This window comes from Bos indicus, chromosome 12 (genome assembly GCF_029378745.1).
Source record: "Bos indicus isolate NIAB-ARS_2022 breed Sahiwal x Tharparkar chromosome 12, NIAB-ARS_B.indTharparkar_mat_pri_1.0, whole genome shotgun sequence".
Taxonomy (NCBI): Eukaryota; Metazoa; Chordata; class Mammalia; order Artiodactyla; family Bovidae; genus Bos; species Bos indicus.
Window position 1 is genome coordinate 50,391,699 of NC_091771.1, and position 70,871 is coordinate 50,462,569.

At 37.5% G+C, this 70,871-nt stretch overlaps 1 protein-coding gene and 1 pseudogene across 1 annotated transcript; one reads left to right on the forward strand and one right to left on the reverse strand.

The window, feature by feature from the left end:
- The first annotated feature begins 9,939 nt into the window (after positions 1-9,939).
- Positions 9,940-51,618, forward strand: UCHL3 (ubiquitin C-terminal hydrolase L3). Its single transcript, XM_070800348.1, has 8 exons — positions 9,940-10,039; positions 13,717-13,845; positions 16,339-16,495; positions 16,847-16,932; positions 18,737-18,784; positions 45,658-45,733; positions 50,743-50,801; positions 51,408-51,618. The coding sequence occupies exons 2-8, from the start codon at positions 13,771-13,773 to the stop codon at positions 51,489-51,491; spliced, it is 585 nt and encodes a 194-aa protein (XP_070656449.1). The 5' UTR covers positions 9,940-10,039; positions 13,717-13,770; the 3' UTR covers positions 51,492-51,618.
- An 8,385-nt stretch (positions 51,619-60,003) lies between these two features.
- LOC109567067 (large ribosomal subunit protein uL11 pseudogene) lies at positions 60,004-66,545 on the reverse strand (annotated as a pseudogene).
- Between the last annotated feature and the right edge of the window lie 4,326 nt (positions 66,546-70,871).

Below are 70,871 nucleotides of genomic sequence, written 5' to 3' on the forward strand. Positions count from 1 at the left end.
CAGCAGTAATACACTCTATCCCAGGTCAGATCTCTGGTGTCATTAATGACAACCACGGCTCAACAGAAGGATACCCCCTTCCAAGAGAATTTCTTTAATCTGTATCTGCCCCTCTATCTCCATGGCTACTGCCTTAGTTAAGTCTCTCATCATTTTACTCTGGCAAATTTCCCACCCTGCTTATTTAACTTCTATGCAGAGTACATCATGAGAAACGCTGGGCTGGAAGAAGCACAAGCTGGAATCAAGATTGCTGGGAGAAATATCAATAACCTCAGATATGCAGATGACACCACCCTTATGGCAGAAAGTGAAAAGGAACTCAAAAGCCTCTGATGAAAATGAAAGAGGAGAGTGAAAAAGTTGGCTTAAAGCTCAACATTCAGAAAATGAAGATCATGGCATCTAGTCCCATCACTTCATGGAAAATAGCTGGGGAACCAGTGGAAATAGTGTCAGACTTTATTTTTGGGGGCTCCAAAATCACTGCAGACGGTGATTGCAGCCATGAAATTAAAAGACCTTTACTCCTTGGAAGGAAAGTTATGACCAACCTAGATAGCATATTCAAATGCAGAGACATTACTTTGCTAACAAAGGTCTATCTAGTCAAGGCTATGGTTTTTCTAGTGGTCATGTATGGATGTGAGAGTTGGACTGTGAAGAAAGCTGAGCCCTGAAGAATTGATGCTTTTGAACTGTGGTGTTGGAGAAGACTATTGAGAGTCCTTTGGACTGCAAAGAGATCTAGCCAGTCCTTTCTCAAGGAGATAAGTCCTGGGTGTTCTTTGGAAAGAATGATGCTAAAGCTGAAACTCCAGTACTTTGGCCACCTCATGCGAAGTCATGAGAAGAGTTGACTCATTGGAAAAGACTCTGATGCTGGGAGGGATTGAGGGCAGGAGGAGAAGGGGACGACAGAGGATGAGATGGCTGGATGGCATCACCGACTCGATGGATATGAGTCTGAGTGAACTCCGGGAGTTGGTGATGGACAGGGAGGCCGCGAGGTGTGCTGCGATTCATGGGGTTGCAAAGAGTCGGACACAACTGAGCGAGTGAACTGAACTGAACTGAAATTTCCCACATTACTGAAAATAGTGTTTCTGCATATCTGATTATTCCATTCATTTCTCAAATATTTATTCGGCATCTACTGTATATCAGGCATTGGGTTAGGCTTTGGGGAAAACAATGTGAAGAATAAAAAAAAAAAAGACAATACTTCAGGCCTTACGGAACTAAAAGCCTGAAAAGAGAGATGAAAATCCTTCTTAAAATCCTTCAGAGGTTCCCCCTTGTTTTCAGGATGAAGCCCTGATGTTTGGACCAGCTGAAAGTGAACGTGTTAGTCACTTAGCCCTGTCCCACTCTTTTGTGACTCCATGGACTGTAGCCTGCCAAGCTCCTCTGTCCATGGAATTCTCCAGGCAAGAATACTGGAGTGGGTTGCCATTTCCTTCCCCAGGGATCTTCTAGACCTAGGGATCCAACCCTGGTCTTCTGCATTGCAGGTGGATTCTTTACCATCTAAGCCATCAGGGAAGTCCCTGCCTATCTCTCCAGCATCACTTCTAACCACTGCCCTTCAGTCTTGCAGGCTCTGTAGTCACCGTGCACACTCTCCCTTCTTCAGAGCACCCTCCTCTCTGAATGGCTAACATCTACTTTTTTAAGGGCTCACTCTAGCTGTCCACTTCCTCCAGGAAGCCTTCTGGACAATCCCTTCCCCCTTTAGCTGTCTTTTTCTGTAGTTTCACCCACCTCATGCTAACATTATCACACACGTATCACATGTACTGTGATTCTTCGTTCTTTTGCCCACTTCTTTCACACTATGGTAATCTCAGCTTATTGTATCCAACACTTAGTTACGGCGTCTGATTCATAATAGGTACTTGACATTTTTTTGTCAAAAGGAACTGTATAGGTACATACAAATATCCCCAACTCTGTAACAGCAGGCAAGGCCAAGACATCAATTCTGTACCGTGGTAATGGAGCTTCTTGGCATGACTCCGTCACTCTCTGGCTGTGGGGCCTCCTGGTGGGCAGTGCCCGGTTCCTTCCTCGATGAATAAGACTCAGCGGCACGCCCCCTAGCGCCTCGGGCTGACTCTGCAGGAATGGGAGGGAGCCGGCAAGCACGCGGTCCTAGACTCGCGCTTCGCGCATGCGTGGCACGCGAGCGGACCCTTGGGCTCGGAAGAGTCCAAGCGTGAGGGGAGCGAGCTGTGGGGCGAGCTAAGATTCTTTTCCCTTCTGCAATAGGAAGCTGGCTCGTGTTTTTTAATCTCTCATCGTATCTTAACTTAAAGTTTAAGCCTTGAATTATGGTGCTATGTGGAGCGAGAAATAACCTAGTGTGTCATTAAACTTTTCTTAGTCTTCGGACACCCCTCCCGGGGGGCGCAGGTTGGACAGTGCCAGGTCAGGGCCGCGGGGGCGGAAGCGGCGGCGGCGACTGCGGCGGCTGTCAGAGCTGGAGAGGGGCCGGGCGGAGCGGCCATGGAGGGTCAACGCTGGCTGCCGCTGGAGGCCAATCCCGAGGTGAGCGCGCCTCCAGTCTCGGCCTAAGGCCGCGGGCAGGGGCGGGGGGAACCGGGCTGTTGCAGCTCGTCCCGGGCAGTTTGTCGCTAAATCGTGTTCTCTGTTTCGTTTTCAGGTCACCAACCAGGTGAGTGAGGTGTCTTGACGCTTGGGACCTGGGAGCCCCCACTGGCTGCCTACAGCCCCGCACTCCCTTGGAGTCTGGGATTTAACTTCGTGCGGGTCCCTCTTGCTCAGCTTTAGGCGTGCTTTTTTTTTTTTTTTTTTTTTATGGCCGCCTCCATCCCACCTGGTTCCTGGAAAGATGCTCCCAGCTGTCTCTGGTCCTATTCCCCGTCATCACGTTTCCTGGGATTTCGGGGTCAGAGGTTTGAGGGACATTCACTGTATATTCCTATTTCTCTTCCCTCTAAGTCTTGCCTCCTGCTAGTGCCGAATCCATAATTGTCCCACCCCTATACCTTCCAGGTGACTAATTTCCCTACAGTACCTGGCTCTAAGCTTTGTAAACTCGCCCACCCAGTCCTTGTAATTTCCTGAGCCACCTGCGCCGTGAAACCATCAGTCATCTCCTGCCCCATCAAGTCAACTTCTCTTTCCTACCACACCCCCTTTCTCTTCCAGTTCCTTAAAAGTGGAATTCAATTTTTTATGCCATAGGAAAGCTCAGTTCCCACGTCATCCTTTGCCACCTTCAACTCTTTAAATTCGTTTGGGTGTTGGATGGGGAGGGAAGAGTGAACCTCTCCCAGGCACTCGATTAAAAGGACAATAAGTACTACCAGGTATAAACTTTTTCTTTGCTTAGGTGTATTTTGTCTTATCCTCTTTTTCATTCTCAACGGCAGGTTTACTTTTAACTGCTTCCTTATTTTATCATATGCTACAGTTTTCCACCTCCTTAACTTTCCTATTCATCACCAAGGAATAATGATTCATTATTTTTGGTACTTTGTTAGTTTTTGGTTTTGAAAGGTTGTAGAAAATTCCTTATATAAAGAAAGCAGATAGAATGCTTTATCCCAGGGTGGTCAACAAACCCTTTATTTTTTAATTCAGCTTTATTTTGCATTTTTGAAATGATCATTCGTCCCTCAACTTTTGTTTATTTACTAATCTAGAAATGTACAAAGCTTGGAACACAGCATATATCTTTTGTTATTATTAAGGTGGCGTTTCCAATAAGTGTTAATTTTCTTTTGTTTTACCCACTTTGGCGTTTGTTGTTCATTTCCCCCCTACAACATTTTGATGCTTTTGTTAAGAAAAATCTTGAGGCCAAAGAAGTTAGTATTTCCAACTTCTGATTTAGTGCCATAGGAAAGAAGCATATTTCTTTCAGACCTAATCCCTCAATTTTTCTGTAGCTTTAGTGAAAAATAAATTTGCCATATATCTGGACCCTGTTCTGTTCTATTGATCTATGTGTCTGTTTGCATTATTGTAGTTTTATAGTAAGTCTTGAAAATACATAGTATGAATTCTCAAACTTCACTCCTTTTCAAAATTGTTTAGGATGTTTTAGCTTCTTTGTCTTTCAATATAAATTTTAGAATCAGCTGAAAAGCTGATGGAAAGATTTGTGTAAATTAAGAAATTTATACAAAAAATTCTGTGATTTTGATGGTGAATGTGTAAGTCTGTAGGTACATTTTGGAGAAAATTAACATCTTAACAGTATCGAGTCTTGCATTTCATGAAGATAGTGCATCGCATCATTTGTTTGAGTCTTTGATTTCTTTCAAAAGTAGTCTGTTGTTTTAGCATGTTGGTCTTGCACTTTTTGTTTGTTTATACCTAAGTATTTAATGACTTTTTGACACTACTGTAAATGATACTGTTTTAAAATTTTATTTTCCGGTTGTCTATTGCTGTATAGAGAAATAGAATTTATTTTTGCATATTCACTTTGTGGCCTACTGCTGTGCTAAATTCACTTACTTTAGTGGCTGTTTTTGGTAGATGCTTTGGGATTTTCTAAATAGACAGTCATATTCTCTGTGATTAGACTGTTTTATTTTTCCCTTTTCAGTCTGAATGCCTTTTATTCATTCTTATTGCACTGTTTAGGACCTTCAGTACAAAATTGAGTAGAATGGAGAGAGAGAGGACACCCTTGTCTTGTTCAGGATCTTAGAGCAAAAGCATTTGATCTTTTGTCTTTAGGTATGTTAGTTGTAGGGGTTTAGTAGATATTTTTTTTATCATGTTAAGGAATTTCCCTTCTGTTCTGAGTTTGCTGAGATTTTTTATCATGGATCAATGTTGAATTTTCTCAAATGGCTTTTCTGTGTCTTTTGAGATTATCGTTTAAGGAAGAAATAATACCAGTCCTACAAAAACATAGAAGAGGGGGGCCACTTCCCAACTCATTTTGTGGCCAGCATTCCCAGGCAAGCTATAATAAGAAAAACTGCAGACTAATATCCCTCATGAGCATGGATGTAGAAATCCTCTACCAAATATTTGCAAAGAGAATGTAGCAATATATAAAAAGGATAGTATATCCTAAGAACTGTTTATTCTGGTATTGTAAAGCTGGCTCACTATTAACTATCAACAGACTTAAAAACAATCATTTTTAGACAATATTGTTACCTTAATAAGATGGAAGCTTTTATAATTGGAAACTTAGATCTTGGTAGACTATGAAACCCATTCACTTATTCACATCAATTAAATAATATTTGGGGGACACCTTTTGGAATACCAGGTATCTGAGCAGGAGCTGGTTATATTTGGTGATGAAAACATTTATGGTTTTCTGCTTTTCAGTCCTTTGGGAAGACAGACAGACAATAAACAAGTAATTAAAAAGAAAAAAGAAAGAAAACAGCGATTGTTATAAGTGCAGTGGAGAAAATTAATGGTACTGTGATGAAGACCATCAGGGAAAACATTTTCCCTGAATGGTGACAGGAGGCCATTCTGAGTGACATAAACAGAGAAAGATATTATTAGTATATGATAGTACAATTTCTGGCATGCTTTGGTGTGATTACGTTTGTTTTAAATTTATTATTTAAAGAAGTAATGCACATTTAGTGGGAGAATGGATAAGTATCTAAAAATTGATTAGTTTTAACCAAAATTTTTGTAGTTGTTTCTTTATTCTCTTTGTGTTAGTGGCAGAACTGAGAATCTAAAAATGAATAGAAATTGAATTAGCTCACAGCCACAGATTAATCCCAACAACCATATCCATCCCCACCTTTTCTTATTTCCTCAGTTTAATGGAACCCTAGCCTTTTACTTACCTTGGTTTCACTCTGTTACCATTTGGTGGTTGCATTGTACTCAGTGTCAGCAGACACTGTTTAATGTTGACTAGTTTGTATAAGAATGATTAACACATGTCAACTATATGAAGATCATTATTAACTGTTGCACATTAATTGGTAACCACATGTCTTGGTAGGTGTGGTAAGTAGTAATTTCTTTTATTGCTTACTGTGCTGTCAATCTCTTCTCAGGATATTTTGTCTTACTCTAGGTAGAACTTACCTAGAATAAAATCAGTTCAATGACAGAAAGAAAATCATTTAAAAAACGTAAGCTCTATTCTGTTTATATATGCATTTACAGAACTGATAGCTTGAGGCCAGTGTAAAGTTACAAGTAATTAAACATCAGGAATTATAACATTTTTTACAAAGACAATTCTGTGCTATGGGCAATCATAGCATTTATTTTTTTGATCACACTAGATTTTTATCTTGATTATGTTTTGTGATTTGAGTATTACATGGCCACAGTTTATAATTTTGAATATTGTTGTGTTTTAGACCCATTGATTTCTGATAGGACAATTTCCTAGAAATATTCCTAATTGTGGATTTTATTGAAGAGGCCAAAAGTGAAAGAAAGTGAAAGTCATTCAGTTGTGTCTGACTCTTTGCAACCCCATGGATTATACAGTCCATGGAATCCTCCAGGCCAGAATACTGGAGTGAGTAGCCTTTCCCTTCTCCAGGGGATCTTCCAAACCCAGGGATCGAACCCAGGTTTCCTGCATTGCAGGCAGATTGTTTACCAGCTGAACCCCCAAGGAAGCCCAATAAGAGGTTGAAGGAAAAGTAATTTACTTTATTATTGTATTTAGTTTAGTTGCTTAGTGTTGGAAAGAGAATTAGAAGTCATGTGCCGGATAGTTGCCATGAACGTGCAAACATTTGTTAGTTGGGGTTTCCCTTCTTGGGAAAAACATACTTGTGACCCTGTCCTCCTCTAGCTACTATCTCCTTTCTGTTTCCCTTCTTTGTAAAATTTCCACAAAAAAATTGTCCACAGATGCTCTTGCTGCTTTTATCTGCATATTTTTCCTGTATTCACTCCTATCTTCACCATTTCACAATAACTACTTTTCTCAAGTTTACTGATCACCACTTTGTCAGATCCAGCATTCACTTTTCTCTCACCGCTTTCTCGATCTCTCAGCAACACTTGGTAGAGTACCCACTCCATTGGCTTCTGTGATAATTCTGCTTGCCTCCTATTTCTCTGACTGCTTCCTAGATTTGCCATTGCTGGATCATCTCCCTTCCAATTCCTCAGAGCCTTGTCTAGATTGCTAATCTTTTCTGTTGTAGAGCATTAATATCATCAGCTGTCACATGTTTGATCCCGTGTTCCTCCCAAGTCCTGACTTCTGTACAGAATTGGAAACTAATATATTCAGCCACCACTTTGATATCTCCATTTAGATATAGGTATCGGAAGGAATGATGCTAAAGCTGAAACTCCAGTACTTTGGCCACCTCATGCAAAGAGTTGACTCGTTGGAAAAGACTCTGATACTGGAAGGGATTGGGGGCAGGAGGAAAAGGGGACGACAGAGAATGAGATGGCTGGATGTCATCACTGACTTGATGGACGTGAGTTTGAGTGAACTCTGAGAGATGGTGATGGACAGGGAGGCCTCGCGTGCTGCGATTCATGGGGTCGCAGAGTCGGACATGACTGAGCAACTGAACTGAATTGAACTGATCTCAACATGGCTGAAAAAGAAATCTGGATTTACATTCTCTCATCTCTCCTCCAAATCTGCTTCCCCAGTCTTTTCAGGGTAGTGCCATTTATCCAGTGCTCAAGTCAATGTCATCGATTGTTCTTCACCGCTATACTAATTTAGAGAGGCCATTCATGTATTGATTTTAATTTCTTTGGTTTGAATCTCTGCTCTAAGATCATGAGGAGTTATCTAACCTCTTTGTACCTCAGTTTCTTAGATTCTCATGGGGGCTAAATTGCTTCAGTCGTGTCCAGTTCTTTGCAACCCTGTGGACTGTAGCCAGGCTCCTCTGTGCATGGAGTTCTCCAGGCAAGAATACTGGAGTGGGTTGCCATGCCCTCCTCCAGGGGATCTTCCCAAACCAGAGATTGAACCCAGGTCTCCAGCATTGCAGGTGGATTCTTTACGATCTGAGCCACCAGGGAAGCCCAAGAATACTGGGGTGGGTAGTCTTTATGTCTTCTCCAGGGGAACTTCCTGACCTGGGGATGGAGCCTGGGTCTCTCCTGCACTGGCAGGTGGGTGTTTCACCACTGGCGCCACCTGGGAAGCCCTAGTTTATCACCACCTCTCCTGATCTTGCAAAATTGTAAGGATTAAATGAATTTTTCTTTTTTCATAATCTTTCAGATCCAATGATCTGCAGTTCTGGTAGACTTTTTTCAGAATCTATCCCAAATCTGCCCATTCTGTTCATTTCTACTGCTGCATCCCAAGCCACTGTGATCCTTAGTCTGAACAATGCAATATCTTCCTAACTAGTTTTTCTGCTTCTCCATATGCCACCCTAAAATCTGTTCCCAGTGTTTACCCAAGGAGATTTTATAAAAATGCAAGTCACAACTTGTGTTTCCCTACCTAAAACACTCAAAACACAAAACAGCCTTCCACTGCTTGTCCTTAGAATACATTCAGGCTGCTTACTCTGACTTGATGGGGAGGTATTATCTACCTGTCTCCCACTTTTGCTGGGCTGCAGCCTTTGAGTGCTGAGCCTGTTACTGCTTCAGTCTTTGTATAGCTCATCCTTTGCTTGAATCATTACGATCTTAGTTATTTCATGGCTGATTCTTTCTTGTTGTTTGTATATTAAAGTTACCTCCTCAATAAGTCTTTCCTGATTATTCAGGTTATGTCCCTTCCTCCTCCCACCATCCACCCTGAGTCTCCACTGATGTCATCTCTTGTTTTATTTTCTTCATAATACTTAATCACCTTGTGAAATTATCTTGTTTTTGTGTCTGCTTGTTTATTGTATGTATCCCACCCCTAGCATGTAAATTCTGTGAGAGAAAGGACATGTCTGAAGAACTGAGAGTGGTGTGTGGCCCATAAAGGGCTCTCAACAAATAGTTATTGGGTGGAAGAATGACTAAATCTTATATAGCTGCTTTTGTGCTCCAGAAAATCTTTCTTAAGATTACCATTAATGTGGTCATGAATCTTTTGCTTGAATATTTCAGTGACAGTATTCTATCTCTTAAAGTGGTTTAGTCTTTTTTATTATAATGAGAATAATGTATAATACATAACTAGGAGAATTATATTTATATTTCTTTATATTGAAACAAAATCTGCTCTTCTGTAACTTCCTCCAGTTGTCTGTCATCCTCCCATTGAAATCATGCAGAGTAAATCTTATTGCTCCTTTGTGATATTACTGAAAATATTTGGGGAAAAGGATTATTATAAGTCTTCTCAGAACATGCCCAGATTCTCTAGCTGTGATGTCTTCCAAAAACTTATTATTCCTGGTCACCTTTCCTTGAGCCTGCTTCCTGTTTGTCGTCATCCTTCATAAAATAGGCCTCTCAGAGCTGATTCATATTTCACTCTGCATAGTCTGTGTTGAAATAGTGGATTACTACATTATCCTGAGTAATCCAACTTTTAAAGCAGATCAGCATTGCATCATTATTTTGACAGTTGTGTAGTCACTCCGTATTGAGCCTGCAGTTACGTAAACTTAAACCCCCCTTTTTTCGAGTCCCTACATAAAATGTTTTTACTCTTTCCCCAGTCCGTACTTAAATAATTTTATTATTCTTTGTTTATTGAATACCTATTAAAATTCATTTTACTCATTTCCAGACTTTAGGAACCATTGTTTTCTCATTTAACTCTTGGTTATTTTCCTAGTCCTAGTAACATCCAGCAGTTACTACTAGTATATTTTTACTAGTGGTGGTATCACACAATTACTGGATAAGTATAATTTCTGTCATAACCCAAAGGATTAGTAAATTAGTAGTGAGGCAGAATATATTGCTGTTCTGAACTGCCCATTAGAGATCAGAGCAAGTGGCTTTAGAACAGATTTTAAAGGAAGGTAGATTTAATTTTTCTCTCTTTTTTACATATATGTAATCAGAGTTTTTGCTAACCTGTCACCTAAAGAATAAGGAGGAATTCATTAAAAATGACAAGGAGAGGCTAACAGTTTTTCCGATAGAAGTCCAGTTCACGTGCAAAAACAAGGTAAGCGGTGGTTGTCAACCCTTCGAGAACTGGAGGAGAGTTCATTTTGGCTGTGGTTAGAGAACCAAGTACAAAAAGATACTTCAAGGCGTGAGAGAAGGGTAAATAAGTACCAGAGCGTCCAGAGCTGTGTGTGGCAGTCCTGGCAACATGACCTTGCAAAGTCACAGAATCTCCCAGGCTCAGTTTTCTCATTGGTGATAGGATGTAATGAAACCTCTTTTGCCAGTTGCGGTAAAAGTGAAGTGCATTAAAGCTCCTAGCGTAGTTTCTGTTACAGGATACTCTCTAAAAATGTTGACACATAATTTAAAGAACTCTGCATCTAGTGGAAATATTCTCTTTGGCCCAAAGACTAAAAAGAATGAGTTAACCAAGATCTTTTGGGGGCACATAATCTATGTTATTAATTATTTTTCTTGATAAGCCAAACATTAGTGGCATTATGAAGATTTAGTGAGCTAATCAGTCAGAATTTTAGTTATTTTATTATCCAGTGTTTAAACATTAGTTTAAACATAATAACATTAGTCCAGAAGACTGTTAGCGGTTATAAATCCCTTTATTATACTTGATACAAACAGGATGTTTTCTATTAATAATTGTGTACAGAGGTCTGTGCAAGTGCCTGTAGCTTGTGGAATACTTTGTGAGTAGTCTGAAGAGAGTTTTTTGGAGTAGTTTTACTACTGGTATTTTGTTTTCTCTCAGTTTTGTAAATTTAAAGAAGATACATGTGTATCAGTTCTGTAGATTTTATCTTAGAAACTACATCCAACTAGTTTGGAAAACTAGTCATTGGAAAAATGACATTTTTTGAAAATACTGGAAAATAAAAAGTTGCGTTCATCTTATTCATCTTTTTAATCTCATACCACAGACACTCAAGTTATATTTATGGAACCAGCAACAAATTTGTTGAATCTGTCCACACTAGTTGCTGTTAATATTTACTAATTTAGAGAATTTCTTTTTAATCTTTCTCTGTTTTTGATTATCACACTGCAGGTAGGTTCTTTTTTTTCTTTTGATAATAAAAGTAGAATACCTCTGTTATTTAAAAAGTGAGAGGTTAAAGTTGAAAGCCTTTTTCCTCACTTTTTTTCCACTGCCCAGAGGTAGTTACTGTAAACAGCTGCTTTTATTCTTTTTGTTGGGCTTTCCTGGTGGCTCAGACATTGAAGAATCTGCCTGCAGTGCGGGAGACCTGGGTTCCATCCCTGGGTTGGGACGATCCCCTGGAGGAGGGCATAGCAGCCCGCTCCAGTATTCTTGGGTTGGCTACAGCCCATGGGGTTGCAAAGAGTCGGACACGACTGAGCGACTAAGGACAGCACAGCATTCTTTCTGTGCTTGTGATGACTTCCTGGGCGAGTCTGACTCATCACAGTATCTGCAACAAAGGTTGCATTGATGTACTTCATGTATATTAATTAAATTGAACTTCTTTTTATCAATCTTATTTGATTAACTATGAGTAAAAAGGAGAAGTATGATTCCAGTTAAATTTTAATCATTTTCCTATATTTAATTTAATCATTAATGTGTCCTCAGTCCAGTACTTGGCATTCTCACTACAACCTGCCGCCTTTGGAGCTTGGTAATATTTATACTCTTTAGCTTTGGCTGGCATGGAATAAGTTTACAACTTCAAGGTCATTTGCCAGTTTTGTCCAGGTTTTTTTCACTAAAATGTTTAACTGTTACTTTCTGTTTACAGCACAGATGTGAAAATTTACTGTCTTACATGTACATTTTGTTTTATAACTTTGTAGCAATATGACTTGGGGTTACATAAAATTAACCAATAAATTTAAATTATCTTATGAGGGTTTACGATACTTTTCCTTGACAGTGTGCTTTTTAGAGCTGTCAGTTCTGTGCAGGCAGTATTTGGTATCTGGAGTGTGTGGCGCTGATAAAATAAATGCCTGGTTTCAGATTAGAAGCCAAATGTATCTTTCCTACCTCTTTAACTTGGCAGAAATGAAACCAAATATATATTAAATATTCATTATTAACACAGCTTAACAGACATATGCAGACATAGAAATGACTAGATTAAAATGGAGATACAGTTTTCAACAAATTCAACAAATTTGTTGCTGGTTCCATAAATATAACTTGAGTGTCTGTGGTATGAGATTAAAAAGATGAATAAGACATAGTTCATTCTCTGAGCTCTGCAGTCAATTTTAGTCCTTTTTTGGTTTCTAGATAGAATGGAATATTGAGGAGAGCAAAGACTAAGAATTTCAGAGACAGTGGAGAAGGGAGAGGAAGTAGTTTGGAATACTTTGTTGAACTTTATTAAAGTCTGGAATCATGAATAAGAATCAGATGAAGAATTGGTGTTAGCTAGAGGAGTCTGTTGATTTTTCTGGCCCCAGACTGTTGCAGAGCATGTTAATGAATCCATGGATGTTGAGCACATTCTGCCAAGAGAAGTTTTTAAATTCAGTATGTTTCTTATTAAACATATCAAGGACATTATTTTTGACCAACCATGTTATCATTAATGTGGTTAGTGTTTCTAATTAGTGTTTCTTCTACAAGCCAAGAGATGGAGGGATGTGGACAGTGGTCATCCTTTCATCAGGAAAGTCGTTTCTTGGAGAACCTGACTGTGAGATGACTAACACTGTTCATGTAATAATGCATGGCTTCCATTGGTTTTGCAAAGTCTCATTATCATCTAAGTACCTGTGATTGTTCTTCAAGGAGAAATACCCAAGGCACTTTTTTATTTTTAAATTTCACATAATGTTAAACCAGTAGATACTATAATGTATTCTTGAGGTAAGGTGTAATGATGCATTTTTAATACATTTCTTATTTCCTCTGCTCCTTTATTTCTGTCATGTAAAATTTATTTTGTGATGGTGCACTTTTTAAAATCACCAATTTCATTCCATACAGACATATGAGTTTATTGTGAAATTGACTTCGTTCTCATTATTATGTTCTTTTTCTCTCTGCAGTAGATTAGGGTCTGATATTTTATTTCCCTGTGAATTCTCCAAGAGTCAAGAAACCACTCCTCTTTTGTTACAGTTGTTTTATCAAATGTAAGCGAGACGGTGAAGTTGAGTAGGTGTCATTGTGTACTGGGAGTCAGAGAGCCAGTAGGTGACTTTATATCAAGCACTTTCTGGTATTCACACAATTCACTTGGACTTTTTTGGCTTTATATACTCTTTTGCTCATTGATAAAACTTATGATATCGATCTAACATTTGTCTTTAAACCTCAGGCATAATTTTTTATAATTAGAATAAACTATGCTGATTTACTACTAAAATAAGTCTTTATATACTAGAACTTAGATGCATTTCCTTAAAAATCAAATGTTGAGAATGAGTTTTAAGATATCAGCCAAGCCACATTGTATATGTTTGGTGAAGTCCTGGCTGTTCAATCCCAAAGTAATGGATTTTGTGGGTGGGGGCAAGGAGTTTTGCTTAATATGTTATAAATTTTAAATGTTTGTTAAGTGAATGAATAAATTGCTCTCTTCTCACATAATTCATGAAGAACCTGCTTACTTTATTCTTATTGAACATCAGTAATATTTGTACCTTCCATTCCCTTTTGTATATCAGATACATAGTATATACACATTGGTTATTTACCTGTTTTTAAAAAAAACTTTTCCTATTTTTTTCCTCTTTTCCCAGTTTCTCAAACAATTAGGTCTGCATCCTAACTGGCAGTTTGTTGATGTATATGGAATGGATCCTGAACTCCTTAGCATGGTTCCAAGACCAGTGTGTGCAGTGTTACTTCTCTTCCCTATTACAGAAAAGGTAATTGTTAAATAAGAGAGTTTCTGGGAAATGCAGAGTTCTTTTTCAATGTTGAGTTAAATCTGTGTTCTTCTTTAAGAACAAATAACTCTATTCTTGCATAAAATGAGGAAATCTAGGAGTGGGAACATCTTAAAAATCTAATTTCATTAAAGAGATGTATTTAGATTTTGATTTGTAGATTGACAGAGAAGCCCTGGGTCAGTCTTTTAAACTTGGATAGTTTTTTTTGTTTTTTTTTTTTAAATATGGTTAATATGCCTCACCTGTTTTGATGTGACATTTAATCACATTTTGATGTATATACTTTAGAAATGGATAATCTTAAATCTGTCTTAGAAAATATATGAATACAGAATATCTATTCAAATTAGTGAAAATTTGTATATAAAATATGTAAAATTTTTAAACACACACATACATATAAACAAATCTTTGTTTTAAGGAAGTAAGTATAACTAATGACATGGGTTACATTATTTTCAGAAAAAACTTGATTTGGGTGGAAATCTTTAAGCTTAAAATACAGTTTAATCGGCAGATTTAGAATGTGTTGGGAATTCTAAATAGCTATTCTTAGATCTCTGTATCCAAATTCAGATCTCTCTATTTCAACCTTTCTTCTAGAATGATAATCATGTAGATGTTGGTATTATGGAGCCAGAAATTTTAAGCTCATTTTAAAATGACTTTGAGACTATAGCCTTCTGATTTTTCTTTTTAAACTTCGAGATAATAGGATGAGCTCAGCATTGTAAAAAATGAAGTAAATGCTTGGGAAGATGTGAGAGAAATGAGTAAGTATTTATACTTACTTATATAAGTAGAGAATATAGTGGCATCTGCCACTTTTTGGTCTCTCTTACAATTTGGTAGATCCCTCTTTCAGCTCATAATAAGTGACATAATAAAGTCACAGAGGATATCTATGGATATTTTAGGAGCTATAAAGTGTTTTAATTTAGAAACTGATTATGTAGTTGTGAATGGCTTCAGCATACTAATAGAAAAGGAACTGTCATGGGTACCTCATTTTGCTTTAAATAAAGTCAGTTACAGTGTTTTAAATATGCTTCATTGTAGTGCTTACCAGCCAATGAATCACAGGCGAAGAAGCTATAAATTCATTTCTCTCTCATATTAATATTTTTGTTGTCTCTTGACTCTGTGTTTTCATTGTAGTCTGCCATAATTGCTTTTCCTTTTCTCCTATACCTGCTCTGTGTCATTTCAGGATTTTTTTCTAAACATTAAATCTTAAGAAGTTATCACATCTCATTTTGCTTTGTCACCAAGGAGAATTGATATTAGACAACAACAATAACAGACTAAACTGAAGGATTGTATAAACATTTCAGCACAAGACCTTACTATTTTGAACCTTTCAGATTTTATCAGTTGGGCTATATGCCTGAATTAATGGTTCAGAATTTATTCAGAAAATATTATTTTAAAATTTGATTTAGAAGCACATTGACAAATTATTTTTTAAGGCATAGGTGCATTTGTTGTTAAAAGCAGTTCCTTAATTATGGGTTTTTAATAGACATCATTTATTTCTGTTATTGCAGGGGTCAGCAGACTTTTTCTGGGAAGGGTCAGCTAGTAAATATTTTTAACTTTGCAGGCCTAATAATCTCTGCTATAACTATTTAACTTTGCCTTTTAGTATAAAGACAGCCATAGACAATACAAAGCTAAAACTTCATCTGTGAAACCAGGCAGTGGGCCAGATGTGGCCTGTTGCTTGTGGGCTATAGTAAGACTCCCTACGCTATTGGAATCTGAAAATTACAGGAAAACATCAAAACAATAAATTATCTTTCTTCTCTCTTCCTTCTCTTCACTCAGTTTTTAAAAATTCATTTTCTTCAGGTATAATTGGTTTACAACGTTTTATTCTGTCCCCACTCATTTTTTAACCTCATTATTTTTAATGCTTTTTACAATTGAAAAAATAACTTGCTGGAGTTGCACAGCTTACAATGGTGGTAGGTTCAGGCAGTCAGATGTAGAGCACACACTTTTGACCTAATTGTACCGTATTGTTTTTACTGTCAGTTGTTATCGATAATGGTTAATGTTATGAATATCATATGCTTATAAATGTAGTGTGAATTTTGTTAATATGATGTAACAATACAGAAATGTGAAAAATAGAAAATAAAAATTCTCCAGTAATATCTTAACCCAGAGATAACCTCTGTTACATTTTTTATATCCTTTATCACTTTTCAATGCATATATAAATATTTTAAAAACATAATTGAGAATCATATTAATATATACTGACCTAAAACCACTCTATAATAATGGGCAGATTTCTGAGTCAGAATATGTAAATCCATTGTATTCTTTTTAAAATGCTTTATAGTGTTGCATTAAGATATGCCATGTTAACTGTATCTCCACTGATGTGTAGAGTTTTTCCAAATTTACATTTGAGTCCTTAATGTATTATTTTTCACATGTAGACCTTTTTTTTTTTAATAGTATGAAGTATTCAGAACAGAAGAAGAGGAAAAGATAAAATCTCAGGGACAAGATGTTACGTCGTCAGTATATTTCATGAAGCAAACAATCAGCAATGCCTGTGGGACGATTGGACTAATCCATGCTATTGCCAACAATAAAGACAAGATGCACTTTGGTAAGCAGATTTTCATTACTGCTGTCTTCCTGCTCCGTAAGTTGTAAGTTAACTTACTGAGCAGTAGGTGGTGCTCTAGTTCTTTCTTCAAAGTAGTAAATAAAGCTTTCCTCCCTTCTTTCTTTTATAATGGGAGTGTACATATTTCCTACTAGGGAAAATATTAATCCTTCTGATTCTGCTGTATTGTTGATAAACAGAGGTGTAAGCCCTGTCATTTACCTTACATTCCTTATTTACCAATGAAAGGGTTTTAACCTGAAAAATAGTTAGCTTGCTTCTAGTATTTTTATGTCTCAGTCTCTTTGAGATACCTGGCCTTTTCAGTTTTATCATCTTTAATATTCTCAGAATCTGGATCAACCTTGAAAAAATTCCTGGAGGAGTCTGCATCAATGAGCCCTGAAGAACGAGCCAGATACCTGGAGAACTATGACGTCGGTACCTTTTTCTGCCTTGCTCTCATTTGTGGGCAAAGTTCTGTGGAATTATAGATTCTGTTTGGGAGTTTGTCTTGAAACTACAGTTTTGAGCAATTAAGGATTTGGTCGTATCCATTAAAAAAGGCCTTTTGTACTTTTCAGGTAACATTATCTGAAATAACCATAAATGTTGATAAATTGTCACTTCTCTTCTATGTGCAGAGCTGAATGAGAGAAAAAAGGCAGTTTGATTTACAAATTTATAAAATATCTTATAGTTGACCATTCCTTACCATTCCCTTCCTGTGGTAAATATGTGTTTGGCAATACCCTGTGTGTCTTTCACTGGGAATTTGGAACAAGGCTGAAGACCAATGAATGGAAAAAACAAAGGTTAAATGGCAGATGTCAGAACATTCTCTAGCTATTTTATCAGCATAGTAATATTTTTTCATGTGTGAAGACACAGGCCACATAGTCTAGTTTAAAATGATTATACGATATCATAGAATTATTTTAGAGTGGTATTTACATTTATTATATTTGAAATCTATTTTGCTTTTGAAGGCTTTTTACTGACATTATTAAGTGGATTGTACATTCTTTGAAACTGTAAACAGTATTGTGTACAAATTACTTGGCTAAAACAATCTGTTATGCAGAGTTTGAGCCCAGTAAATCTATTGATTTGATTATGTTGTTTTAGCATTCTCATATACATTGATTAAGTTACTTTTCTTTAAAAAACCTGCAGATCTTGTGAAACATCTTTATTTTACATAAAAATAAACAACATAAAAGTCACCAGTAATCCCACCAGTGAGAGGTAGCCACCATTAATACTTTTTATAGGGAATATATAAGTATATACACAAAGTTTGATCACACTGTAATACTGTTTTATAACTTGCTTTTTTCACTTATCACAAACGTATTACATACCAGTAAGTATATATTTGACATCATCATTTAATGGCTGCCTAGCTTTCCATTTTGTAGTATTTTATTTAACTAATAAATTATTGAAGTTTAATATTTTCCCCTCTTTTTTCACCATTTAAAAAATACTGCAAGGTATATCATTGTAGCTAAATCTTTGCAAATATTAGTTATATAGTAGAGTTATAATTAAATATATAAACTAGAAAAGAAATTGATAGATCAAACAGATTGCATGTTTTTTTAAAGCTTTGATATTATTGCCAAATTGCCATTCATAAAGGTTGTACTTTCACCTGTAATTTACTTCTTTGTCCATTTCTCTTCATCTTTGCTAATAGTGGATATTATAAGAGCATTTTTTTTTCAAGTTCAGGAACCTGAAATCTCTAGCTTCTGATAAATGCATGCTTTTTGCTCCACATTTCTAAAGTGCTGACTGAAGCTGCATGATTAAGCGTAAATAGAGCTAGAGCTGCAGATAGCATGTAACCTGGAGAAAAAGATGAGCTAAGCTTTTTCAGTCTCTATCTGTGAGATGCTTACTTTATTCTAGTCTCAGTTGAATAAAGTGTTAAATGTTAGTTCTAACAGTTAAACAATGTAAATAACCCCCACTTACCACTGGCAATTGCAAATAAGCAGATACTCAGTTTCCTGAGGCTTTGGAGATTTGTGGGTTGGAAAGCAAAGCAATTCATTTGGTTACTCAGAAGTCATTCTTAAATATTTAGTGTTAAACTGTTCCAGAAATCTCCTCCAGTCTGTTGTTTCTTAACAAAACTTTAGATGTTAAAATTTAGCATTGTTGTTTTCATCCAAAAAGTATAATCAAAATATAATCATTTTTTCCTATTAATACCTTATATTCTTATTACAGGCCATTCGAGTTACTCATGAAACCAGTGCCCATGAAGGTCAGACTGAGGTATCTCACATTTTTCAAAACTTTTATTGCCACGTGTGAATTTAATCACAGTATTGTTGTATGACACGTAGTTTTGGAAAATTGCTTGGACTTTTTTTTTCCTTTGAGGGCATTTGCTTATGTAAAAGTAGTCACGAAGTAGTCCAAGAATATGTGTTGACCAACCATGAACATGAACTTCAGTTAAGTCGCTCAGTCATGTCTGACTCTTTGCGACCCCATGAACTGTAGCACGCCAGGCCTCCCTGTCCATCAGCAATTCCCAGAATCCACCCAAACCCATGTCCGTTGTGTCGGTGATGCCATCCAACCATCTCATCCTCTGTTGTCCCCCTCTCCTCCTGCCTTCAATCTTTCCCAGCATCAGGGTCTTTTCAAAAGAGTCAGCTCTCTGGATCAGGTGGCCAAAGTATTGGAGTTTCAGCTTCAACATCAGTCCCTCCAATGAACACCCAGGACTGATCTCCTTTAGGATGGACAGGTTGGATCTCCTTGCAGTCCAAGGGACTCTCAACAGTCTTCTCCAACACCACAGTTCAAAGCATCAATTCTGCGGCACTCAGCCGTCTTTATAGTCCAGCTCTCACATCCGTACATGAGTACTGAAAAAACCATAGCTTGGATAAGATGGACCTTTGTCAGCAAAGTAATGTCTCTGTTTTTTAATATGCTGTCTAGGTTGGTCATAGCTTTTCTTCCAAGGAGCAAGCATCTTTTAATTTCATGGCTTCAATCACCATCTGCAGTGATTTTGGAGCCCAAAGAAATAAAGTCTGTCACTGTTGCCATTGTTTCCCCATCTGTTTGCCATGAAGTGATGGAACTAGATGCCATGATCTTAGGTTTCTGAATGTTGAGTTTTAAGCCAACTTTTTCACTCTTTTCTTTCACTTTCATCAAGAGGCTCTTTAGTTCTTCTTCACTTTCTGCCATAAGGATGGTGTCATCTGCATATCTGAGGTTATTGACATTTCTCCCAGCAATCTTGATTCCAGCCTGTGCTTCATCCAGCCCGGCATTTCTCATAATGTACTCTGCATCATCATGGCTCAGTTTCTGGCATCAGGCTCAGTTTCTAGCAAAAAACTGCAATATTCTCTTTACTTGGGAAGTCTGTTCTGGGCAGTGTAATGAACTTGACCATCTCTACTCTGTTAGCTAGTCATTTATTGAGCTAGGTCGCCTTTCTGCTTCTTCTCTTGCCCCTTTTTTCACAAGGGTCTCTTTTTCCTGAGGGTTTCCCTCATTCTCTCCTTCCAAACTTCATTCTCCCACTCTTGGGGGAGGTTTATCAGAAGGTTTTTCAGTCAAAATGAATAAAATTTACTTAAAATCATGTAGTGTATTTATACAACATTTAAGTGTTAACACCAGAGAATTATAGACTTTCTTCTTTCTTACCCCATGTGTGACTTGGAACCATGCTTTTTCATTTACAAAGATAACATTGCCTCTATACTTGAAAAATACTTTAAAATTACTGATTTAAGAGTACTGAACATACATATTCCCACCATCTTCAAAAAAATTTTTTTTGAAGGAGAAAACAATTTGATACTATGATATGACTTCAGTTTTTTATAGCTCTGTTAACTGTGAATGTTTATAATAACATAAATAAACATAAACCTAGGAATTTATGTCCCTATAATTATATAATACCTTCTTGGTTGCTCTCAGGTTCTGCTTTCAAAGGTGTGAACTGTTGCTTTTTATTTTTTTAATTTTATTTATTTTTGGCTGTGCCGGGTCTTCATGGCTGTGCGGGCTTTTCTCTAGTTGCAGCAAGTGGGGGAACTGAGCCACCAGGAGGCCCCTGACCCATTGTCTTTGTGACTGAGTTTGTGCACACACCCAAAGGGCATGTCCAGGTGATTTCAGCACCAGGTTGGAAATGAATGGAACGCTCTGCTTTTTGTATTGCTTTATATGATCTCATGCTGCAGCCCACGGTGTTGCAAAGACTCAGACATGACTGGATGACTGGAGAACAACAAGGATAGTATGTTGAGCATGTTCTTAATCTTCACTGTGCTTTGCCTTTTTGTTTGTAAATTTGTAGTGTTAAAATTAGCAATGTGATGAAGATCAGCATGAGATTATCATAAAATATGAAAACCATTATTTGTAATAAAGCAATTAAATACTTTAATACATGTTTACTTTAAAAGTTGTCTTTATAGTACCCTTTCTTGCCTTCTTTTTGGCTTTTATCCAAATTACAACTTCTAACACCTCCTTCTAGATGATGTTCACATCTTTTTCTCCAGACTGAAACTTCTTGCCTTCTATGGGCTTTTTAATATGACTCTTACTATTTGCATTTTAGCTATTTTCATATTCTTTTTCATTTATTTAAGATGTGTATTTTCTCATATTTCAGTGGCTCTAAAATTATGGTGTATCTTACCATTGATGTCATAATTTACTTGGTGATATTACCTTCTTTAGTGGTACATAAATTAATACATCTTCAAGCCAGGGGTGCCTTATATGCTCTGAAATGTGGTGTCATATCTCTTGACTCTGGCCCTTAGACCTAGAATTGCTGTTGGATTCCTTTGAGTATGCTCCAGAGTACCCAACACCATTCCTGGTGCATAGGCACAACACATATTTATTAATTCTCCAGAATTAACTCAAAACTATCCTTGGTGGTGTAAGAACTACCAAAAAAGGCTAAATCTTGGTCTTCTGTAGTCCCTAAGAAAACCGAACATACTGTTAGCCACTATTCCTCAACAGGGCACTGTTAACATTTTGTGAAGAGTTCAGTTCTTTATTGTAGGGGTTCTTTTGTGCATTCCAAGGTGGAATATAGATTATTATATTCTAGTCATTATATGTCAGTGATTCCCAGTCACTGAGAGAACAAAACCCCATACCACACATTTCTGAATTTTAGTATCAGCCAGCTTAAAACGCCTGCACCGGGGACAGCTTTTATGATGTTTTATTTCTGGTTCATCTACCATCTGTGGATGTAAGAGTCTTTGACATCTCATTATCTCCATTGCTCTCTATATTCCAGTACACTGTTTTATTTGTCAGTTCCTACAAAGCACCTCTGTCTTTCCCATTTGTATTTGTTTGATTGGACTGCTGTAACAAAATACCATAGACTTGGATGACTTAGCAAGCTTATTTTCTTTCTTTTTTTAAAATTAGTTAATTATTGTGTTTTAAATTTTTGGTTGCACTGGATCTTCGTTGCTGCCCGAGGGCTTTCTCTGGTTGCAGCTAGCTGTGGCTTCTCTTGCTGTGAAGCACAGGCTCTAGGCACACGGGCTTCAGTAGTTGCAGCTCTCAGGCTTAGTTGCTCTGCGGCTTAGTGGCTCTGTAATCTTGTCCCCTGCGTTGGCAGGTGTATTCTTATCCACTGTACCACCAGGGAAGTCCCGGAAATTTATTTGCTCACTGTTCGGTAGGCTGGAACTTGATGTCAGGATGCCGTCAAGGTTGGTTTCTGGTGGGGCCTCTCTTCCTGCCTTGTGGATGGTACGTTTTCACTGCGTCCTTAAGTGGCTTTTCTTTTTTGTGCACTTGGAGAGAGAAGTCTCTAATGTCTTTTCCTCTTTTCATAAGGATACCAGCTCTATAGGCTTAGGGTGTCATCCTTATGACCTCATTTAACCTTAATCACTCCTTAAAAGCCCTGTCTCCAGGCAAAACCACGGTGGGGATTAGGGCTTCAGCATATGAATTTCGGGAGAATACCATTCAGTCCCTAACACTATTTTTGTGCTTTGTAAGGGCCCAGTCTTTGTATGGATATACCTTCCTGTTTGCATAGTTGACACTCTCTCATCCTTTAGGTCTCACCTTAAAAGTCATTTTTCAGAGAGGCTTTCTTTCATTACTGTTAGTAGGGCCATCTCAGTGAATTTTATGTCATAAAATCCTTTTGATTTTCTTATTGGGATTTTAAAGTCTACAATACTTTTTTGTTTGTTTATTCCATATATTTACTAGAATATGAGTCCCATGAGAATATGGATCATCTTTGTAATATTTACCTTGAATCTCCAGGATAATGCTTGGTGTATAGAGGCATTTATGAAAAATTGCACAGTATTAAGTAAGGAGCACAGGAGTAGATAGCTTAGGCAAGATACTTTCCTCAACGTAAAATGAAAATAATAGCATCTACCTTATGGAATTGCTGTGCAGATTCATAAACTAATCATATAAAGTTCTTAGAATAGTATCTGGTATTTAATGGGCCTTCAATAAATACTAGGTAGTAATTTTATTTTACTAGGCTTTCAGAAAAACAAATATGGATGGCAAAGGATGAAGCCGAACAGTAGAGTGAAGCCAGATCAAGGGGTGGCTTGAATTTTATAAACAACGGGGAGTCACCAAAAGTGGTGTGTTTCGTGTTCAGCATATTGAGTTTAAAGTGATTTAACAGGTCACCTATGTAGAAGCTGAATGTGGAATCTAAAGCTCCAGGGAGATACCTGGTGTCTTGTATTGGGTTGGCCAAAAAATTCATTCAGGTTTTTCTATAACAGCTTATGGAAGAACCTGAACAAACTTTTTGACCAACGCAATATCTTGTCTGGAAGTGTTTAGAACCGTGAGAATTCTACCAAGGGAGAATAGTGTGAGCCATAATAAACCCCTAGGGCACCTGAATGTTAAAGGAGTGGGTAGAAGAAGAGCTGGTAATAGCAGTGTAATAACAATCGACATCACTGATCACTGATACTCTCTTTCAGAACATTTTCATGGGAATGGAGTAGCTAGGAACCTTATTGCATGCGGAGATTTATAGAGTAATCGAGACATCAGTGAAGACAAGCCACCTAAACACAGTGGTCCTTTTAGAAACTAGCCCGTAGCATGCAGCCACAGAGTAGTTGCTCACTTGTGTGTTTTGCCACCCCATCATGATTGTCCAACAGACTTTGGCTAAGCCAGAAATTCGGACAGTAGCCCCACCTCATATACGCTTCATTAGCTTATACTGAAAGTTACTGCTTTCATGTTTCACTTGAGATTGGGAAAATAAAAGAACAACAACAGTGGGATATGAGGAGATTAAAGTGTTTTTTAAATTGTGAAGAAATATCAGCGGTGCTATAATGGAAACAACTTGCAAGTCAAATGTAAAGGAAAGAAAATAAAAATCCAAAAGAGTATTTTATTTGTCTTCAAACTCCAGTGTTATTTCATAGGTAAAGCAATTTCTAATGTTTGTGGTTTGTCCATATTAATTTAGGAGCCAGCCCAGGTATGAGTAGACATCTCCTGATAATTTATTGTTTGTTTAACTTTTCACACACACACAAAAAAACAAAACAAATTTATTGTATTACCCTGGAACCTCCATACAAATATATAGTAATATTGAAAAATAATAGAAACTGGCACAGTTGATTTATCTATGTATTTAAATAAACTGACCAATATGGAAAATGTAGCAAAATGCTTTTAATATTTGTGTTTATTTCCTTCACATCTTTTCTTAGGTATTTTATTTTAAACAGTTGGGGTCAAACACTTTTGTGGGATTTGTTTCTTAATATTTTATCATGAGTATTTTCTTATTTCATCAAAACCCTCTTTATAAATAATTCCTCATGGCAGTGTACTCTCATGTGAATGAATCATAATTTACTTTCTAGTTTCCTTAACTTTTGATATTTAGATGATTTTCAATTTTTTAAGCTAAAAATATAACTTCACTGAATATCTTTGTTTGTTGTTGTATTCATTCTAGGTCCTCTGTTTAAGGTTATTTCTTGTAAGTAGAATTACCTTGAATCAAAGGGATGAATGTTTTTAAAGTTCTTGTTACATAATATGAAATTACTGTCTTTCTTTCATTTGATTGACCAAGTGATTTGTTTGAGCACCTACTATGCCACGTATGGTACTAGAAACTATATATACAGAGATAAGTAAGATGCAGTTTGTGTCTTCAAGGATCTCTTATTTCAGTGGAGATAGTCTCAAAATTAGCTGTTGCCCATGTTGAATTCTGTTAAGTTTTGGCTTGTTTAATAGAGGGAAATAATATGGTTGATTGCTAAGATCATCTGAAGATCTATTGTTTTAAAAGTTTCTGAAATGAATTTCAACCATGAAATTAAATTGTAAATGTAATTTATTTTGGTTAGTGTTGTCTTAGAAGGTTATTTTGACTGTTGGGTAAGCAGTGGGTAAATCCTGATTTCAGGTGTTTGTACACACAATTTAAGATACATTGTGTGTATATGTGTTTGTAGTTGGCTTTTCTGGCCCAGTCAGTGTGGACTGTGCAATGCAGGGAGAGACTGTGTCAAGTTTTATCTTCATTAGATGTTTAAGAATTCTTTGCCTGACTTTTCATTATTTTGATTATGTTAGAGTTACAAAGAGTCAAAATATTTACATTTATTTTCCTTTTTTTAGGGATTTATTTTCTTTCCTTTGCTTTGAAAAAAACTGAAAGTATTAGGAAAAAATTGAGTTCTTATATAATGTACAATTTAAATACCTGGTTGTCTTGGGAGAATCAGATAGGAACAGTAAATGAAATTCTGATGAAAAGTATCCTGCATTTTAAGGTGGATAGTTTTTTCAAGAAATCTGAAATTGCATCTTTCTGATCTCTTTCCCCCATTTATTTCCCATATCCTATTTTCTTTATTCCATTCAAACATGAACAACTTTATGTCATTCTTAAAATTGAGAAATGCTCTGGAACTTGTAATTTCATACTATTTTGCCTTTTTCTCTGTTTCTGTTATCATTTTTTCGGTACATCATTCCTGAATAGAAGCCAGTTTAGATTATGTATGGAGTTGAGTGGGAGAGCTAAATTTGAAGGTGGAAGTACAAATTAAAATTAGTCATCGTCGGGGGAAATATTGAAATGGTTCTTTTTTCTGGTCTTTTGTTTTCACGCAGTGATATTGTGCCTCCATACATGTAATCAGTTCTTCTTTATCTAATATCATTTGAAAATAGACGATGGTTAAGTAAATTAAATTTGTTATGGAAAGGGTCAGAATGTAGTTACTACTCTGTCCTGTTTACACTTTTTTCCCCTTTCTTTTAGGTTATCAAGTATTTTGTTCAAATGAGTTAAAGTAGTCTGTTTTTCTTTTTTATGCTTTCTACATCATCATCATTTTTTCTCCAATATCAAGGCTTTGGAAATGGAGATATATTACTCTTATTACTTTAAAGTAAGTTCTTACATGGAGTAGGAAATGGCAAGCCACGCCAGTATTCTTGCCTAGAAATTTCCATAGACAGAGGAGCTTGGTGAGCTACGGTCCATGGGGTTGCAAAGAATCAGACACGATTAATTGAGCACAAGTTCTTGTATTGAACTTACATTGAACTTCGTCACTTTATTCTTCCAGACCTGACTAGAAGTAACTCTTCTATTTGAAAACATCTTCAACAATAAAAATAGAGTTGAAGTTGTATTTGAGGATGGGTTTGTATTTCTGTTTGTTTGATTTTAAACCTCAGCTTTCCAAAACAAACGGTTATTTTGAGATTTATTTGTTTTTGTTTGTAGTCAGTGAGAGTCTTATTTGGAGCTACTCTCAAATTGTAAAAAAAAAAAAAAAAAAAGAATTTCTGGGACTTGTCTGGTCAGCTTAACTAAGCTTGAGTTTAATGTAATATATATATAGGTCATTATATCGATAGGGATTTCTGACATGGAGAATTGTAAATGGAAGTGAGAAAAAAAGTTGTTGAACCAGTAAGAGAAACAAATCTCTAAAGAATGTCCAGAAATCTGTGGGTATTTTGATTTATTAGGTGAGCAAAATGAAGACATTTGCCCTTTTCCATGGAACAAGTAGTCATATTTTGTATATTTTGGTATCTAGCCCATGTTTCACTTTGACTTCTTTGCCAACTGAACATGGATACTTTGTAGGAAATTTGCATTTTCTGCATGAATCTGGTTAATCCTATTTTAAATTTGTACCTCAAATTTAGTGTGATTTAATATATTACACTGAAATTTATTCAAGTCTACAGGAATCCCTTTGGAATTAATTTATAATTTTGATTCTAAACTTTTAAAGTTTTATATATGTGTATATACCCTTATACACATATGGCCACCTTTATAATTTTACTTATTTTCATGGCATTTGGCAGCCCTAGAGAAGTTCCTAATTTTTTTTCCTTTCCATGTGCCATTTTTTAGACTCAGTGGTGTCTTGAAAGTTTGAAAGGACATGTCCTATTCTGGAAGTAACTTAAATTTAATTTCACGATTAAGTTCATATTTTATCAACAAGTCAATTAAAAGAGTGATTTAGTAGGTAGGTATTCAGCCAAAAGATTCTCACCATGAGATACCTAGGGTTGCTGGAAACACTGGGAATCACTTTGGGATGTTACAGTATCAGTCATGACTATTCTTGTGTCATTTATGGGTGAATGCAATTAAAATCGCTGACATACATATAATTTTCCAAGTATTCTTGTCAATCTCATTGCTTTTAAAAGTATATCTGTCTCCTTATAACCATGGTTGCCATTTATAAAATACATCTAAAGTGGTGGGCATTATACTCAGCACTGTGTGTATCCTATTCTAATCTTCTCAGTTCTGAAAGTTAGATACTACCCCATTTTACAGACTGGAAGACTAAAAAATTATTAACTTACCAAAGTCACGCAGCTTGTAAGTACTACCCATGCTCTTAAGGCAACAAAATGTATTGGTGAATCAAAATTGCTCAAAGAAACAAAAACAAAGTGAAGTTTTAAAAATTTTTAGTTTGTTTGTCCTAAAAGCAAGGTTAGATACAGCAAATAATTTAATACCACTATGTAATGAATTATAAATGACTTTTGGGCATTGTGCCGAATACTTTGTTCTTTGTTGCCCTTATAGCTAAGTTAGCTCTTAGTCAGTAGTAGATTCTTCCCTATGTTAAACCTAAAAACTTACCCATAAAACACAACCAGTCTTTTGGTAATTATGTTATGTATATTTTGGAAAATAGTCATTAAAGTGTCTACCAACCAACGATCCCTTTATATTTAGGAAATTACATGGTTATAATGATATTTTTCTTAATAACGGGTTGCCCTTTTAAATGGGAAAACATTTTGGGTGTAAGCCAAAAATCTACTTACTTTATTTTAACATTTTAGAATAATTTAGATTTAAGCACTTAAGATAAACTATCAGTTGATTTCTTAATAGAGAATTAATATTAGTCCAACCTTCTGCCCCCTTTGTTAAAAGGTCCATATCATTTCTTTTTAGCATTTATTGCATTTCTAAATCTTTAGTTATTATTAAGCACTTTAAAGAGTAATCTCTTAATTTTTCATACTCACAGAGACATGTATACTAATTGAAGGAAAAGTAATTTGACTTTTTAAATCACACACTCAAAATAAAGTCTTTTTATTAAAGGCTTGAAATATTTTTTAAGTCTCCATGGCATTTCTAATTTTGTGGTTATTAAACAGTTTATAGAGTAATTGACTCATTTTTTTCATATACAAAATGACATATGCATTAACTGTGAAAGGAAAGTAATCTGACCTTTTAAGACCCAGATTTTTTTTTTCTGAACTAATTATAAGTCTGAACTCCTTACTGCAAAATTCAGACTTAAATTGAAGAAAGTAGGGCAAACCACTAGACCATTCAGGTATGACCTAAATCAAATTCCTTGCTATTACACAGTGGGAGTGACAAAGAGATTTAAGGGATTAGAGCTGATAGATAGAGTGCATGAAGAACTATGGACAGAGGTTCGTAACATTGTACAGGAGGCAGTTATCAAGACCATCTCCAAGGAAAAGAAATGCAAAAAGGCATAATGGTTGTCTGAGGAGGGCTTACAAATAGTTGAGAAAAGAAGAGAAGCTAAAGGCAAAGGAGAAAAGGAAAGATATACCCATCTGAATGCAGATTTCCAGAGAATAGCACAGAGAGATAAGAAAGCCTTCCTCAGTGATCAATGCAAGGAAATAGAGGGAAACAATAGAATGGAAAAGACTAGAAGTCTCTTCAAGAAAATTAGAGATACCAGGGAACATTTCATGCACAAATGGGCACAATAAAGGACAGAAATGGTGTAGACCAAAGAAGCAGAAGATGTTAAGAGGTGGCAAGAATACACAGAACAACTATACAAAAACCTTCAGGACCCAGATAACCACAACGGTGTGATCACTCACCTAGAGCGAGACATCCTGGAATGTGAACTCAAGTGGGCCTTAGGAAACATCACTGTGAACAAAGCTAGTGGAGGTGATGGAGTTCCAGTTGAGCTATTTCAAATCCTAAAAGATGATGCTGTGAAAGTGCTGCACTCAATATGCCAGCAAATTTGGAAAACTCAGCAGTGGCTACAGGACTGGAAAAGGATTGGATTTCGTTCCAACCCCAAAGAAAGGCAATGCCAAAGAATGTTCAGACTACTGCACAATTGCACTCATCTCATATGCTAGCAAAGTAATGCTCAAAAATTCTCCAAGCCAGGCTTCAACAATATGTGAACTGTGAACTTCCAGATGTTCAATCTGGATTTAGAAAAGGCAGAGGAACCAGAGATCAAATTGCCAACATCCACTGGATCATAGAAAGAGCAAGAAAGTTCCAGAAAAACCTCTACTTCTGCTTTATTGACTACCCCAAAGACTTTGACTGTGTGGACCACAACAAACTATGGAAAATTCTTCAAAAACCAGACCACCTGATCTGCCTCCTGAGAAATCTGTATGCAGGTCAGGAAACAACAGTTACAACTGGACATGGAACAACAGACTGGTGCCAAATTGGGAAAGGAGTACGTCAAGGCTGTATATTGTCACCCTGCTAATTTAACTTCTATGCAAAGTACATTGTGCGAAATGTTGGGCTGGATGAAGCACAAGCTGGAATCAAGATTGCCGGGAGAAATATCAGTAACCTCAGATACAACAATAACACCACCCTAATAGCAGAAAGCGAAGAGGAACTAAAGAGCCTCTTGATGAAAGTGAAAGAGGAGAGTGAAAAAGTTGGCATAAAACTCAACATTCAGAAACCTAAGATCGTGGCATCCGGTCCCATCACTTCATGGGAAATAGATGGGGAAACAGTGGAAACAGTGTCAGACTTTATTTTCTTGGGTTCCAAAATCACTGCAGTTGGTGACTGCAGCCATGAAATTAAAAGATGCTTGCTCCTTGGAAGAAAAGCTGTGACCAACCCAGACAGCATATTAAAAAGCAGAGACATTACTTTGCCAACAAAGGTCCATCTTGTCAAAGCTATGGTTTTTTCCAGTAGTCATGTATGGATGTTAAGAGTTGGACTATAAAGAAAGCTGAGTGCCGAGGAATTGATGCTTTTGAACTGTGGTGTTGAAGAAGACTCTTGAGAGTCCCTTGGACTGCAGGGAGATCCAACCAGTCCATCCTAAAGGAAATCAGTCCTGAATATTCATTGGAAGGACTGATGCTGAAGCTGAAACTCCAATACTTTGGCCACCTGATGTGAAGAGCTGACTCATTTGAAAAGACCCTGATGGTGGGAAAGATTGAAGGCAGGAGAAGAAGGGGGCAACAGAGGATGAGATGGTTGGATGGCATCACTGGCTCGATGGACATGAGTTTGAGCAGGCTCTGGCAGTTGGTGATGGACAGAGAAGCCTTGCATGCTGCAGTCCATGGGGTCCCAAAGAGTAGGACATGACTGAGCCACTGAACTGAACCATAAGTTTGAAAATAGAAAGATTTGAGCCATTGATTGGGAATACAGATAGAGATAGTAATAGGTTTGCCTCTACGAATAAGGTAGTTGGCAGTTGACAGGTGGGTGGATTTGTATGTGATGAAAACACTGAAATATGAGTCAAGAGTCATGGGTTCTGCCTCTGCCTTTGGTCTCTACTTACATGCTTTGGGCAGGTCAGCTGAGCCCTTGTGCCTCTGAAAAGTGCTAACACGGTCATGATGCTTATGGACTGTATCCAACCTGATTTATGTTTATTGATATTTGCTTTGATCACCTATGTTTTCTTAATCTGAAAAGTCTGAACATATGTAAGGAGTAAAAATATAGCCTATGCCAAATGTGAATAGTTCTAGTAGAATATGTTCTTTCTCTAGAAAAATATGAATAGTCAAGGGCACTTAAAATTCACCTTAAAATGTCAGTTTATGAAACTAGCTCAATATTTTACTGTAATACATTATATACAATTCAGTTCCTCGAAAGAATGAGATTATTCAATAATTAGTTTGGTCACTTAAATAGTATTTCTGTTGCTTTAAAATGTTTTGAGTTAATATTTTTTATTATTTTTATGATCCATTTCAGGGCATATTTAGACTCTACATACTAATATATTGGTAATTCAGTACTCAGTTGGAAAAGAGACCAGGGAATGCCTTTTATTATATTTGTCGGCTAATATAATCACAGGAGAGCTTGAATTTTCCAAATGCTGTAACCAACATGAAATTCTAGGGAAATACTTGATGAGAAGTCAGTTTAATAATGGGACTAATAAATTAAATGAGGAGAGGTTTCCATATATGTGATTTTTTTTTTCTCTTTATGAACATTGGATTATGTCCCCTTAGCTCTAGATTGTTTTGTTTTCATCCTTAAATACTCAGTTGGGGTTTCAGGGTGGCACCTTTCCCAGAGCCAGGACTAAGTCTGTCTTGGTTAAGATCATATCTCTGTTCCCATCATAATACTGGATCCAGTAGGGTTCAAAAATGCTTAGGGAATGGATAAATGAAATAATAAATTATATTAATACTAAAAAAAAAATAGCTAACTGTAATTTTTTTAAAACTCAGAGGATTTAAGTCATAATCAGAATGGTTAAATTAAAATCTTGAAAGTCTATACCTAATTCATTTGTGCAGAAATGGTTTGTTAAGCATTTAATTCCTAGGGTTTCTGAAAAGGCTATTCTGGGATTTTCCAAACTGTAATGAAGAGATAGGTTTACATTGCATGGGCAGTGGTATGTATGAAGTCACTGTACTGTTGCAAACCCCCACAGTAAGCAGAGGGGGCATGGGTTCAGTGTTAATGTTCTGGCAGATATTGATATTATTAATAATCTAATGAAGTACATAATTTTTAACAATTTCAGATTCCTCTACCAGAGCTGAAAAACTGAGGAAGTGAGTTCTTTATTCAGATGCTCCAAAAGTGAGCTCTTGATTAAAATCTTCTGAAAGACTCAAGAATAAATTGTCAGTGTCTGATCTTTTCCAATTAGTATGGAAAGGAAATTGGATATTTATTCTGAAGATTCTACTCACAGTTTAAATTTTCATATTTGAAAGCAAAGCTGACTTAGCTGTCAATGCAATTGCTTAAGTAACTAATCAGATCAGATCAGATCAGTCGCTCAGTTGTGTCCGACTTTGCGACCCCATGAACCGCAGCACGCAAGGCCTCCCTGTCCATCACCAACTCCCAGAGTTCACCCAGACTCACGTCCATCGAGTCAGTGATTCCATCCAGCCATCTCATCCTCTGTCGTCCCCTTCTCCTCCTGCCCCCAATCCCTCCCAGCATCAGAGTCTTTTCCAATGAGTCAACTCTTCGCATGAGGTGGCCAAAGTACTGGAGTTTCAGCTTTAGCATCATTCCTTCCAAAGAAATCCCAGGGCTGATCTCCTTCAGAACAGACTGGTTGGATCTCCTTGCAGTACAAGGGACTCTCAAGAGTCTTCTCCAACACCACAGTTCAAAAGTATCAATTCTTCGGTGCTCAGCCTTCTTCACAGTCCAACTCTCACATCCATACATGACCACTGGAAAAACCATAGCCTTGACTAGATGAACCTTTGTTGGCAAAGTAATGTCTCTGCTTTTGAATATGCTATCTAGGTTGGTCATAACTTTCCTTCCAAGGAGTAAGGGTCTTTTAATTTCATGGCTGCAGTCACCATCTGTAGTGATTTTGGAGCCCAGAAAAATAAAGTCTGACACTGTTTCCAATGTTTCCCCATCTATTTCCCATGAAGTGATGGGACCAGATGCCATGATCTTTGTTTTCTGAATGTTGAGCTTTAAGCCAACTTTTTCACTCTCCACTTTCACTTTCATCAAGAGGCTTTTGAGTTCCTTTTCACTTTCTGCCATAAGGGTGGTGTCATCTGCATATCTAAGGTTATTGATATTTCTCTCGGAAATCTTGATTCCAGCTTGTGTTTCTTCCAGTCCCGTGTTTCTCATGATGTACTCTGCATATAAGTTAAATAAACAGGGTGACAATATACAGCCTTGACGAACTCCTTTTCCTATTTGGAACCAGTCTGTTGTTCTATGTCCAGTTCTAACTGTTGCTTCCTGACCTGCATACAAATTTCTCAAGAGGCAGATCATACTACAATGTAAAAGTTGGTGAATATGTCTTTGATCTTTGTAATTCTAAGAGAGAGCCTATGAAGTTTAAGATGCCATAATAGCATTCTTCATATCAAAGTCTTTTCATCTCTTAAAATAATATTACTTGAAGTCCTTTCTGAATTATAAACTTTTCATTGGAATTGAAAATATTTATGATGTACACTATTATGTCTGTTTTACGAGTTAAATTATCTTTATAAATTGTACAGTTGGAGAAAATTTGTATATATTGTATTCCTATAGCTTTAAGCAATAGAAATAAGCAGATGTAAAAATTTAAAATTATTGGTTCTCATGCTTAACATCTGAACATAGTCATTTACTGACAAAAACAATACTTAGTATGCTAGCAATATGATAGTAGATAAAAGATTTTCCTAAGTGCATCACAAAGCAGTTATAAGTAAGAGAGTCATAATATAGTAATGTATTTGATACTGTAGAATACTTGCCAAGTAGAAATACATGCATACACTCATGAGCTTTCGTGCATGAAACTTATTCAGGAGGTTGTGCTTTTGAACATATCCTATCTTTCATTCCTTTTTCTTGTATATGGAAAACATGATGAACAAAAAGGGCTAAAATTACCCATAGATAATCTGATCGTGTTCGGGAAAAAATAGTATCTTCATCTTTATTGTTTTTTAACAGTTTTTCTTTTTTTTTAAAAAAAAAAAAAAAGCATTGTTTAACACTGGCTCTTAGCTGCGACATGTGGGATCTAATTCCTTGACCAGGGATTGAATCTGAGCCCCCTGCATTAGGAGCACGGAGTCTTACCCAGACTGGACCACCAAGGACGTTCCCCTTAACAGTTTTTTGGGTTTTTGTTTTTTAAAGATAATTTTCTTTCTTTGTTTATTTTTGGCTGTCCTGGGTCTTCGTTGCAGCATGGACTTTTCTCTATTTGCAGCGAGCAGGGGCTACTCTTCAGTTGCAGTGTGCGGGCTTCTCATTGCAGTGGCTTCTCTGGTTGTGGATCCAGGCTCTGGGGCACACAGGCTTCAGTAGTTGCAGCTCCCAGGCTCTAGAGCGCAGGCTCAGTAGTTGTGGTATACAAGTTTAGTTGCTCCATGGCTTGGGGGATATTCCTGGGTCAGGGATCGAATCCATATCCCTTGCTTTGGCAGGCAGATTATTTACCATTGAGCCACCAGGGAAGCACATATCTTCATCTTTAAATAGAAATGATTGTAAGTTCTACCTTAGTGGGATCATTGTAAGAATCTGTATAGAACATTTGGTATGCAATGGTAAGCACTCAGTGTTAGCTGTTAATATTGTTGACTAATGAACATCTGAACTAGTGTGACTATTTACTACTGCGTGTGCTTTATCACTCAATCGTGTCCAACTCTCTGCAGCCTCATGGACTGTAGCCTGCGAAGCTCCTCTGTCCACGGGATTTTCCAGGCAATAATACTGGACTGGGTTGCCATTTCCTACTCCAGGGATCTTCCTGACCCAGGGATCAAACCTGTGTCTGTTGTGTCTGCTGCATTGGCACATGGATTCTTTATGATTAGTGCCACCTGGGAAGCAGTTTATTTTAATATGTTAAAGGCTCAGGTAGAAAAGGTAGACAATATGTACCAACAGATAGGGAATATCAACAGAGTTGGACACTATAAGAAAGAATCAAGTGGAAATCTAGAAATTAAAAACACAATACCAGAGACAAAGAATGCCTTTAATGGGTTTGCCAATAGACTCAACAAAGCAGAAGAAAATATGTGAAGTAAATGTGAAAATAAATTGTGAAATTTCTGCTTTATTGACTATGCCAAAGCGTTTGACTGTGTGGATCACGACAAACTGTGGAAAATTCTGAAAGAGATGGGAATACCAGACCACCTGACCTGCCTCTTAAGAAATCTATATGCAGGTCAGGAAGCAACAGTTAGAAGTGGACATGGAAAAACAGACTGGTATCAAATAGGGAAAGGAGTACGGCAAGGCTGTATGTTGTCACCCTGCTTATTTAACTTATATGCGGAGTACATCATGAGAAACGCTGGGCTGGAAGAAGCACAAGTTGGAATCAAGATTGCTGGGAGAAATATTAAGAAGCTCAGATATACAGATGACACCACTTTTACGGGAGAAAGCGAAGAAGAATTAAAGAACCTTTTGACTAAAGTGAAAGAAGAGAGTAAAAAAGGTGGCTTAAAGCTCAACATTCAGAAAACTAAGATCGTGGCATCCCGTCCCATCACTTTATGGCAAATAGATGGGGAAACAGTGAGAAGACTTTATTTTTTGGGCTCCAAAATCACTGCAGATGGTGACTGCAGCCATGAAATTAAAAGACTCTTACTCCTTGGAAGGAAAGTTATAACCAACCTAGACAGCATATTAAAAAGCAGAGATACTACTTTGCTAACAAAGGTCTGTTTAGTCAAGGCTATGGTTTTTCCAATAATCATGTATGGATTTCAGAGTTGCTATAAAGAAAGCTGAGTGCCGAAGAATTGATGCTTTTGAACTGTGGTGTTGGAGAAGACTCTTGAGAGTCCCTTGGACTGCAAGGAGATCCAACCAGTCCATTCTAAAGATCAGTCCTGGGTGTTCATTGGAAGGACTGATGTTGAAGCTGAAGCTCCAATAGTTTGGCCACCTGATGCAAAGAGCTGACTCATTTGAAAAAACCCTGATGCTGGGAAAGATTGAAGGCAGAAAGAGAAGGGGATGACAGAGGATGAGATGATTGGATGGCATCACCGACTCAATGGACATGAGTTTGGGTAAACTCCAGGATTTGGTGAGGGACAGGGAAGCCTGGTGTGCTGCAGTCCATGGGGTCGCAAAGAGTTGTATACAACTGAATGACTGAACTGAACTGAACCCAAAGTGAATCATGAAAATAAAAAATCATGGGGAAAAAAAAAAACCTCCCAGATTATCCAAAAGCCGTGGGTCAGTTTCAGATGATCTAATATGTGTAAGTAGAATCAGAAGCAAAAGAGAACGGTGGGTGTGAGGAGTGGGCATATAACAGACGAAAAATATGTTAATAGTCAACTATTTTACAAAAATTAATTAAACACATCAAACCACAACTTCAAGATTTTCAAGAGAGCAGTAGATAGGATAAATACCTCTACCCACCAAAACACACACATACACATATACACCAAGATACATAATATTCACATACACACACATCCTGAGATGCATAATATTCAAACTGCTTGAAACCACAGATAAGTAGAAAATGTTCATTGTGGCCAGAGAAAAAAGATATATTAGATACAAAGTAGCAAAGTTAAGAATTACAGCAGGCTTGTCTTCAGAAATTATGCAAGCCAATGAAATTATTTTTAAAGTTCTAAAAGAAGTATTTGAAACAAAAATATTTTTCAAAAATAAAGGAGAAAGTCTTTTATACAAACAAAAACTGAGAGAATTCATTACAAGCTTACCTGCACTACATATTGGAGGCACACATGAGAGCATCAGCAATGGAACAAGTGAAGGTAAATATAAAATATATTGTGTTTTTTAAGTTGTTCTAAAAGATGACTAAAAGTGCACATGGTCTGGATCAGAAAATCTTGGCAAATTTTTTTTTAATTTAAATTATACAAAGAACGTTTTCTAACTACAGTGGAGTTAAATTAGAGATTAATAGCAATAAAAAGTATCAGAAATTTCCAAATATTTAGAAATTAAGCAGCACATTTCCAAGTAGCTCATAGATCAAAGAGGAAGTCACCAAGAAAAATAGAAAACATATTAAAAACATTACTTTAATTGAATATTAGTTGATTTATGATGCTGTGTCGGAGAAGGCAATGGCACCCCACTCCAGTACTCTTGCCTGGAAAATCCATGGACAGAGGAGCCTGGTAGGCTGCAGTCCATGGGGTCGCTAAGAGTCGGACACGACTGAGCAACTTCACTTTCACTTTTCTCTTTCATGCATTGGAGAAGGCAATGGCAACCCACTCCAGTATTCTTGCCTGGAGAATCCTAGGGACGGTGGAGCCTGGTAGGCTGCCGTCTATGGGGTCACACAGAGTCGGACACGACTGAAGAGACTTAGCACGATGCTGTGTTAATTTGTGTACATCAAAGTGGTTCAGTTAAACATATATATTTTTTCAAACTATTTTCCATTATGGTTTATTACAGAATACTGAATAGAGTTCCCTGGGCTCTACAGTAGGATCTTGCTGTTTCTTTTTTATATGTACTATCTGTATTTATATGTAGTATTTTACAGTTTGTGTCTGCCAATTCCAAACTCCTGATTTATCCTGATTTATCCCTCCCCTCTTTGGTAACCATAAATTTATTTTCTAGAAAATATTTTGAGTGAAAACAATTTAAATATATTAATTTACAAGTTATGGCTAAAGCAAATTTATAACATTAAGTTATATAAGTGCTTATAGTAGGAAAGAAAAGGCAGGGGTTAGAGAAAAAAAAAGAAGAAAAAAAGCAAGTTAAACAACTTAAGCAACTTAAACCTAAAGCATGCAGAAGGAAGAAATAATTGAAAGTGAAAATCAGTGAAATTCATTATTCTAGAGGTCCTATAGCCAATGCAGTAAGGCAAGAAAAGGAAATAAAGGGCGTATGGATTGGAAAGGAAGAAATAGATGTCTGTATTCACAGAGAGCATGAATTTTTATTTTAAAAATGGGGGAAGGGTTTGTGTGTAAACGTCATAAAAGATCAAGGCTATTGGAGCTGCCTCCTTAAAGGATACTAACAAGACATGAGAAATTCAGTACCTGCTCCCAGATTAGATCCTGAAGACAAATGCTGCAAAGGATATGAATGGATCAACTGACAAAATTAAAATATGGATGAAAGGTTAGACTAAAGTCTAATGTGACACCGAACTTACATCCATCCTAACATAGCTCATATCTATATGAAATTTTGCAGATGATAACTGCTGTTACATAAAAGTATTTGAGGGTAAAAGACCATGATATATGTCACTTACCCTCAAATGGTGCAGGAAAGAAAAAGGTCTGTGTAGAGAGACAGGAAGAGAGAGTGTAGGTACAGATGGTAAAGGAAATTAGGATAAAATGTCATAGGTAGATCTAGGTGTTTCCTGTATACTCTTTTTATTTCTATGAAACTGAAAGTGTTAGTTGCTCAGTTGTGTCCAACTCTTTGCGACCCCATGGACCGTAGCCTGCCAGGCTAATCTGTCCATGGGATTCTCCAGGCAGGAATACTGGAGTGGGTTCCTGTGCCTTCCTCCAGGGGATCTTCCCGACCCAGGGCTTGAACCTGGGTCTCCCACACTGCAGACAGATTCTTTTCTGTCTGAGTGACCACAGTAAGCACTCAATAAATACTAGTAATGCAGCCCATTGTGTGTGCAGCCTGTCTGGGCCTTCTGTGTTGCCCTCAGACTATGTTTGTGAGAGCAGACACTGTATTATATATACTTTGTTCCCATGAAGAGCCAAGTGAAGCATTCATTTGTGTATTTCTAACTGATTGATTATTATGAGCAGCTAAAGTGTTCACAAACAAGTTTAAAACCCTCATCACAATGATAGCTTTAAGTTGTTGTATTGTTTACAGAGATCAAAAGTGCTAAGTAGGATCATAGAATTTTCAGGGTTGAAAGAATCTTAGAAATCATTCAGGGAAAATCCCTTCATTTTCCTTAAGAGAATAAGTCTTGGTTAGTGAAACCCATTATCACTAGTGAAGTCGCTTGACTCTTTGCGACCCTATGGGCTGTAGCCTACCAGGCTCCTCTGTCCATGGGATTTTCCAGGCAAGAGTACTGGAGTGGGTTGCCTTTTCCTTCTCCAGGGGATCTTCCCTACCCAGGGATCGAACCCAGGTCTCCCACATTGCAGGCAGACGCGTTACCCTCTGAGCCACCAGGGAATTCATACCACTATTCTTTTTTACTTCTCACTATGATTGTTAGTGACTATAACTTTATCATACTGCTTTAAACTTAGTTTCATGTACTGGTATCATTTATTGGAGGTGACAGTTGTCAAATTGTCATTTGGATTACCATGAATAGGTTACTTACTATTCAGCGTGTACATTTCATGGGAAACTCTTGGGTCAGGTTTGCCTTTTGTGGTACAGTAGTGTTTGGTAGGATGTTTCCCAAAAATCTAACTTTAAGAGGATTACACCTAGGAAGCCGGTCTTATAAATTAGTATTAAAATCTTTTTCTTGGCCACTTAGGCTATACACCCTGGTGATTAAGATCATTGGATTCTAGAACCAGATTTCCTGTGTTTGAATCCCAGCCCTGCTACTTCCTGGCAGTGTGACCTGGGTTATGTTCCTTCACCTCTTTGTCCTGATTCCTCTTTTGTAAAATGAAAATAATTACAACAACTGTCTCATGGGTTACTGGAAGATTAAATGAATTAATTCAGGTAAAGTGCTTAAAAGGATGCCTGGCACAAAATAAACAATGCATATTTTAACTAATACTAAAGTGAAGTTGCTCAGTCGTGTCCGACTCTGTGCGACCCCATGGACTGTAGCCTACCAGGCTCCTCCGTCCATGGGATTTTTCAGGCAAGAGTACTGGAGTGGGTTGCCATTTCCTTCTCCAGGGGATCTTCCTAACCCAGGGATCGAACCCGGGTCTCCCACATTGTAGGCAGATGCTTTACCATCTGAGCCACCAGGGAAGTCCTCCTAACTAAAAGATGGCTAGTAAGCCATGATAGTTTCCATTTAACTTGTCAGCATAAGAGGATAATTTATGCATGGCATCCTGTTTCTGACAGATTTTGAAGTGGCATTTTTTAATCACTTATTCCTTCTAAGAAAATCTTTTTACCAATGCCTATCACCATGCAGTTTTCTTTTACATGTAAATCTCTGTATGTGTTACATGTTTTGTGTGTGTGTTCTTTTTTTAAAAGAATTTGCTGTAATAATTCCTATTAGTGGCTTTTAAGTAATTCCATGAATCTGTGCTATACAAATGAGGATATGTAAATATTTTAGATGTGCATTGAATAGAAGCTGTGGAATATAACCTGATACCGTGGTTATGTATTTCCACTTTATATGCCTTTACCTAATGTTCATTTGCGATCCTTTTCTAGATTATGACTGGTTAAAAGGTACTAGACCATATAAATCGAAGTCTGACCATACGTTGCTTTTAAGAATAACTGACCTCCCAGTGACGTGGTCTAAGTAAAATGTTCTCTTTTTCAATTGTGTAGTCCTCCTCGCCATCCTCATCACAGCCTCATTCTAGCCACTGCAGAACGAAGGCCTCATCATTGTGTCACCATGCATCCCTGCCCTGGGTCAAACGTAACCATGTAGGCCCTGCAAAGGCTACCAGTCCATCTCTCCGTCTTCGTCGCTGGCGACCCTTCTTACGTCTGCCATCTTTGGGTCTCCATTCTGTTGTAAGTGTAGTCAATCTTCCATCTCTTCTTCCAGTGACAGGGGTAGTCCATTTTTTCCCTTAAATTTCTTCAGTCTTCAGAGTGCTTTTCTCTTGGTTCATCAGCCATGAGCTTTTTCTCCCCTGATAAGATTGCAAGCATACCTCTATGCTTTGCAGTTCAGCTTGACTTTCACCAGCGCCTTGGTGAACATCCATCTTTCCACTCCATATCCTGCCAACATAAAGGTGCTTGTCTTTTGATGAGTGCTGATCGACTTTCATGATAATGTTTAAGTTCCGGTCAGTTGTTCAAGTGAATATGTATTCTCTTACCCTTCATCTTTCCAGTTTCATTTAGTTGACTCAGGTCAACAAATGCTGTGTGCCTTCTGAGTTCTTTGCCATCTCTTACTTTATTTTTTTTTCATGTTTCTGAACATGACTTTAGTCTCTTTGTCATGCTCTGGGGTTACTTTTACTTACTCTGTCCTTAATCTAATCCTTCATGGTGTAGGGTGTTCATCTAAACTATTTTATTCCCTGAGGTGGCTCAGGTACTTGGTTTAATCTTGATCCAATCTTTCCTGCCTATTCAGTTTCTGAAGATCTTTTCTCAAGCAGGAGGTGAAGATTTTCTTGTGAATTGATATAGAATTCCCACAAATTTCACAATTTCTCCTCCTTAAGTTGGTAATGTTAGCAAACTGCTAAAAAGTACATTTGTTCTTGTAATTGTGCTAATTATCTTAAATGTTGAGGTTGATGATGGAATTCTAATAATTCTCATAATTGAAATAAAATGCAGGATTAGGCAACTATAGCTCTTGTCTTTCTGATGTTTTAGAAAATGGTAATGAGCAGAGCCTACCTAGAAATGCTACATCTGAAAGATTTGGTGTATGCCATACATTTATAAGAAACTTAACACTTGAGGAAATCATTGTGACTTTTGAAGCCAGAGGAAGTCTGATTACACATACTTTAATGCTTAAAAAAATTAAAAATTGGTGTCAAACATTCTTTCCTTCTGCTTATTTACTGTTTTAGAGCTATTCCTCTAAAGTGGAGTCTTGGCACTTTTCCTTAAACATCTTCCATCAGATACCAGTGTGGTCACCAAAATAGCCTTTCATCAACAGACTGGTATCTCTCTGTTTCATTATCCTCATCGGGTCACAAACATGCATTTGTCATTTTTATTTATTTATCCACCTGATGTTTATTGCTTTCCTACCGTGCCGTACACTGGCACAGTAGGAAGACATGCAAGTGAATCAGATGATCAGAGTAAAACCGTAATTTATAAATTCTTACTTGGGCATAATTGATTCTAAATAGGAATAAATTCCTTTGTACTTAAAAATATTCTAAATATAAGTGAACATGTCATAAAAATTGACATTTTCAGTTTTATATTTTTACGTAATATTAATGTTTGCTCCATATTAATCATTGCTTTGTAACTTCATAAGTGTTTTCATCGCCTAGTGACTAAGAATGTGTATTGTAGAATGGCATGGCCTGGACTTGAAACCAGATTCTGTCACTTACTAGCTTTGTGACCTAGAGCATGTTACTTAATGCTTCTGTGAGTCGATTGAGAGTACAGTGGATGTAACTATATTACCTACCTCATAGCGCCTATATGACAATGAGTACAGTGGATGTAGCTATATTACCTACTTCATAGGGCCTATATGACAATGAGTACAGTGGATGTAACTATATTACCTACCTCATAGGGCCTATATGACAGTGAGTACAGTGGATGTAACTATATTATTTACCTCATAGGGTCCATATGACTATTAATTGGTCAGTTCTTATAAAGTGCTTAGGATAATATCTGGTATATATTTAGTGCCACAATTATAAATTAAATTTAAACTATTTCTTACAATTTGAAATGTCTATTTAGTTTTTTAAATTTCTATTTAGTATTTAATTTTCTATCTAATTGATTTGTCACATCACTTTTTGATTCTTCATGGTAGTAAGAAGTGTGTTCTAAATTAAGAAACTTTGTAAAAATGATATATAAAAACGTAGGCAAAGATTATCAAATCTGGAATTTATTTTTTACTGATTGTTCTTGCTTCTAGTGGAGTACTGCTTAAGCAATTGGATAAGTATAGATTTCAGACCCTGGTTAATTGAAGCTGACCAAAGGAAAAGGCTTGTAATAGGTACTGAGGTTTTGTGGAAAGGGTAGAAGTTTTGAGCATTTTTTTATCTTTTATAATGGTTTGAAGGCTTTTCATACCTTCTTTAGCAGTTTGGATTTTTAGTATGCACTTTTGGATAAAAGGTTCAATGACTCACAATTTTGAGTCACTTAGATTTAGTGACTTCTTAGATTTGTGATAATGTTAGTGTTAATATTATAATAATATATAATATTTATATGGCATGTAACAGTTAAAGTACTTTCATGAATTTCATTTAAACCTGAAAACGGGTAAGAATCCCAGTGCTCAGGGGGGTTGAGTACATAGTCGGGTCTCTGATTCCAGTTGTATTACGTTTATCTCTAGCACAGTTGTATTTACTGACAAAATGTGAAAAACAGAAGCTATTATATAAGAGATATTATTCTTAAGAGATGGGGTAAAAATAAGTGATAATTTTAAAAAACATAATAGCTTAAAGGTTTAAAATACTTGATGTCATATTGGAGAATTGTGTATTAAAAGGAGTAAATCAAGCCCCTTTCCTGGGGCTTGATTGTGTAAGGAATTCTTTCTAGTGTTTTTGTACAGAATTGAACTTATAGTTTGTAGAATTGCCTAGATTTAGCCTTGAAAAATTGGGTTCTCTCTGGTCATTGCTGAAATGGGCGTTACTAGGTTTGAGGGATCACTAAAATTTTTGATTCTCTGACCAGTAAAATAAGGGAACTCATTATTACTATCTAACTGTTTGGAGAAATACCATGTTCAAGAGGGATTAGTCTTTTTTAAGATGGTGGAAAATACTGGGAAACATTTTTTGCCTCAGTAGATGGGATAATTCTAACAAAACTGTCCAGTTGGAATGGACTACCTGAAAACCTAGTGGCAGTTCCCTGTTGTTGGCGGGGCTGCCACAGATGGGGCTGCGGTCAAGAGCAGTCTAGTATCAGAACAACAGTAATCCTACGTAACTGTGATTCCTACCAACTGTGGAATTCTTTAGATCTAAGTCAAATTTAAGAAGAGCTAGTTTGCCACAGCAGTGTATGTTGTGCTGCACCCATTCGCAATTTGAGGGAAGTAATCTCCGGGTGTTCTTTGGAAGGAATGATGCTAAAGCTGAAACTCCAGTACTTTGGCCACCTCCTGCGAAGAGTTGACTCACTGGAAAAGGCCCTGATGCTGGGAGGGATTGGGGGCAGGAGGAGAAGGGGACGGCAGAGGATGAGATGGCTGGATGGCATCACTGACTTGATGGACATGAGTTTGAGTGAACTCCGGGAGTTGGTGATGGACACGGAGGCCTGGCATGCTGCGATTCATGGGGTCACAAAGAGTCGGACATGACTGAGCTACTGAACTGAACTGGATCTCTGAAGAATAACATGAGCTTAGATGAGTCATATCTGTAAACATTTTTAGAAGTGAAGTGAAGTCGCTCAGTCATATCTGACTCTTTGCGACTCCATGGATTGCAGCCTACCAGGCTCCTCCATCCATGGGATTTTCCAGGCAAGAGTACTGGAATGGGTTGCTATTTCCTTCTCCAGGGGATCTTCGCAACCCAGGGATCGAACCCAGGTCTCCCGCACTGTAGGCAGACGCTTTACCGTATGAGCCACCAGGGAAGTCTCAAATATTTTTAGGAGCATCCAGCAAATCCAAGGTGGCTTACCAGGTGACTCAGTGGTAAAGAATCCACCTGTCACTTCAAGAGTCACAGGAGATGTGGGTTAAGTCCCTGGGTTTGGAAAATTCCCTGGAGGAGAAATTGGCAACCACACTCCACTATTCTTGCCTGGGAAATCTCATGGACAGAGGAGGAGCCCAGCCAGTTACAGTCCATGGAGTCACAAAGTTAGACACGACTAAGAACCCACCCAGTAAATCCAGGTTAGCAATGTTTATTCTGTACCTTCCAATTTCTGCACCTGAAAACCTTGTATTACTTAAAACTTAAAATTATATAATTATTTGAGGGTGAAAAATTAAAATTTGAGTTAACAAAGTTAGCGAAAGTTAATTTTGCCGTGTTGTTCAGTCATTGTGTCCAACTCTGCAACCCTGTGGACTGCAGCATGCCAGACTTCCCTGTCCTTCACTGTCTCCTGGAGTTTGCTCAAACTCATGTCCATTGAGTTGGTGATACCATCCAACCATCTCATCATTTCTCGTCCCCTTCTCCTCCTATCCTCAATCTTTCCAGGTATCAGGGTGTTTCCAATGAGTCGACTCTTCACATCAGGTGGCCAAAGTATTAGAGCCTCAGCTTCAGCTTCAGTCCTATACTTTGTGTTACTTACTGGATGTTACATGATATGAGATATAATTTGATTTCTGCCTCTTTAAAACTTTTACCTCTAAAATTTGTACTTGCATTTAGCAGTGATTATATTACATTTCAAACCAGTTAGATTTTTGAATCTAGGAAGAATACACTTTTTGAAATCTAGGATGAATAAAAAATATTCTAAGTCTATATTGCATTATTCAAAAAATGAGATTATTAAGGTTAAATCATTAAGGGAAAAAACTCTCGATGTCTTCAAATTTAACTTGAAAAGAGTTTCTTTAACTCATTTTATGCTATTTAACTTCTAAAAAGTTTATTCAAATTTCAAAAATTAGACAAATTAGCTCATGAATTCATTTCGTTTAGCAAATATACATTGTACGTCTACCATGTAGCAGGCATTGTGCAAGGGCTGAGGCTTCCAAAGTGAACAGAACCTTAGGTTTTTAGGTCAGTTGAGATTAAGAGAGATGTACTTTGAGTCAGTGTTTTTCTTGTTGATGGGCGAACACATTTGTTATAAATGCAGGCATGTTCACTCTCTGTCCACCATACTAAAGACTAAGCCTTGAATCATATTGTTATAAATGTTTTTTCATGTAATTTAATATTATTTATATGTGTTTACATGTAAGTTGATTGATTTGTTTTGACTACTAACATACATACTATGTATTTTCCCCTCCTAGGCACCAAATATAGATGAAAAAGTAGATCTTCATTTTATTGCATTAGTTCATGTAGATGGGCATCTCTATGAATTAGGTAAGAACTATTTTAATTTATCCTGGGGAGAAAAATAGTAAATGGGAAAATTTGTATTTATGAAAACATGACTGTTGATATTTATTGTGTTCACTTAAGTTGATTACCTTTCAGCACTGAGTTGGCATAATAACAGTTTTCTGCTTAAGATTTCTTACTAGAAAAAGTAAAAATGTTTTGTTGTTCAAGTGACTTATTAAGATAGTTCAAGAATGCTTGCAACTACCTTTGCAAAACAGGCAAGTAAAAATTATTATAGGAAACTCCTATAATCACTTCAGAATTCTTTACTAAATTTTTGAATTGGTATCAGCAACATCTTGGATGACCATTTAAAACTAGTTTCTTGATCCTGAAACTAGTTTTAAAACATAGTTTATTATTCATAATGATTAGTGTTTGTATTCAGCAATTGGTATCACTAGTTTTTAAGCTTTTGTCACGTCCTTTTGTATCACATCTGATTTTTCAAAAGACTTTACAGGAATCTATGTTTTCTGGCAACAGTTCCTTCAGGCGTGTGTCAAAGTCCCTATGATTAATTACTTGGTATTGGCCTATAACTGCATTTATCTTTTAAAAGTTTAACTATCAATGGACTACTTCAGGGACTATTTAGAGATTCTTCTAATTTTAATAGGGTCACGCAAGCAGAATAAGCTTGTTATGATTCTTTCATAATACTTACAGTACTTATGAGCCCTCTATGAAAACTTCTTAGATTAGAAAAAAGACCAAATAAAACAAAAGAGTGAAGTCCTTTTCAGTTTCTAGATACCATGATTTTTAGTTCTCTTCTCATTTGCTGTTAAATATTAACTTTACACTTTCACGCTTTCCTTTTCCTTAACTTATTTAAAGACAGAAAAGTTCAGAAAGGACTCTGAGTGTGACTGTAGACGTGATCCATAAAATTTAGATGGATTCTATATTTGGAATACAGCAACAGAATCATATACTTTATTTAAAAGAAGGGGCTCTGTTAAAGGGGACAAGGAAAGGAAAGAAGTGTACAACCCTGTGGATCATCTACAGTAGTAGAGTGATTTGAGTAGGAAATCAAGCTAAAATGAAGTCATTGTCACGGGAGTATATAACAGACCTGCGGGGCAATTTAGAAGATATGCTTTCTTAATTCAGTCTTTGGAACTTACATAGAGATAAGATGTAATAGGAATTGGGGATTTCAAATGTCTGATTGCTGGAAGCTAGTTTCCACTCTTAAAGAATAACTAGTAGGGCTTCCCTGGTGTCTCAGTGGTAAAGAATGCACCTGCCAATGCAGAAGACACAGGTTCCGCTCCTCCTCTGGGAAGATACACATGACGCAGATCAGCTAAGCCCGTGCACCCCAGCTGTTGAGCCTGTGCTCTTAAGCTCGGGAGCCACAACTGTTGGCGCCCATGTGCTGCAACTACTGAAGTCCTAGTATCCTAGAGCCTCTGCTCTTCAACAACAGAAACCTTTGTACTGCAACTAGAGAGGAGCCCTCGCTTGCCACTAGAGGAACACAGCAATGAAGACCCAGCATAGCCAAAAGAAATAATAAAGATAAATATATATATTTATATATATATATATATTTTTTAAAAGAATAACTGGTAGAAGTGGAGGTCTAAAGAGAGTGCTGAGACTGATCAGACACATTCTCATAGATTTAGGAAAGGCCAGAGGAGTGATAAATATGACCCATAACCAGAGATTATAAAAATGTAATGGTGACTTTCAGAATGGGAGGCTGAATAATAGAACAAACAACAGTGAAGATACTTAAAAGAAAAAAAATCTGATTATCTCAGTGGGAAGGAATACATTGTCTGAAAACCCAGTTTGACTGATGAGCTGGCTCTCTGAGCTCAGAGGCTAAAGGGCAGTGGAAGGAAAGACATATATCAAGGGTTGGCTACATATGCAGGAATGGTTCTCTTTTGTAGCACGCCAAGATCAACATGAAAGGATCTTAAAATTGGCTTGAAGTAAGAACATCAGAAAAGAAAGGCAGAACTACTAAGGTCTTGTTTGGTTCAAGTATTCTTTAGCAGGAAGAAAGATCAATGTGGCTGATAGAGAATTAGAGCCCTTTGGGAATTACATTCTTTAAATGAGTTTAAAAGAATTTCCGAGTTCTAAAGAATAGCGGGAATCTTTGAGATGTCATAGAGGATAGGGATAAATATTAATACAAGAAAAATTAAGATGGACAGTTACTGACTCATTGCAAGGGGAATTGGTGGTAGCCCTGATGCAAATTCCTAATTTAAAAGGAATGTTGAACAAGAGAAGTATTGAGTTAGTTCATAGAAAATAGTGGTTAAGAGAACAGCATATGGTTTTTAAGGAAAAAGTGATTTCTGAATACCTTTAATTTTTAAAATCAGGCTGTATGATTATAGACATGGGACAGGTAAATCTCTGCAGGACCATTATACAACAGAGGGTAGTGATAGCGTTTAATATGTCCATTCTGTACCTAATTGTAGGGTTAACTAATGGAAGGGACTGAGTTATTCATGTTTCTTTTATCATCCCGTCCTTGTCCTTAGGGCTTCAAGTAGTTCCTGGCATATGTCCTTTTAATTTGTCCCTGTCATTCTTTGAGCTCTTTCTAACTTTCTAGTAGAACAGCATTTCCTGGCTCATCTTTTATTTTCCATGCCTAAGCCTTCTCCAAGGAGCCCTGGTTCTTTCTATTAGAAGATGATGATTAGAACCAAGATCTGGGTGCTCATTGTTATTAAGATGCTGTCACTTTTAGGCTTTCTCAGAGGACAGAGCTAGGAAATACTTGTATGTATTATATAAATAGACACCTGTGTGTGAATAAGAATATACATGGACACACAATCAATTAGTTATATGTTTCACTATATTAAAGAGCATTTATTTACATCTACATTTCTAATTCTAAACTAATATTATACATTTTGTGCTAGTGTTACCATATTTATGACTTCCTTTCCTGAACAGGGGAAATCTAGCTCTCATTGTCCTTTATGTATTTTCTGACTTACGCCTTCCCTGATATATAAACAAGCTCTTGGCTGCTCAGCCTAAAGCTCCGTTCCAGACACACTGCTTTCCGCCCCCACCTGGCCCCCTGATCCTGGCCTGGCGCAGACAAATAGCCGGAGCTCTCCCAAGTGTGTAGCTGCCTTCTTCCTGGCATTGTGCAGATTCCAACTGCCTCGGCCTCCTTGAACTCTGCTCCCCTCAAACTCTGCCCTCTTTTGCTTTGGTCTCCTAATTAAAGTGGCTGTAGGCTGCTTGGGTCTCCCTCTCATGCACTGGAAGAGAGCTAGTATTACTGTTGGGCTTACCTAACAGTTCTGAGTTACATATTTCCCAGTCTATAAAACAACCATTTCAGGTATTTTGTCCAGGTCTTTAGTTGTTTTCAGTGGAAAGCCTAGTCCAGTACATTATTTCATCCTGGCTGGAGACGGGGGGTATCTGTTATTCCTGGGCCTCCCACAATGAAGATAAGAATCTGGTTCCTTTGTCACTCTTTACCTACTTCTGTCTCCCAATCACAAAGTACATACTTACTTTTCCCTGTTGTTACAGTTGTTTAGATTCTTTTTTTAAAATATATATATACTTTATTGAAGTATAGCTGACTTAGAGTGTTTCAGGTGCACAGCAAGGTGACTCAGTTATACATATACACATGTATTATTTTTCAGAGTATTTTTCATTGTAGGTTATTACCAGACATTGACCATAGATCCCTGTGTTATACAATATATAGTTGTTTAGATTTTTATGACTACAGAAATGTTATTCTCAGATGTGCCATAGTTAATGTACTTTTCTTTTTCACTTTTTTATTTCTCTGTATTTAATAACTGCCCTGTTTTGCTTTTTTGGTTTGCTTGGTTCGTTTTCACTCATATTTTTCTTTAAAAGTAGTGTCTTTTAGTCCAGGCCTATCAGTATGTATGCATATTGATTCAAAAATTATTATTATGTTTCGAAGCCATGAAATTATAGAGGAGATTGTGTTTTATGGCTTGAAGTGCCATTTATAAAACATCTGAAATTATAGACTTGGATATAGACTATCAGTTAACTTTGGGTTTGCATGAGTTTATGTAATTCTGAACTTTTTCATTTTTTCATAGTGTTAAAAAAGTACTACTTTATTCAAGGTGGTAATACTCTTGGTGTTGAATAAAATAATCCTAGGTTATTTAGATTGTTGTTCTGTGTTCCTGCCTTGGTACATGGTTACTAGTAGTAATATGTAAATGTTGCAGTGGTTCCCTTTCATTGGCATAAATGTCAGTTTTACTTAGGACCCCTTATCAGAAGGCTTTAAAGTGAAGAAAGAAATTTTGTATATTTCCTTTTTTAAAAAATGTTTATTTGGCTATGCCAGATCTTTAGTTGCAGCATATGAACTCCTAGTTGCAACTTGTGGGATCTAGTTCCCTGACCAGGGATCGAACCCAGGCCTCCTGAACTGGGAATGTGAAGAGTTAGCCACTGGACCACCAGGGAAGTCCTGAAATTTCTTATATTTCTGATGGTTGTAATTTTTAAAAAGCTGACATTAGTCTTGCATATTCTTTTTAGGAAATTAAAGCCAATAGTGTTTATTTCTAACAGCATGTGTTTATGAAGTTAGACATTCAAACGTGTAAGCAAGGTTCTAAATAACCGTTAGTGTTAAAAATATTCATATGTAGCACATTTAAAGGGTTTGTTCTAGGATATTACTTTATCTTTTAACTTTTGCCTCACTATGGGAAGAGGAAAATGGAAGTTGAAAGTATTAGTACATTATCCTGTCATTCTTAATTAATGGAGACTAAAGAGATAGGACAACTGAATAAAATATGTGATTCTTGATTAGATCCCACATAGAACAAAACAGCATGGATAAAGGATATTTCTGGGTCAGCTGGAAAAATTTCTAAATGAAATAAATGTCATTAATTGTTTATATTATTAAGAAGCATAGTATCCTCTACAAACAACTAGCCATTCACCTGTTTATTTTTCCACAGATGGACGGAAACCATTTCCAATTAACCACGGGGAAACTAGTGATGAAACTTTATTAGAGGTAACAGTAAAACCTGTTGGCCCACCTTCAGTTCATTAATATTCTTGTCATCTTTAAAACATCTCTAAAGAGAACTGGTGTAACTTTTCTCTGTATATCTTCTTGTCCTGGCTTTCTGGAAAAAAATCCAAAAAGAAAAATTTGAACTAGTGTTAAAAATCTATAGCCAATGAAAGAGGTTTGGAAAACTCTTGGTGTAAACAAGTATCAAATGTGAAAAAAAACAAGAGTAGTATTGAAAGCATTACACATCGTATCCCATGTTTCATTAAATCCAAGGTACCATCATTTGTTTCTCGATTTTAAAGATTTTAAAATTTATGAACAAATTGTATGGCTTAGAATCAATGAAACATGTAGTTCTCAGGTTAAAAGCTTCTTAAAAGCCTTTTAAGAAAGAACACTTCCATATCTCATACTTTTGTACTAAGCAAATTAGGCCACCCCGCTATTCACTTTTCTGGTGTCCTCTGAGTTATTTTGCATTTGAGAAAAGTAGTCTGTGGTATAAAATTACTATGAATTAGGAAGCTATGAAGCATTTTATGTATCATCTGTAAGTAAAACTGTTTTTAAACTGAAAGATTATGTCTTTTTCCCCTCTAGGATGCCATAGAAGTTTGCAAGAAGTTTATGGAACGTGACCCTGATGAACTGAGATTCAATGCCATTGCTCTTTCTGCAGCATAGCCCATCCAGAATGGAAACACCAAATACTGTATTATTTGCAACAAAATTAAATTTCCTCTGCCAGACACTAACTCACAAATTTTGATATTTTCATTAACTTGACTGATTAAACTTTATGTGAACTAAACTTTGACTTAATCTGTGTTTTATATTATTTTTTGCCCCAAATTAAAGCTGCAATTCTTTTCTTCCCTTTCTTTCTTGTGAAGGGTTTGCCTTTTTGGATGACTAGCAATATCTTTCTTATTCTCTTTGAATTTCATAGGAGAGTCTGTATTGGTATGCAGGCACAATTTCCATATGCAAGTATGAACATATATATTTATTTAACAGACATTATCATCTATTTGTAATGAGCTGGATACTGTTCTGGGGGCTGGAGTTAACAGTGAACATTATAGCAAGTTCCATAGTCATGAAGCTTATGTTCCTGTGAGAACAAATGATAAGCACATTAATGGAGCTTCCTAGGTGGCTCAAATGGTAAAGAACCCACCTGCTAACACAGGAGATGCAGGCAAGAGATGCGGATTCAATCCCTGTGTTGGAAGGATCCACTGGAGGAGGAAATGGCAGCCCACTCCGGTATTCTTGCCTGGAAAATCCTGTGGACAGAGGAGCCTGGCAGGCTGCAGTTCATCAGGTTGTCAAGAGTCAGACAGTACTTGGTGACTGAACCTACACACACATACACACAAGCACATTAATAAGATACATACCAATAATAACAGCTATACAGAAAAAGTTGGATTTGTGTTAGTGACTGAGTGGATCTTTTAGGTTATTGTGGTTAGAGAAGGCTTCTGTGGGAGGTAACTTTGAGATCTGAGCAGCTAAACATAGCTAGTCATAGAAAGGTGGTGGGGAAGAGAAGAGGGACTATTTCTTGCAGAGTTCCTAAAGTAGGCAAGTCTTGCTGGGTTTTAGGACCAGGATAAAAAAAAAAAGGTTCATATAACCAGAGCATTGAAAGTAAGGGGGAAAATCCAAGCGATGAGGTCAGAGTTGGAGAGCTTAGTGATACAGGAATACAGGAAAAGGCATTTGGACTTAGCACAGGTGTGAAGGTAAGCCATTGGAGAGTTTTACACAGGAAAGTGACCTGATTTGGTTTATAATTTTAGGTCATTGATTACTTTGTGGATAATAAATTGGGGGGAGGGGGTAAGAAAAGGAAGAGAGACGTGTGAGAAGCCCACTGCTTTAGTTCAGTGACAGATGATGATGGCTAGGGTCTTAAAATTAGTAGTAATTTAGATTGAGATATCTGGGTAAATTTGGGTGTTTTTTTAATAAGGAACTTAAAAGGATGGGGGAAGGTGGAAAGGTATTTGTAGAGTTAGATCAACACAGGGTTGGTGTAATGGTCCATCTTTTTAGAAGAATATTGGTTACACTGGTGTATATACATTTAGCAAAACTCATTGAATTGTTACTTCACTGTATATATATTTTACCCTAAAAAACAAAAACAGGGCAGAAATGAACTGGAATGAGAATAGCAGTTAGGAAACAGATCAAATTGATCCAGAATGAAGTTCTGAACTCAAACAGTTGAATGTAGATGTTTATACATGCTTCACTGAGTTGGGGTGGATTCCTGAGGCTATAACATGAGATAAGTGGTATTTTAAAACTATGAAACAGAGGGGTTTCCCTGATGGTCCACTGGTTAAGACTTTGCCCTCCCAAGGCAGGGTTCGGTCCCTGGTCTGGGAAACTAAGATCTTGGATGCTGCACAGCGCAGCCAAAAAAAGGGCTAAAAAAGGATATACGTATGCGTATAATTGGTTCACTTTGCTGTACAGCAAAGCCAATACAACATTGTAAACCAACTATACACCAATTAAAATTAATTTTAAAGGAAATGTTAAGTAACTTGATGCAGGTGTTAGCTAACACTATGGTAGTAGTGATTTTGCAATACATACGTTAAATAAATGGTACAACTTAGAAAAGTAATAGGGGCTTCTCTGGTGGTCCAGTGGTTAAGAATCCACCTTGCAATGGAGGAGACACGGGTTCAATCCCTGTTCAGGGAACTATGATCCCACATGGCACAAGGCAGCTAAACCCAGGTGCCCAACTCCCGAGCCTGCGTGCCATGATTAGAAGCCGGTGGGCTGCGGTAAAAGATCCTGCCTGCTGCAACTCAGACCAGACACAACCAAAAAAAAGACCCTTTTTTTTTTGAAGTAATAGGTTTGTTGAGTACATGAAATCTTTGTTGTTCAAAGTGTGGTTACATCAATGTTATCTGGGGAACTTGTGAGACTGAATCAGAACCAGTGTTTTAAGATCCCTGAGTGAGTCATAATAAGTTTGGGAAGCACGAGATTAGAAAAAAAATAGACTAAAAGTCATTTTGGACCTGTCTATTAAATGTACTACCCATGTATGTTGAAGAGGGCCTGAATGAAATGTTGGCAGTAAGGATGAAGAAAAAATCGGAAACAGTTCTATAAATGGATAGTATATAGAGATGATGCTTTGTCATGCCGATAACAACCACCAAGTGTTCTGTTTTTTTTGTTATACTGTTTGCATTTTGTACTCACATTTGTCTTGTATATCATCTTAAATATTTTAAATATTCCTAAGCAGTGTTCTGCCTGTTGCCTTGCTGGGTTTCTCCTATATAATTTCTTAGTTCTTAATGACATATTAGCAAGAATTTATGTAGTTTCTCAAAGTTTTCTAGGTTGAACACTAACTTTAAAAAATCTTAATGTTTTTTATTGTTATATTTGATTTACAGTATGTTTTAAGTGTATGGAGCTTCTCAAGTGGCTCAGTGGTAAAGATCCTGCCAATGCAGGAGATGCAAGAAACATGAGTTTGATCCTTGAGTTGGGAAGATGCCCTGGAGTTGGAAATGGCACCCTACTCTAGTTCTCTTGCCTGGGAAATCCCATGGACAGAGGAGCCTGGTGGGCTACAGTCCATGGTGTTGCAAAGAGTCGTACACAACTGAGCAACTGAGCATGCACGCATGTTTTAGGTGTACAACATGATTTGAAATCAGAGATTACACTCCACTTAAAGTTATCCTAAAATAGTTGTCATATTTCATGTGCTGTACAGTATATCCTTAGAGCTTATTTATTTTATACATGATAGTTTGTATCTTTTAATACCTTATTCCTATCCCGCCCCTCCTCCCTTCCCTCTCCTACTCCCCACTGATAACCACTAGTTTGTCTTGTGAATCTATTTCTGTTTTGTTATATTCATTCCTTTATTTTTTTAAATTCCACATATAAGTTATAACATAGAGTATTTGTTTTTCTCTGTCCAACATTTCACTAAACATAGTACCTTCTAGGTCCATCCATGCTGTTGCGGATGGGAAAATCTCATTCTTTTTGGCTGAATAGTATTCTGTTGTATAGATACCACATCTTCTTTATCCATTCATCTGTTGATATGCACTTTGGTTGTTTCCATATCTTGGCAACTGTAAGTAAAGCTGCTATGGATATTGGGGTGCATTTATCTTTTGAATTAGTGCTTTTGTTTTCTTCCTTTGTTTTCTACATTCGGGAGTGGAGTTGCTGGATTGCATGGCAGTTCTATTTTTAGTTGTTTGGGGAACCTCCATACTGTTTTCCATATGCGCATTCCAGACTGCACCAATTTACATTCCCACCAACAGTGTGTGAGGGTGTCCTTTTCTCCACATCCTCACCAACACTGGTCATTTGGGTTCTTTTGATGGCAGCCACTCTTACAGACATGAGGTGATATCTCATGGTGGTTTTGATTTGTGTTTCCCTGTGCTTCCAGGTGGCCCAGTGGTGAAGAATCAGCCTGCCAGTGCAGGAGATGCAAAAGACACGAGCTCAATCCCTGGGTCAGGAAGACCCCCTGGAGAAGGAAATAGCTACCCACTCCAGTACTTTTGCTTGGAAATTCCCATGGACAGAGGAGCCTGGGCTAAAGTCCCTTGGGTCGCAAAGAGTAAGGTATGACTGAGCACAGCAGTACAAGCAAGTTGAGCACCTCTTCATGCATCTGTTGACTGTATGTCTAGTTATGAGTCATTTCTGCATATTGCTGTTAAGGACCATAATATGTTTTGGGGAAGTAAGATTAAAATGAAACTTTAAATGTTTTTCTCGGTGGACTTTTTAAGAGCTGACTAAACATCACCTTTCACTAGGCGTAGTGATTTGCTTTAAATTACTGAATCAGAGGAAATTTATGAACTCTACAAGGTTTAACTCCTAATATTTTGTGTTCATCTGTGACTAAAACAAAAGTTATCTGTATTCTATGGTGAATCAAACTTTGCATGTGTGAATGCTCATTTGCTTCAGTCATGTCTGACTCTTTGTGACCCTATGGACTGTAGCCCGCCAGGCTCCTCTGTGCATAGGATTCTCCAGACAAGAATACTGCAGTGGGTTGCCATGCCCCGCTCCAGGGGATCTTCCCGACGACAAGGATCGAAACTGCTTATCCTGCATCTCCTGCATTGCAGGTGGATTCTTTACCGCTGAGCCACAGGGGAAGCCCTTATATCTTAAATGAAAACCTTATATGTAATTAAATTATATCTTTAATTCAGTGTAAAAATTATTTAAACAAATCTGATTTGCATTTAATTTCCATCTTAGATTTGTGTACAGACAGTGCTTGTTAGGTAAGCATTATAGCTGGGCTGTGTCCAACAAACCTGCTTATTTCATTTAATGAAAATAATATAGTTTAAAAGAGATTTTTAGCCATTAATGTTTAACTACTACTGTAGTTTTCAAAAGAAGCATCTATAGGCTTAAGAGACATATATTGATGCTTGTAGAAAATTGCAAATAGACATAGTTTAATTACTTTTTAAAATACTTTTAATTACTTTAAAAAATACTTTTATATTTATAGAAATTATTTCTTCTAGGGAAAGTGTATATATATATATATGTGTGTGTGTGTGTATTTGCATGAGTGTATATAAATTATCTGGGAATTAACAAGTATATATGTGTATATATGTACATACACATTCATATCTTGAATAGGAAACTAACTTTGGTCTAAAATTCTCTGCACATTATGAAAATCCCTGACTGGAGTTAAAGTAAAACCACTCTGACAAGTGTATAATCATTGTAAAGGTTGTTAGAGCTAATTTAGATGGACTTGTACACATGTAAATGTTAGTAATGTTTTAATCTTATGAAATTCTCTAGTAAAATCTTAGATTCCTTATGCTCTCAACAAGATTACTACCAAAAACCAAATGTGGAATATACTGAGTTTTCAGACAGCAGAAAATAAGTTTTGTCATTTCCATTGTTTCTTTTGACTTCAAATTTTGACCGCTTACACGCATTGCATGTGTACGTTCTAGGTTGCTCAGTCACGACTGACTCTTTGTGACCCTATGGACCATAGACTGCCAGGCTCCTCTGTTCATGGGATTCTCCAGGCAAGAGTACTGGAGTGGGTTGCTACGCCCTCCTCCAAGAGGTCTTCCATGCCCAGATATTATACAGGAGGCTTTGTTGACAACAAATGCTATAAGTTTTGAGCATTAATTTCCTGTCTAATTGATACCATGGTTGGGAATCCTTGATTTAGAGGCACTGAATGTGCATAATCAATAATAAAAGCTATTTTGCAAAATGAATGATTTAATATTATGATTTTAATATGCATAGAAATATATAGTAAAGCCATTCAAATCTATAAAACAGATATGAGTGTAATTGAATTAAAATAAAAATCCACATCTTCAAGAATAAGTCCCAAATGATATGAATGATACATTTTAGTTCATTCAAAATTATGCCTTTATGACATATAAACATAGTTGGTATTTAAATAACAATTACAGTCAATAGTCTATTCTTTAAGAGCTAAAGGATAGGAGCTCTGTCCTGCACATGTTCAGTGAGGACAAGATGAAAACAAATTGCCTGAAGTTTTATTTGTGTCTTAAACATAAAAGAGATCAAACTGCCAGCATTCATTGGACCATAGAAGAATTCTGAAAAAATTCTGCTTCCTTGACTATGCTAAAGCCTTTGACTGTGTGTATCACAACAAACTGTGGAAAATTCTTAAAGAGATGGAAATACCAGCCCACCTTAACTGCCTCCTAAGAAATCTGTATGCAGGTCAAGAAGCAACAGTTAGAACTGGACATGGAATAACACACTGGTTCCAAATAGGAAAAGGAGTACGTCAAGGCTGTATATTGTCACCCTGCTTATTTAACTTCTATGCAGAGTATATCATGAGAAACACTGGGCTGGAAGAAGCACAAGCTGGAATCAAGATTGCCGGGAGAAATATCAACAACCTCAGAAATGTAGATGACACCACCCTTATGGGAGAAAGAGAACTAAAGAGCCTCTTTTTTTTTTTTCCATCTGTGGCAGATTTATGTTTTAATTCATATTATCATACAAAATAAAGTCATATTATAAATTCTTGGCTATATGAAACTTTTAGTATTTTATTCATTTTCATAGTTTTACAGTATTAGTAAAAATAATGACCATTATAAATAAGTATAAAATGGAAGTTGATGAAAAAATAACCCCAAGTCTTCCTTGACTCCCACCCTCCCACCAAAAAACTAGCTAGTATATGGCAAATATCCTTTTCACATATTATCTTTAGGCATATATTCACTTTGTAGTGGTGGATGGTTTAGTCGCTAAGTCGTGTCTAACTCTTGTGATCCCACGGACTGTAGCCTGCCAGGCTCCTCTGTCCATGGTGTTTTCCAGGCAAGATTACTGGAGTGGGTTGCCATTTCCTTCTCCACTAAAGAGCCTCTTGATGAAAGTGAAAGAGGAGAGTGAAAAAGCTAGCTTAAAATTCAATGTTCAAAAACAAAGATCATGGCATTTGGTCCCATCACTTCACGGCAAATAGATGGGGAAACAATGGAGACAGTGACAGACTTTCTTTTCTTGGGCTCCAAAATCACTGTTGATGGTGCCTACAGCCATTAAATTAAGACACCTGCTCCTTGGAAGAAAAGCTATGACCAACCTAGCCATCACATTAAAAAGCAGAGACATCTCTTTGCTGACAAAGGTCTGTATAGTCAAAGTTATGGTTTTTCCAGTAGTTATGTATGGATGTGAGAGTTGGACCATAAAGAAGGCTGAGCACTGAACAATGGCTTTCAAACTGTGGTATTGGAGAAGACTCTTGAGAGTCCCTTGTACTTAAAGGAGATCAAACCAGTCAATCCTAAAGGAAATCAATTCTGACTATTCATTGGAGGGACTGATGCTGAAGCTGAAGCTCCAATACTTTGCCCAACTGATGCAAAGAGCCAACTCATTGGAAAAGACCTATCCACTGGGAAAGATTGAAGGCAGGAGGAGAAGGGGACGACAGAGGATGAGATGGTTGGATGGCATCAATGAATCAATGGATATGAGTTTGAGCAAACTCCAGGAGATGGTGAAGGACAGGGAAGCCTGGTGTGCTGCAGTCCAGGGGTCACAAAGAGTCGAATAAGACTGAACGATTGAGCATCAACAAAACATGAAAGACTTGAAGCACGTGCAAAAGTTGTAAATTTAGACTATTATTTTAAAATGTTGTAAAACCTATCTGCTGAAAAGTTGCATTGTGTATTGAGAGTTTACCTATATTAGAAGATGAACAAAAAACTGCATTTGAATTTTCCTTAGGGTTCAATAGTAGAAAGTTATTTTTCTTTATTCTGCCCTGCATACTAAGTATTTGAAGGCAGAGATTCCTCCCATCCTCCATCACCGCTATACAAGTATACACATTTGATAATAGTGTATACAGTTAATGGGAATGTCACATTGTTCATCTTTTTTTTTTTTTAACCACTGAGACCAGAGAATATTTTGTGGTCTGGGTATAATTTAAAAGATGCATTCTTATGAAGAACTGATTTCTTTTATAAACAAAATACACATGCCTTAAATATTTCTTCATTTTAAAATGTGAATATTTGCTCTCACAGCTACATTCTGGTGTGACTTAATAATCAGCTACATATGAAGTATTCAAGATAAGAGTACAGCAGTGCTGATTTAAGAATTTTACAAAGTATGACTTGTGGGCAAAATCAACATAGAATGTTTAAAGCCACTCACCTTACTGTTTTTGTTTTTACCTTGCTTTCTTCCATTTTCAGAATCCATGTATCTCATTTGATACAAGGATTCCAGTGGAGGCTCTTAGTTTCCCAAGGCTAGTAGTCATCTAGTGTTTCCTTACTGTGCATGGAATGCCTTGAGAAAGTGACTTCTTTAGCTAAATTAATAAAAATAGGAGGGAAAATGCTTAGGCCAGCTTATTCATGCCCCTCCAATATAGTTCTATAGTTGATAGCTATGTAGATATTAATGATTTTTTGAGCAACTAACCTGGTTCTAAAATGGGATCCAGTTACTCTCAAACATTTCCATCTTAGAAGCCTTAACACTTAAAAATTTTGAAGCACCCAGAGGACATTTTTTTTATCCACTGGTTGTAAACTCTTTATTATTTTTCCTTTCTTTGTAGTTCTTAACCAGTTGCACATTCCACCACACCACTGTTGATGTCATCTATGACGTCGTGAGGGTGGCAACTATCAGCATTGCAGCCCACAGACTGACCAGTCGCCAGGATCTCTTTAATGGTTCCAGAGAGTTCTCTGGGTAGAGATTGATGCCATATCTGCTGGGCAATGTTGATAATCTCATCAAAAGTGATGTTTCCACTGTGCTTAATGTTTTTCTGCTTCTGCCTCTTGGTGGTTCCTTGAGGGCTTTGAGGATAAGGGCAGAAGCAGAAGGTATCACCTCAGCCTTGGCCTGTCTGTTCTGAGTCGTCATTTTCATTTTAATCCTCAGACCCTTCCAATCACCAGTTGCCTTGGTGGTGTCACCATCAACCTCTTTTGGAAACAGACCCAGGGGGCCGATCTTGGGGAGCAGGGCAGACACGACACCAACTTCCCCACCGGTACACCACAGATACACGACTTTGACCTCGTTGGGCTTGGTGGCTCAGTTGGTAAAAAATGTGCACGCAATGCAGGAGACCCAAGTTCAAACCCTTGGTCGGTGTTTGAACTTCCCCTGGGTCGGGAAGATGCCCTGGAGAAGGGAATGACAACTCACTCTGGTATTCTTGCTTGGAGAATTCCATGGTTAGAGGAGCCTGGCAGGCTACTGTCCATGGGGTTGCAAAGAGTTGGACACGACTGAGTGACTAACACATGCTTAGGCAGTATGGTGGAGGCGGCTGGTGTCAGGTGAACCCAGATTCTGGACTACTGAAGAAATTTACACCTTTGCCTCCTCTGAGCTGAAAGTCGAAAGCCCAGAGGAACTTTGTAAGTTATATCTGTTGATTTGTAAGTCATAAATTTAAGTAATAATTTTAAGAATATTAATGTATTTTAAAACAAAAATAAACACCTTACAAGTTAACAGATAACATTTCAATTAAAATAGCTATTTCCTTTTAAAAAGTTAGAAGAGTAGTATTGTTTTGCATTTAATAAAATGCAAAATCTGTTTGATGTCTGACCTAGGAAGACAACTGGAGTCTCCTAAATAATGAAAGGAAAGTGCTTACTGAAATTGGCAATTTAGGAAGTCGGTGGTGATCTATGTCAAAACAATTTTGAAGATACTCATTTGAAGGCAAAGACAGTGTTTCTTGCACATCATTTTATCCCGAGTCTGGTTCAGTGCTTTGCATGTAGTAGACGCCAGATGATATCCAGGAGGTAACTGAACCATCCTGCAGTGGGTTGGGATATGAACAGAGGGTGAAAATACGGATTCAGGGGGCACAGACACCACCTTCAAGGCACTTGGTTGAGAAAAGGAGCAAAACAAGGTCATAGATGGATTCAGGGCAGGATCAGAGAGGGCTGTTTTTTGTTGCTGTTGTTTATAAGAGTGTTGCTATGTGAGGAAACAAAAACAGCAGAGAGAAACTGACAACACAGCAAAGAAATGGGATGAGTGGGGGACCAATGAGGGGTGGGGGAGGATAAGATATGTATTATCCAGCAGAGCGTTTCATACTTTAATGAGTATATGAGAACCTAGATCTTCTTAAAGTGCAGATTCTGAAACTGTCTGTTTCTAACGAGCACCTGGGCTGCTGGTCTGAGGACCTCACTTTGAGAAGGGAGATTCTAGAGCCCAGATGCAGAGCTGAACCTTGGAGGAGGAGCAGAGAGATCTGAACATCCCGGCTGATGGAACGTTTTTAAGAGAGATTTTTTTCCCCTCTAATATCCAGTTAGTACCCTTTTCCTTTCTAAATTCCCTTTCTAATAATTTCAAATTTCAGTGTTCTCACAATGTTTGATGGACAGCAAGATACTGAGGTTATGGCATAAAATGCAATGGTTCTACTGTTTTTAAAATGAGACGTTATTAGGATCACTAACAATTATCTAAATATCATTGCTTCATAAACAGAGCTCAGACTTTGGTGTTAGACATGGTTTGATTCTTGGCTCTGATTCTGAGTGGTTTTGGGCAAACTATTAACATCTTAAATAGGAGTACTTTCATGCAATTTTTTTTCTTTTGTCTCTTTGTGAGAATTACATATGTATCAATAATACATAAAGACCAGCACACAAGAAGTGGTGGCTATTATTATCACATCACTCCACAAGTGCATTAGGCTGCATCGAATATAATTTCAAAGTTGGTTTCATAAATTATCAGATTCATCTAATTTTTCAAAGAATTTAAATAACAAGGTGGAATGAACAGATCAGGCTTTGTTTCTATGCACAAGAGAACTGTGCATATTTCTTCTGTAACTCGGACATGGTTTAACTTTAAAAAAAATCTCAAAATAGCTCAAGTTAGCAGGCATGCAATTTTAGCAAGGTTGATTGGAATTTTGGCCTTTCCTGTAAGTAAGACTAAGCATACTGCTCATTAGAAAACATTCTTATCTGAATCTTTTATTCTTAGGGGCCAAGAATGCTGTTTTTCTTTGATAGCTAGGTTTACAGAAGGTGAAGAAGTGAAGTGAAGTCACTCAGTCGTGTTCGACTCTTTGTGACCCCGTGGACTGTAGCCTACCAGGCTCCTCCATCCATGGGATTCTCCAGGCAAGAATATTGGAGTGGGTTCCATTTTAATCACCTTAATTAATTATTTCAACAATTCAAGTTATTATTATTATTCATTCTTCATTTACAACTATTTGAATTTTGACAAATTTCAATATAGTGACAAAACAATATATATTCAATATAAGGTTATAATATAAGCCTATTTTAATTTTAATTACAACTGCTATGAAGAAAGGGCTTCCTTGGTGGCTCAGACAGGAAAGAATCTTCCTGCAACGAAGGAGACTTGGGTTTGATCTCTGGGTGGGGAAGATCCGCTAGAGAAGGGAATGGCAACCCACTCCAATATTCTTGCCTGGGAAATCCCAGGGACAGAGGAACCTGGTGGGCCATAGTCCATGGGGTCACAAAGAGTCGGATGTGACTGAGTGACTAACACTTCTTCACTTTCTTATGAAGAAAATGTGGATAGACAATATTTCCACTTTTCACACTTGGACTTCCTGTGCTGAGAACACAGTTCTGAGCTCCGGGAATTTGAAGGTGACTGATCATTGCCCCGGGGCCGGGTCTATGTGGGCTGGCTAGATCTCAGGGAGGGAGCCGGAAGCACAGAAAGTAATAGTTTCTTTCTCTGTTGCTTTGAAAACATCAAGAAGGAATGTCTCCTTTTTTTTTTTTTGTTATATTTTTAATGCTCAGTACTAGGCCTTAAAAAAAATTTTTTTTTTTAATTATTTACTTAGCTGCACTGGGTCTTAGTTGCGGCTTGCGTGATCTTTGTTGAGTCATGCTGGATCTTTCATTGTGGTGCACATGGTCTCAGCTGCCTTGTGGCTTGTGGGATCTTAGATCCCTCAGTTCAGTTCAGTAGCTCAGTCATGTCCGACTCTTTGCGACCCCATGAATCGCAGCACGCCAGGCCTCCCTGTCCATCACCATCTCCCGGAGTTCACTCAAACTCACGTCCATCGAGTCAGTGATGCCATTCAGCTGTCTCATCCTCTGTCGTCCCGTTCTCCTCCTGCCCCCAATCCCTCCCAGCATCAGAGTCTTTTCCAATGAGTCAACTCTTCGCAGGAGGTGGCCCAAGTACTGGAGTTTCCACTTCAGCATCATTCCTTCCAAAGAACACCCAGGGCTGATCTCCTCTAGAATGGACTGGTTGGATCTCCTTGCAGTCCAAGAGACTCTCAACAGTCTTCTCCAACACCACAGTTCAAAAGCATCAATTCTTCGGCGCTCGGCCTTCTTCACAGTCCAACTCTCACATCCATACATGACTACTGGAAAAACCATAGCCTTGACTAGATGGACCTTTGTTGGCAAAGTAATGTCTCTGCTTTTGAATATGCTATCTAGGTTGGTCATAACTTTCCTTCCAAGGAGTAAGTGTCTTTTAATTTCATGGCTGCAATCACCATCTGCAGTGATTTTGGAGCCTAAAAATATAAAGTCTGACACTGTTTCCACTGTTTCCCCATCTATTTCCCATGAAGTGATGGGACCAGATGCCATGATCTTCGTTTTCTGAATGTTGAGCTTTAAGCCAACTTTTTCACTCTCCACTTTCACTTTCATCAAGAGGCTTTTGAGTTCCTCTTCACTTTCTGCTGTAAGGGTGGTGTCATCTGCATATCTGAGGTGATTGATATTTCTCCCGGCAATCTTGATTTCAGCTTGTGTTTCTTCCAGCCCAGTGTTTCTCATGATGTACTCTGCCTCTAAGTTAAATAAGCAGGGTGACAATATACAGCCTTGACATACTCCTTTTCCTATTTGGAACCAGTCTGTTGTTCCATGTCCAGTTCTAACTGTTGCTTCCTGACCTGCATATAGGTTTCTCAAGAGGCAGATCAAGTGGTCTGGTATTGCCATCTCTTTCAGAATTTTCCACAGTTTCTTGTGATCCACACAGTCAAAGGCTTTGGCATAGTCAATAAAGCAGAAATAGATGTTTTTCTCTTGCTTTTTCCATGATCCAGCGGATGTTGGCAATTTGATCTCTGGTTCCTCTGCCTTTTCTAAAACCAGGTTCCCTCACCAGGGATCAAACCTGCATCCCCTGGATTCTTAACCACTGGACCTCCTGGAAAGTTCCTTCATTTGGTTTTCTTTATGAAACACATGCAGAGGGCAAAGAGGAGGTTCATAGAAGGTTAAAAAAAGAATAAATTGAGATTTATTGAGATAAATTTAAGTCAATTTTCCAGACTATCCCCAGGCACATTTTACTGGAACTTTTATTCTTAGTATTCACAATATTGCAAATATTTAGCTCTCCCTTATCAATCTTATAATCATCATTGATCTCTTGCATTGGTAGAATATGCCAGGATGGTGGGAGATATTAATGTAGTACAATGAGTATTGACGTTGGTAGCATGTTTTCATGTACGAGGTGATGAGGAGATGCAGAAATGTCAGCCAAGCTACTTGATACCAATTTTAGTTGAGGTCTGTGGGCCCAGTGCTATTAAGACCCTGCTTGACTTTACTTTGAAAAGTTTTTCTCCTTCTTTTTCTAAATCTTGTAATTGTATGCCAAGTACCAACTTCATAATTCATGCTCCTACTCTAATCATGCTTTTAAGAACTTTAAGAATTATAAGCCCAGGGATCTTTTCAAAAGGATCAGACTAGAAATGGATGTTTATGGTGGGTGTCATGTTAATTTACAACCACTGTCCTAACCTGACATTAGATGTATCCAAAGATATGGCAATAAACATGCAGGATAGTGATGTCTGATTCTGAAAAACTTACTTATTCACAAGAATTTATTTTCTCCACTGTGTGTTGGCCAAATATGTCAGGATAGCAATTAAAAGTAGATCTGAAAATTTATAGCTCCTGATCTTTTAATTTAGCATCCAGTAAACTTTTCTGTCAGTGAGGGCTTAAAGAACAAAACACTTCATTGGCAAAGAATTTTTCTTGCGGGATTACATTGCAATTATTTTGCAAATGATGTGAAATTTCTACAAGCCACTAGAAGAGCATAAATAATCTTATCTCTAAAATTTGAATTTAAGTCAAAATACTCCTAGTATTTTATCAGGTTCATATTTGTGTTTGACTTTTGAAGGACCAGCATTTATGTGTCTTGGTATCTCTGCTAGCTAGCAACTCAATAAATATTTTTTGTTGCTCAATAAATATATGCTGATTAATTAATTTTATTTTTTCACCCATGTTAATGTTTTAACTTTCCTAGTCATGAATTTTTGTGCAGTTGTAAATTTGGAGATTAAAAGAAATTCTGGAAGGACAAATCCTATTAAGGTAAAATTTTTCTCTAATTTCTAAGGCAGAATCAGAAAAAGTTAACTCGTTAACATAATTAAATTGGTAATTTATTGCATGTGTTGTCAAATAAAACTTTTATTTCAAAATGGTGAAAAGTTTGGCTCTTGGAATTTATCAATTTAGATTTGTTTTTATATATGTTACAGGAAAATAAAAGCTATTGAAAATTTGGCCATGGCATAATGATTAATAAGATTTTAGAAAGTGAAGTGATAGGTAAATAACATTCTTCTGGCCTATGCCACCACTAGGAGAGTAAAATCAGTTCATAAATGCATATGATGCCCAGATATCTCTTGAGTACTCCTAAATCTTTGATCTTTTGGAGTTACAGCTCTTTTAATTTTCAAATACAATGCCTTGAACGACCATCTCAGCTTCCGCAAATATCTCCAAGAATTCTTTTCAAAAATTAAAAAAAAAAAAAATTTATTTGGTTGTGTTGGGTCTTGGTTACGGCATAGGAACTCTTAATTGCAGCGTGTGGGACCTGGTTTCCTGACCAGGGGTCAAACCTGGGCCCCCTGCATTGGGAGCAAGGAGTCATAGCCACTAGACCAGCAGGGAAATCCTCCAAGGATTCTCAAGAGTGAACATATCTCCAGATTTCTCTGGTTCAGCTGTGTACTTCTGCAGAATTCTTACTGCCTGTTTCAGTCTCTCAACTACGCCAGACACTCACCTTTCCCAGGTAGCACATGGCCTCATGCAGAGCATTGCCATACCCTCAAGATACCACTAACAAAGCTGTGTATCCAACTTTGCTGAAGGTCTCCACACTTCAGAAGAGAATTAGAATATAAAAATGTTCGCCACTGCCTTAAACCTATACTTTGAATACAACTATTTCTGGAACCTAAATGCTTCTGGAAGTTAAACACTTTATAGGTTTATTCAGCTTCCCAGCCTTTCTGCCTTACCTCAAAGTCCACCCTGTTCTCATTTGTTGGAGAAATACTTTTCATAAATGTTAATATTTCCCAAGGCCAAATTCATGCCAGCTTAAGAATATTCCACTATTATTATCTATGGGTACTATTAGAATATTCCACTAATATTACCTATGGGAGTTGGTTTCTCACTAGGACTCACTAGACATCCTTAGACACAAGAAGACACACAGAAATACATCTTCTAAGGTTTGGTTTGTAGTGAAAGTGGTGGGGGTGGTAATAAATAATTCTAACAGAGCAATGCAGGATGGCTGTTGGCATAACGAATTCTGTTTCTACTGAGGTTTCTGGGCTAGTAGGAAGTAAGCTAACTCCTCCTGATGTCTTTTGATCTCCTTTGGGTCCCTTTTGGGTAAAACACACACTCACGCAAGATCTGCCAAGTTTGAACAATTATTCTCAGAGACTAGACCATCTAAGTGCATATTATAGAAAGGAAATACATCTCTAAAGCCATTACTTTGCTGACAAAGGTCCATCTAGTCAAAGCTATGGTTTTTCTAGTAGTCATGTATGGATGTGAGAGTTGGACTATAAAGAAAGATGCACGCTGAAGAATTGATGTTTTGAACTGTGGTGTTGCAGAAGACTCTTGAGAGTCCCTTGGACTGCAAGGAGATCAAACCAGTCCATCCTAAAGCAGATCAGTCCTGGTTGTTCATTGGAAGGACTGATGCTGAGGCTGAAGCTCCAATACTTTGGCCACCTGATGTGAAGAACTGACTCATTGGAAAAGACCCTGATGCTGGGAAAGATTGATGGCAGGAGGAGAAGGGGAAAACAGAGGATGAGATGGTTGGATGGCATCACTGACTCAATGGACGTGAGTTTGAGCAAGCTCAGGGAAGCCTGGCGTGCTGCTGTCATGGGGTTGCAAAGAGCTGGACGCGACTGAGAGACTGAACTGAACTGAAAGCCAGTACATCTCATGAAGAATTTTTCCTGACGGTAGAAAACAGCATTCTACATTTTACACAGCAAAGTTTCAGACCCTTTCCCCGCTCTGTTTTCCTTACCTAGATCATGACCAGAGGTCTATCTCTGAAAAAATAAAATGGCACCTATTATAATACTTTTTCAAATAACAGAGCCATAGACCCCTGATCACTACCTCTATTTATCCAAAGATCCAACAGAAAATATTTGATACGTGTAATCTATGGGGATATGGGTGTGTCTGTGTTTGTGTGTGTATATATGTAAAGTTCTGTGTGTGCTAGGTCTCTCAATCATGTCCGACTCTCTTTGGCCCCATGGACTGTAGCCCACCAGGCTCCTCTGTCCATGAGATTTCCCAGGCAAGAATACTGGAGCAGGTTGCCATTTCCTACTCCAGAGGATCTTTCCGCCCAGGGATGGAATCTGCATCTCTTGTGTCTCCTGCATGCATGTGTGTGTGTGTGTGTGTGTGTGTGTGTGTGTATGAAAGCTTCAGTTACATAGGATTGAAATAGTTTGGCCTGACTGGTATATTTCTGTCCACAAGTGTCCATGGTAGAGTCATGGATGGATCATTCTTAGTCCAAGAACTCCTGGTAGACCGACGATTTACCTCAGAGACCCTTGTGAGCATTCTAAACTGATGTTTACATTCAAGGAAATCCCTTTGCCTTCTTTCACGAAGGACCTTCTGAAGGAGCTGAGCCAAGGCTGGCCTCTTCCATGGCTATTTCCAACCCCTGAGGGGACACCTGACTCTCCTCTGTGTAGACTGAGATTTCATGGCTGTGCTGGAACTCTGAGAATAGCCAACGGCTTCATTTCATAGCTGTTTGTAACATCTCTTCACTCTGCATGGAGGTGAGCGTGAGGTGTGCTGGAGATCACCTTTCTCCCACCACTGCCTCTGATGACTATTAAGGGAGAATCTGGGAGCACAACCTGGGTCTCTTTTTCCCCAGGCCAGTCTATTTTATAGTTTTGAAATCCTTTCCTTTTGAAGCTAACATATTAATTGATATCTATGCACTATTCACAGAAATAGGAAGAATGAAAAATTTGGGGGGACTTCCCTGGTGGTACAGCGGGTGAGAATCTGCTTGCCAATGCAGGGTACCTGGGTTGGATCACTGGTCCAGGAGGATTCCACATGCCACAGAGCAACTAAGCCCATGCACCACAGCCACTGAGCCCATGCTCTAGAGCCTGTGCTCTGCAACTAGAGAAGCCATCGCAATGAGAAGCCTGCACCCCGCCATGAGAAGCCTGCACGCTGCAATGAAGAGTAGCCCCACTCACTGCAGCTAGAGACAGTCCATATGCAACAACAGACTCAGTGCAGACAAAATAAACCTAACAAAGACTTCTAAACATTTCTAAACAATTAAAGACACTTTTTAAAATATAGTTTGAATTTTTAGCAGTTTCCTATAATAGAGGGCTGTTCCCTCCTGCAAAGATAAAATGAAATATTTTATATTTCAAAATATAAATGCAAATAGTTATTACAATTCTAAGTTAATAGTACAGTAAATGTCATGCTTAATTTTTTCCTGCTTTTTAGCAGAACAAGCTGAACAAACAAAAAGGCTGTTGCTCTGATCAAGAAAACTTAATGAGAGGTCAGGTAGAACTTTCGTACTGAAACATAAAAACAAAAAGGGAAAAAAATGTTTTAGAGAAAACAGGGCTTGACTATTTTTATCTTTGACTATCACTACTAAATATATCCATTTAGGGAAAAACACAGAGTTCATTTTACTCATTCCACTAGGTTGCAGGAAAAGAAGTTTAGTAAACAGATATTCTCTTCTTCTTTTTTCCCAGAAACCCCAATAGTTTATTTTAAAGCTAATTCTAGGGTAAGTCCTTTTGATCTTACTGCTATCACTTAGAGAATTATAGTGTGGTTTTGCAAATCTGGCTAGAATGCAGGACCTTAACAACAACAAAAAAAGAAGTCTTAGATTCTATGTTAAATACTTTGAGTTCAATGATAGGAAACTTTTGTAGATGCTGGAAAAAAGAAAAAAAAAAAAAAAAACAACCCAAAGCCTTAAGATCTTTACAGTAGGAAGAAAATAACCAGCTACTCTTCAAATTATGGGGTTGGCCCCAAGTTTTGAAAGCTACCATCTCTGCCGGTCTCCTAATGAGCTGTCTGTGCACACAGGGGAAAGTCAGTAAGTACCAAGGGCTTCTCTCTAGTCTGGCCATCTCATCTAGCAGATTCAAAAGACACGTTTAGGATCCCTGCCTTCATCCACTGGGCAGAACACTCATCATCATCAACATCTTATGTGACGAGTGTCCAGCTCAGTCACCTTGGTACTCTGTGATGACCTACATGGAGGAGTGGGGGAGACTTAAGAGGGAGGAGACATATATATATATTCACGTAGAGCTGATTTACTTTGTTCTATAGTAGAAACTAACACAGCATTGTAAAGCAATTACACTCCAATTAAAATAAAAACTGTACTGAAGCCTTCCTCAATGTTCGTCTGCCTTATGGAGGAGTGATATGTGATTCACCTAGGGTTTTTTCCCTTTCTGCTGCCTGCACATCTGTATTCCTCCCTCTTACTTTCATTTCTTAAATATTGTCTGTACCACTGTGTCTACTTTTTTCTCACTGGCTCCCATTTCCAAATATAGAATGAAACCTACCTTTCTGAATACCATTATGGAAGTACTGACATTTGTAATCCTTTAATAACTGACACTGAAGGATGTATTTTTATAGGTAAAGATGGGATACTGAGAACTTTATCATTATATATGTATATTTTTTCTCTTTACATGAACTTAATTTTTTCCCAGGTTTAGTGAGATATAATTGACATATAATATTGTGTAAGCTTAAGGTGTACAACATAACGATTTGATACACATGTAATCACGAAATGATTACCACCGTAAGGTTAGTTAACACTTCCATCACTTTATGTAATTACCATTTCTTCCTTTTTTGTGGTTACAACACTTAAGTTTTATCTTTGTAACTTTCAAGCATATAATATTGCTAACTATAGTCAGCATGTGAAAGTGTTAGTTGCTCAGTCGTGTCCGACTTTTTGCAACCCCATGGGTTGTAGCCCACCAGGCTCCTCTGTCTAGGGAATTCTCCAGGC

Coding starts and splice junctions, on each gene's coding strand:
- UCHL3 (XM_070800348.1), top strand. CDS start 13,771: ATGGATCCTGAACTCCTTAGCATGGTTCCAAGACCAGTGTGTGCAGTG. Junction 18,785..45,657: donor CCCATGAAGGTCAGACTGAG/GTATCTCACATT, acceptor TTCCCCTCCTAG/GCACCAAATATAGATGAAAA. Junction 45,734..50,742: donor TGGGCATCTCTATGAATTAG/GTAAGAACTATT, acceptor ATTTTTCCACAG/ATGGACGGAAACCATTTCCA.